Genomic DNA, 72089 nt, shown 5'->3' with positions numbered 1-72089 from the left:
ACAGGCTAGCATCTCCTGTGCTCTCTTGAGGAGACTGATAGCTGCTTCAGCAGTGGGTAGAGATTTTAAGCAATCGTCTAAATAAAAGTATTTTTCTACTAAGTGTTTCACTTCAGACCTGTAGATGGATTCACCTTCATGGGCCGAGCTTCTAAGCCCATAAATCCCAACTGCAGGGGAAGGGCTGTTCCCAAATATGTGGACCTTAATGCGATACTCTACGATTTCTTTGGAAGGGTTGTTATCTTTAAACCAGAAAAATCTCAAAAAGTTCCTGTGTTCCTTTTTAACGAGAAAACAGTGGAACATCTGCTGGATGTCTGCCATGAATGCCACAGAGTGTTTAGGGAAGCAGAGCTGTACCCCAATGAGTCTGTTATTTCGATCCAGCCCTGAGAGAAGAATGTCATTTAACAACACGCCTTCTTCTCTAGTGCTAGAGTCAAACACCACCCTAATCTGACCTGGTTTCTTGGGGGGGTACACTCCAAATATATGTAAGTACCGGCACTCCTCGTTGTCTTTAAGGGCAGGAGCTAACTCTGCATGATTATTCTCAAATATCTTACCCATAAAGGCAAAGAAGTGATCTCTCATGTCTGGTTTTCTGGAAATTACGTTTAAGGGAGGCAAAGCATTTAAGGACTTGTTTCTTGTTGTTAGGTAGACGCTGTCTATGGGGTCTAAATGGGAAAGGTGCGACCCAATTGTTTGACTCTTCCTTGGCTGCCTCCTTTTCCATTATTTGCAAGAAAAGTCTTTCCTCAAAGGACATTGCTGGTCTTCCTTTGTTCTATGAAAGACTGTACACCCTAGGTGGTCTGGGTCACTGTCACAAGCGTGGTCATCTGTGTCTGGGTCTACAGAGGAACAAGGTATGTGAGTACTACGTGGAAGCTCTTTTGTGATGAAGCTGTTGTGACATGGTTGCAAGGAGGAAGGATGTCCTTTGTCAAATACGTTAGTGAACATGCTACTGACCGTGGTGGGTCTGTGCACAGTATTTAGGCAGACGTTCCCTACGATTACCCACCCCAGGTCAAGTCTTTGGGCAAAGGGAGCATTGCGGGGACCATTAATCTTTTCCCTTACTTTATGACCCTGCAAAATATCTCTTCCCAGGAGCAGCATTAGCTGAGCTTCCTCGTCATATTCTGGTAGGAGATGGGGCATGCGTTTTAGATGAGGTTGGTGATTTGCTGCATCTGGTGTAGGGATTGTTGACCAGTTGTCTAGAATCTGGTTGCACTCTAGTATGGTGGGTAAATGTAGGTGAGTCTGACCATCTATGGTCTCACGCAGAAGGCAGTGGCTCTTCTCCCTGCCGTCTCAACAGTACCTGCACAAGTCTTTTGGGAGTAAGAGGAGCTTGGACCTCTGACACCGAAGGTGTCAAAGAATGTGGATTTAGCCATAGAGTGGTTGCTTTGGTCATCTAAGAATGCATACATCTTGACAGCTTTGCTTCTGTGACCCATTGGATAAGCTCTAATAAGACAGATCTTTGAACAAGACCTACCGCCTTTAGGGTCTTTGCATACCTCAGTGCACTGTGAGGTAACCACTGAGATTTTTGAACCAGTGTTCTCTTGCTCCTCGCCATGCTCATTGGTATTGTTAACTCACTGGGTGGTCCAAGGAGCAGGGCCTGGATGTAATGCTGAGTTGTGGTCTGTGTTGTCACACTCTGTGCATGATACACTAACCTTGCAGTACTTGGAAAAGTGTGATGTGGATGAACAACACCTGAAGCATATGCAGTTCTCTCTTAGGAAGGCTTTGCGATCTTCTAGAGACTTTTCCCTGAAGGTCCTGCATTTTGGTAGAAGGTGCAGCTTCCTGTGTAGAGGGCACTGCTTGCTAGGATCTCCGACTTTGTCCTCTGGGTGAACGATGTTGGAAGTCCTATAGGAAAAATCTGTAGGAGAAACATGAGACTTGTTCACTGTCACTGCCATCCTGTGCTGTTTGAAGCTAGGGGGCGTAGCTGATGGCAGTATAAAGTCAAAGCTGTGATCATTCAGGAACCTCGCTTGCTCTGAAGCAAAGTCTACAAAAACGTTGAATGCTGGAAATAGTACCTGGAACCTTTTCTTATGTTTAGAACCATATGTGACCCACCTTTGTTGTAGGTCATAAGGAAGCTTCAGAATTAAAGGTTTAATCCCTCTAGCCGCATCCAGGGAGGCGAGACCCGGCAGGTCTCCCTCCTCTTTAGCAAGAAGTAGTTCCTCTAGCAAGTCGGCTAATTCTGGTAGTTTGTGATAACTCTTGCTAGGTATTCTGGGAAAGACCAGTCTCTGGTTGTTTTATGTTAATGTTCCTGATTCTACTGGCATGTTCGGCAGAGTCTTTCCCAAGCCATTGGACTATGAGGCCTATTTCATCGGTGTGAGACAGGTCTATACATTTTATGGTATCTTGAAAGGACGACCGTCAGGCTTTGTAATTTTGTGCCCGATCGTTAAACTTTACACGTCATTTTGTGATTAAATCGAATCTGGCGAAGAACTTGGCAAAGTCTGTTATAACTTGGTTGGTGTTAGAGCGTGTTGGCAATTCACTACTGTAGTGGGAGTGTGGTTGTCAGGTCACCTTGAGGCCGGGTGACAGATGCACTCCGTAGGAGTCGGAAGTGCACCACTAGGTAGTGGACCTTAGGACTGACTGCTGCGGATTGTACCCAGGGAGATTCAGGACACAGGTCTACTGGATCACTAACACAGATCTCAGTAGGAGCTAGAGCATAGATTCCCCAGGGCGTGGAGTCTAAGAGCCAGCAGGTGTTCACCAGAGCCTCCAGTGGTGAGGATGAACTTGGCTGCAGTCTTGCTCCAGGTCGCGGCCCCTAGGGTCTCACAGCTCCCGCTCACAGTAGACTACAGGAGAAGGAAGCAGCAGGCTAGAACAACAAGAATAGTAAGGGGATAAGGCAGAGGTCAGGGCAACTAGCAGACAGGAACAACAGAATACACGCCAAAGGTTCAGGGATACAGGCAGACAGGGATGGTCAGGGGCATGCCAAAAGGTCAAGGTCACAAGCAGACAGGAATCGTTGAGAACACGCCAAGGTCGGTAACAGAGACAAACGAAGAGCACACGGCAAGCAGGAAACAGGAATCCAAACACACAATGAATGCACAATGGTTGATCAGCATTGTTGGCTTGCAGTGCACAGGTTAATATAGGGTTCCCTGATAGGGCCTGGGGTGGAGCCATGCTTAGAGGAGAGGTTATAAAAACCACCAGGTGGAAGTGACTGGCCTCTTAGTCAGAAGACATGAGGGGAGGTAAGCAACCAGAGGAAAATCACTACATAACCATGACAGTGGTGTGTGACCATACCTGTCAGAAGTTTCTGTTTTAGGCCCTCTTGTCTCGTATCGTTGTGTAGTAGAAGGGTTATTCTGATGCTGGTTTGGAGGTTGAGGGTTGTGGCGTGCAGAGATGTAGGCTTGATCTGTAATGTGCTGGCAGGAATTCTGCTGCTTGCAGCTCTGAAGAATTTCGTGCTCTCATGCTCTGTTACCTATGTTTGGTTTGTTTCTCCTAGGATACTGTATATTCCTTGTAGAGGAGAGGTATCGTAGGTTGATTTAAAGTGTTGGTGCAAGTACTCGGAAGTGCATTGCGAGAGATTCGGCTCTCCTTGTTCGGAGCCAAGCACATTGATGCTTTCACCACTGAGGCTCACGGCTGCTTCCAGGGCTTCTGCTTCAGCTATGGCAGTTTCAGCTTCCTTTTCTGTAGTGAGCTTCTCCAGTGCGACATCTAGACGTGTTTGTTCAAGCTTTATAGAGGCTTGCCTGGCTTCTAGCAAGGCCTTTTCTAACTTCAACTGCATTTCTAGTTCGGCAAAGGTAGCTTGCGTCTTTGCCACTTCAGCTTTCCCACGAGCAATGACGGCTGCAATACTAGCTGTCACCGACTTACTGGAACCATAAACTCATGGCCTGGTTTTAAGTGAGGATGTGTTACTGCTTCACATGGCTTCTTGGCTGAGTAGCGGCCTGTGGGAGCAGTAAGCGTACAGGGCTGCAGTCTCTGTGTGCTGCTTGGCTGTATGAAAGTGGCTGTATAGTCAATTGCAGAATGTAGCTCTTCGTGTGGCCAAACCTCTTCCCCTTCTGTACTATCCGTAGTGTTCCTGGACGGAGTTTTACTGTCCTGGCCTCACCCTCCATACTCCCAGAGTCTATGGGTAGCTATGCATGCAGATAACATTTTTCTGCACACACAATAATAGACTGCTGTTTCTTGTCTCTGTCTTTATTGGCACGTTGCAGATTTTAATACAAGTGTGAATGACACACGTGATATGCGGTAAAACTGAAAACAAGATTAATATAACATTGCCATACAATAGTAAACATCATATAAAATAATAACTAAAATGACTAACTCCTTTCCCTGATAGCCTGTGGAGGAGGAAGGGGAAGATTGCTTACCTCTGATGTCATGGATGGGGAGAGGTAGTATCTAGGCTGCTGCTATGAGATAGAATATGCTAATCCCTGTGGCTGTTTCACTTCCTGACTAAAGAGGATGTGAAGATTTTTACATCACTTCCTAAGTGGCTGGATAGTTTTTCTTATAAATTATATTAATGTTTGGCCAGTAGGTGGTGCAAGCGTAACAGCTAACCTAGAACAAACATCATTTATAATAATGCAACAACACAATATACCAATTAAATGACAAGGTGATTTCTCTTTTCTGAACCTCAGGAGAGAGAAAGGTATCCTGGAGACATAACATTCTGGTTAACAAAATAAAGAGGAAGGCAATACTGGAGACACTTTTGGAATTTGTGAAGCCTTTTGTCCCCCAGGGTACACATCAAGTTAGTGGAAAACAAAATTGGGATCTTGCGGAGTACATATAATAGGGAGCACAATCTGATCCAGGACTCCCAGAGATCAGGAACAGCAGCAGATAACATCTATGTCCCCAGCCTGTGGTACTACAACAGCCTGCGTCTTCTGTCAAACCAGACTGAAGCCAGGCAAACACTTTCGACTCTTCTGTGCAGCCTTCCCTCCACGCTTCTCTGCAGCCTTCCTTGGAGGTTGTGCCTCTGGTGGTGGACTTGTGGCAGGAGGAGGAGGAGTAGGGGCTTCATTAGAAATATGACTGGATTCCGTAAGCTGGCCCCTCAAACCCTTCTGAAGGGCCTCATAAAAAAGACCCTCACAGAGGAGGCGTTGGCCCCTCTCCAGTTCCATCACTCTGATGACCAAATATGTACCATAGGCCTCTTCAGCATTGGGGGGGGGGGGGGGGGTAATGAGGAACTGGCTGGCTTCCCAAATGAGGGCAAGTTATTCCTCTTCTGTTCTGGTCATCTTCCTGGGCGTTTTGGTGGTAAGGGGAGGCACCTGCCATTCTGTGAGGCTCCTACTGGGCCCAGCCACCTCCTCTCTACCACTGAGCACAGCCTCCTCCCCTCTACCACTGGGCATGGCCTCCTCCTGGCTGAGCTCAACCTGTGCATAAAAAAAGGGACATAGTTGTATTTTTTGCTTCATTAATCACACACAAGTTTCATGAATTGCAAATTGAATTTGAAACAAATAGAAAAGGCTATCATTTTGACCCCAGCATTTTTCTAGATGTTCACCAATATTTTAACAACATTTTTGCCACTACTGTCTAGTGATATGTTTACATAATCATTTTTGTGATTAAATCATTGATTTGTAAGCAATTCAAACATTTTAGTTTACATCATCAATATTAGGACAATCAATATTTTCCTAAAAAAATATACCTGCTCCAGCTGGACGCATCCAGAAGGGCCCGGTTCATCCTGTGATGCCTCAGCTGGGGTGGAGGGAAGGGTCGAAAGTGATTTCCTCGCTTCAGTCTGGTCATCAAAAAAACGGAGTTTGTTGAAGTACCACAGCTTGGGGACTTTGACTCTTTGTTGCGCAATGGGGGTATATACATAAAGATAGCTGAGACATTTTCAGGAACTAGCACGGAGGAAAGCCCAGAACCCCAGACATTCAGATCCAGGAGGAGATTTAAGGCCACCCAAATTGCCTTTAAAGAAATGGTGTGATGATGGACATCCTGAGGAGGGAGGACTATGATGGCAAAAATTGTCCGTACACCTGACCCAATTTGCGGAAGGACCAAATAATGCCCTCAGTTGTGACCACACTGGAGCAGCAATTTGGGGTACGATGGGCTATAGAATGATTTTAAAACTTGATTCAGTATAATGTAAGGAGAGAACACAGCAGCCTATTCCACATCTGGACTCCAGAGAACATTTTTTAGGGTAACCCACACAGGGGCTCCCAGGGGTACTTGAGTTGAAACTTGGGGGAAAAAAGGTAAGTATTGCAGTTTGTTTAAAAGGGAATTTGAATCATGTCTTCAACTTGGATCTTTTACCAAACAGACAATTGTACACCAATTTAAAGCAATGTTTCATATTCCTATTTGTGGACTCAAATATCTGTGTGCTAAGTATACCTTTTGTTTCATTCTCATATGGGAGAAAAGACTCAGAAGACACCACTCAGAGGACACCAGGGACCCCCCCACATCACCAATAAAATTGGCAAATCAGCCCAAGCCCCCCTGAGGATCTGGAGGAAGAAGCAATGGAGGAAGTGGGTGAGATCTGCACCGCACCAGGTGAGTGTCTGACACCCAAGATTAAGGTATGCGTGCATATTTCTAAATACATATTTTTTTCAAAAATTTTAGGTGATGTTCTGGTTGTGGAAGGGCAAGTGGTGGACCCATTTACCACTGACAGCGCCCAAAGACTAATTGGGCAGATCATGGCCTGGAATGGGCACATTGATGCCATAAGAAATAAGCTAGACAGCATGAGAAATTGGCTGGACACCATGCAGCAGGAAATGAAGAACATGATCGATGTTTTGGGGAGAATCTAATCCCTTTTTCCCTAAAACACAATCGATCATGTTCTTCATTTCCTTAGTAAATGAGAACATTGTTCTGTTTTTATATTTTTACAATTTTAAAATTCAAATTTTATGCTGGAAGGTGGCGGGGTCTCTCCAGATGAGCTGGAACCCCTGATGTGCCTTCTTTGGTTCCATGGCTACGGCTGTGGACTCCTGGGTGGTTTTCACCCCCCAGGCCTTTTTTCTATCAGTAATGTTTTTTTTTTCTTCTACTTTTTAGGCCTATTTTTTGGCCTTTTTTTCATCTTTTGTTCAATTTGGTTGCTTTCTACTACAATTTATAATCACATTGTTGTTATTCTATGTCTTCATTTGCCTTTTACTTCTAGGACGCGCCACGAGTCCCGGTTTCTTCATGGTTGGTATGGTTATGTCCGTTTTTTATATGTATATTATGGATGTCTTAAGCTTTCTCTGATTTCTACACGATGGCTTTGAGGGTACTTACTTACAATGTTAAGGGCCTGAACTCAATCCATAAGCGCTGGTTGGCTTTGAAGGAGTTCAGGTCCTCTAATGCAGATGTGGTCCTAGTCCAGGAGACCCACTTTCACCCGGGGGGATCTCTAAAATTTGCGGCCAAACATTTTCCGGTCTCTTTTATGGCCTCCGACCCCTCTGGTAAAGCAGGGGTGGCAATACTGATTAAAAAGACATGCCCGCTACGGGTTAAGTCCTCATTTATCGATCCTCGGGGCAGGTACATTCTCCTGGACTGTGACTACTTATCTCGCTCTCTTACTATAATCAATGTTTATGCTCCCAACTCAGGTCAGGTTCACTTCCTCACTGAGGTCTTGGACAGCCTGGGCACCTATGCCCAGCCTTTCATGATCCTTGGCGGGGACTTTAATATGGCCATGTCTGCTAGGAAGGATAGGCAGACCCTGTTTTCAGACAATCCCTCTTTAAAAACGGAACGTCAATCTGCTGCGTTTCGCAAGCTCATTAGGTCCCATAACTTTTTGGACACCTGGAGGATTAAACACCCTACACATCGGCAATTCTCCTTTTACTCCCCCCCACACAAGATGTACTCTAGATTGGACTACATCTTTGTTTCGGCGCCTCTCCTAACGTCGGTAGTGGCCTCGGAGTTGAATCCCATAACGTGGTCTGATCACGCATCGGTACAGCTTGACCTCGCCCTCACCCTCTCTACACCTAAGACCTGCCACTGGAGATTTAACGAGTTCCTCCTCCGCGACCCGGTTACCGAAGCTCATCTATCCCACGGGTTAGCCGAATTTTTTCAGCTTAATGAAGGGTCGGTGCGGGACGTGTCCACCCTTTGGGAGGCTCACAAGGCTGTTTTTAGAGGATTATGTATCTCGGCTGGCTCTCGCCTTAAACGGGACTCGGCAGCACAGAGACTGGACCTCCTCTCGCAGTTGCAAAGAGCCGAAGCTCTGCTTGTGTCTTCCCCATCGGTGCCGCGTCTTCGCACAGTGACCTCTCTCCGCGAACGGTTAAAGTCCTTGGATATGCACAAGTGTTCTAAGGCGCTGCTTTGGACTAAACAAAGGTTCTATGAATTTGCCAACAAGCCTCATAGGATGCTGGTGAACAAGCTGAAGCCCCGTCCATTTCACTCCTATCCTGACCTCTTGCTACAACCGGACGGCACTCCAACTTACTGCCCCTTGACGATGACTAAAGTGTTTGGCACTTTTTACAAAAAATTATATAACTGCCTAGCTTCTGACCCCAATCATGAGTTCTCCCAAAGTAGTTTTGATGATTTCTGCGCTTCTTTGAAATTACCAGTGTTGTCTTCCCCACAAGTAGACACCCTTAATGCCCCCGTTACACCGGAGGAGCTAGCTGCGGTTGTAAAAGACCTTCCGTCCCATAAATCCCCGGGCCCTGATGGGCTTCCTTATGTTTATTATAAAACTTTTCTCCCGACACTGAGCCCCCATCTGCTTAATCTTTTCACCTCCCTGCAAAGGGGCAATGTTCCGCATTCTCAGTTTCTCCACGCATATATCACAGTTATCCCGAAACCGGGTAAATCCCCTACACTGCCAGATAACTACAGACCCATAGCCTTACTCAACTCCGACTATAAAATCTTCACCAAAATTTTAGCTAATAGGCTTTCCTTATTGATTCCTGCTCTGATTCACAATGACCAGGTGGGATTTGTACTGGGTAGACGGGCTGGGGATAATACCAGGCGTACCATTGACCTCATAGATCTACTTGATAAAATGTCTCGCCCGGCTATTGTTTTGAGTTTAGACGCACAAAAAGCCTTTGACAGGCTGGGGTGGCCCTATATGTTTGCAACGCTTAAGCGCTTTGGCTTTTCTGGTTCTTTCCTATCGACCCTTCAAGCCCTATACTCGTCTCCCACGTCCCAAGTCCAATTGGCATCTTACAGATCCCCGCTATTCACACATAGTAATGGTACCAGACAGGGATGCCCCTTGTCCCCCTTGCTGTTTATATTATGCTTAGAACCCTTGGCTGCAGCTATACGGGCAGATTCAGACATAAGGGGAGTCTCCCTCAGACTGAAAGAATACAAGCTGTCCCTTTATGCGGACGACATTCTCCTCACACTGACGAAACCCCTAACCTCCCTTCCCAAACTTCACACTCTTTTAGATTCCTTCGGTAGGCTCTCGGGTTATAAGGTAAATACGTCTAAAACCGAAGCGCTCCCTATTCATATCTCCCCCGCACTTCAAGCTTCCTTAGAATCCACGTACCCCTACCGTTGGTGCCCCGTTTCTCTTAAATATCTTGGCATTAACCTGACCGCCAAGTACGGCTCCCTTTATGAAGCTAACTATATATCCTTAATAGCAGAAACGCATGGTCTACTCAGAAGTTGGTTGTCCTGCCCCCTATCTCTCCTGGGTAGGATTAATGTATTGAAAATGGCCATACTCCCTAAATTTTTATATCTTTTCGAAACATTACCAGTTGCTATCTCCATGCCTCAGCTTAGGAATATTCAGCGAGCTTTTGCTAAATTTATATGGGGGAATAAGAGACATCGGATTGCCCAAACGGTGGTTTTTGCTCCACGATCTCATGGGGGACTGGGAGCCCCCGATATCGTGAAGTATTACTATGCGTCGCACCTAGTGGCGGCTGTCTCCTGGTCGTCATATTTTGCTACCAGTAGATGGTCAGAGCTAGAAATGAGTGTGATCACCCCGGTCCATCCGTGCTCCATGCTATGGTCTGATCTGACCTCCTCTATGGCTCAGCTTAGGCGTATATGCCTGGGACCGATGCTTTTTACTCTCTCCATATGGAAACAATGTCATACACGGTTCTCTCTCTCTTCTCCATGCTCACCCCTGCTGAATGTCATTTTTAACCCAGATATGCCTGACAGCCTTTCGGTGAAGAATATGTTTCCTTGGTATAGGTCTGGCGTCTTTCAACTCCGCCATCTGGTGCATCCAGTATCACGCAAATTCCTATCCTTTCCTGAGCTTCAGGACAAATATGGCATTCCTGATCGACTCTCTTTCTCTTACATTCAATTCAAACATTATTTCCACTCTAGATCTCCTGACCTGACTCTGGCCAATCCCAACATTTTTGAAAATTTGTGCTCACAAGGCCCGTACCAGAAAGGACTTATATCGTCTATTTATAGTGCCCTCCACAATTCAATCTCACCCACCACAGACACACATCTCTATATGAGAAGATGGGCTACAATTTTGCCATCCCCCTTATCCATTTCCCAATGGCAGGACATCTGGACCTCCACCTCTAGAGTTTCCAGATGTGTGGAGCAGAGAGAGACGGCCTACAAGATACTAATGTTCTGGTACAAAACCCCTGAAATGTTACATAAATATGATCATTCCGTATCTAAGTTGTGTTGGAGATGCCAACGAGATGAGGGCACCCATTACCATATTTTCTGGAGCTGCCCTTTGATTGTGCCTTTCTGGTCCATGGTCCAATCCCTACTACAGTCTGTCTTGGAGGTAGATATTCCATTAGACCCTAAACACTACTTATTAGGCCTGCCTATCGCGGCGTTATCTAAATGCGCCAAGAAATTAACAGCCTATATTCTTCTAGCTGCTAAGAGAACGATTCCCACTCTTTGGTTGTCCACCTCCCCTCCGTCCCAATCGCAGCTAATCTCTGCTATTGCATATATACGCAGAATGGAACATCTGACTGCGGTGGTGCAAGATACCCTACCCAAGTTTTCTAAAGTATGGGATAAGTGGGACATTTCCATGGTTAACCTTGAGACTGTACCTTAACTCCTTTGACCATGTGCTCTAGGGTATGGTTTTCTCGGGTTTGGCCTTGGGATTTCTGCCCCACAACCCCTCCCACATTGATATTTATATTCTTAGGTTTTTCTACGCATTTTTACTGGTAGACTCGTGGTGTGTCCTTTTTCTTTTTACTTTTTGATGTGATATACTGAAATGTTCACAGTCTATTTCCCGCCTGCGGCGGTTTTCTTTGACGATGTTGCATTATCAATCTTGACTATGTGTATCACTGTGTACGATTTCACCTGTTGTATGAAAATCTTTTTTCTTCAATAAAAAATACATTTAAAAAAAAAAAAAAAAATTCAAATTTTGAAGATGCATATGGTGTATCAACATGTGCTATCTGCCAACAGGGGATCTCAATGTACATGTTTTGTGTTTGCAACCCCTTCCTCATAATGCTAGTAGGTGAGAGGAAGGCATTGCACCCACAAAACACGTCCATTGATCCCCCATGATGGGAGATAGCACATTTTGACATTACCCATTTGGACCAATTTGTGTGCATCTTCAAAATGTGGCTTTTACATGGGTAACATCACCTGCAACTTTTTACATGTTGAACTTTGTAAGTTCCAGAGTTGGATACGTTAGTTTTTTCTAAAAACACTGTTTTAAATAAAAAAAAAATATATATATGCAGAAAATACCATATATATATATATATATATATATATATATATATATATATATATATTGTTCCCAAAAATAAAAAAAATAAAACCTGCCACCAAAAATAACCACAAAAACAAAGAATGACGCTTTAAAAAAAACGCACATGTTTGAATGTGCACACAGTAAATTTTTTAAACGACAACAATGTGTGTGGCTTCTTCTTTCAGTACTCAATACCAGTTTTGTAATTCATTTTGTGTTCTCTGTGACAAAGGGGCTTATTTACTAAAGGGAAATCCACTTGGCACTACAAGTGCACTAACCTAGGAGAACCTAGGAGATAGCCAAAAAGAAAAGCAAAGAAGAATAAAAACACAACATTTTCTCATAAAAAAAATATTTTTTATTAATTGAAATGTGAAATATGTTCTGGCATTTCAATGGCCCCCCCTGCTATTAAAATAATTGACATATCTGTTCCGCACTTGTTGGGAAGTTTGGGGGGCCAAGCCAGTACAGCCAGTATCCAGGCCTGTGAGTACAGATTCTGCAGGTCCGGGCTCAGGCCCAACTGAAGCAATATAGTTTGTGTAAAAAATTATGGAGTATGCAACAGCACAGGATTATGTTATTGATTTTATAGTCCCCCATATTGATGGCTGAGAGCAACAAATGGAACTGGCTGGCCATTATCCTGATAGCATTGTCCACAACTCTTCTTGCTCTGGCCAGCCGGTAGTTAAAAACCCCCCTCTCCGGGGTGAGGGTCCTTTGGGGGAACGGCCTCATCAGGTGCTCACCCAGACCGAAGACTTCATCTATGATGAATACAAAGGGAAGTCCCTCAACGTTCTCGGCATCAGGTGGCAATCCCAGGCCATCAGTCTGGAGAGGCTGGCAGAACTCTGTCTGGGCGAAGAATCCTCCATCTGACATCCGGACGTTCTTCCCCACGTCCACGTACATAAAATCATATTGTGTCGACACCACTGCCATCAACACTACACTATGGAAGTAGTACTAGTAATTGAAGTAGTAAGACCCCAAATGGGGTGGTGGCACAATGGAAACATGCCTCCCATCGATCGCCCCTCCACAGTTGGGAAAGTCCCAATGGTCAGCGAACTGGGAGGCCACAGACTGCCATTCCTGTGGTGTGGAAGGAAACTGTGGAGTCAAACAAGAAAAAAATGTGATTTTTATATACAGCTTACCTGTAAAATCCTTTTCTTGAGAGTACATCACGGGACACAGAAGCTTCATTACATAGTGGGTTATATAGGCACCTCTGGTGATTGGACACTGGTTAACCCCAATTAAGGAGAATTCCTCCCCTATATAACCCCTCCCATATGGGAGGCACCTCAGTTTTGTAGCAAAGCAATAAGAAACCACGTAAAACCCAAGAGGGGCGGGAGCCCTGTGTCCCATGATGTACTCCCAAGAAAAGGATTTTACAGGTAAGCTGTATATAAAAACCCAATTGTCTCTATCATACATCACGGGACACAGGATCTTAATTACATAGTGGGATGTCCCATAGCAATGCTCAGATTGAGGGGAGGGAGACACAGATCATAATTATAGACCGCCATGGGCCGGAGGACCTAAACTGCAGCCTGCAGTACACTGCGGGCAAAGGCGATATCCTCTTGCCCTTTGACATCCACCTGATAGAATCTGGTGAATGTGTGGACTGATGTCCAAGTTGCAGCCTTACAGATCTGAGTCAGGGAGGCCTGGTGATGCACTGCCCAAGAAGCACTTACAGCCCTAGTAGAGTGCGCTTTCACTTGAAAAGGAGGGATTTTCCTTTTAACACTATAGGCCTGAGAAATAATCTGTCTAATCCACCTTGAGAGAGTGGATTTTGATGCCGCCTGGCCCTTCCTAGGGCCTTCCGGAAAAATAAATAAGCAATCAGTTTTCCTTATCTGAGCCGTTGCTTGAAGATAGATACTGATTGTCCTAACCACATCCAAAGCGTGCAAAGATTCTTCTTCTGCGGGCTGTGGGTCCAGAAAAAAGGATGGTAGGATTACATCTTGATTCAAATGGAATCCCAAAACCACCTTAGGTAGAAAGGACCTGTTGGGACGCATGACCACCCGGTCCTTATGAACAATTAGATACGGCTCTTTGCTGGAGAGAGCTGCTAGTTCTGACACTCTTCTAGCCGTGGAAATGGCTACCAAGAAAACCATTTTTTTTGTCAAAAGAACCAATGAAGCCAGATGCAAAGGTTCAAAAGGTTGCCCCTGCAAAGCCGAGAGAACCAAATTCAGATCCCATGGGCATACCAGAGGTTTGACTGGCGGCCTTATCCGCATAGCCCCCTGGATGAAAGCCCGCACCAGGGAATGCGATGCAAGTGGCTTCTGAAAAAAACACTGACAAGGCCGAAATCTGCACCTTGATAGTGCTTACGGCCAAATTCATCTCTAGGCCTGACTGGAGAAAGGCCAAGATCCTGCTAATGACATACTTTCTAGGATGCCATTCCCTGAATTCACACCAGGAAACATATGCCCTGCAGATTTTGTAGTAAATAAGACTGGAGGCCGGCTTTCTAGCATTAACCAGAGTAGAAAGGACTGGCCCCGAAAGCCCACGGTCTCTCAGAATGTGGGTCTCAGCAACCAAACCGTCAAATTCAGACTGTGTAAAGCAGGATGGTAAATTGGACCCTGTGAGAGCAGATCTGGCCGGAGAGGGAGGATCCATGGCCTGCCTACTGCCAATTTCATGATCTCTGCGTACCATGGTCGCCTGGGCCAAGCCGGGGCTACCAAAAGAACAAATTTTGTCTCCCTCTTGACTCTTCCCAGGAACCGCGACAGAAGCAGGGACGGGGGGAAGGCATAAATCAGATTGTACTGATCCCAGGGAACTGTCAGAGCATCTGATCCCTGAGCAAGTGTATCTCTTGTTCTTGACACAAATTTGTCCAGTTTTCTGTTGAACCTGGACGCAAACAGATCTACGTCTGGAGTACCCCATCTGTGACATATGTCTAAAAACACGTCGGGGTGCAGAACCCATTCTCCTGGGCACAACTACTGGCGGCTCAGAAAATCTGCCTGCCAATTTTCCACTCCTGGAATGAAGACTGCAGAAAGGCATGGAACATGATTTTCTGCCCAGACAAGTATGCGATTCACCTCCTTTTGTGCAACCAGACTCCTGGTACCGCCCTGGTGATTGATATAGGCCACTACTGTGGCATTGTTGGACTGAACCCAAACAGGGAGACCCCGTAGTCTGGAAGACCACTTTATGAGAGCCATATAAACTGCCCGAATCTCCAAGACATTTATGGGCAATAGCTTCTCAACCGCAGACCATTTCCCCTGCGAGCACGTCTCCTTTAACACTGCTCCCCAGCCTGTCAGGCTGGCATCTGTTGTAATAACCTTCCATGGAAGAGGAAGAAAGGTTTTGCCTTTCAGCAAATTCTCGGTTTGTAACCACCAGACGAGACTCTTGTGTGTCCCTGGGGATAAACGCATAGGAAGATCCGAGGATTGGGGCTTCCTGTTCCAAGCCGCAAGGATGCATCTTTGCAGAGGCCTTGAGTGGAACTGGGCAAATGGAACGGCTTCGAAGGAGGCGACCATTTTCCCTAACAGTCTCATGAACAGCCGAATGGGGGAAGATCTCCTGCCCAGAATTAGGCGCACCAGATCCCCGATGGCCAAGGCTTTTGGCCTTGGTAGAAACACCTTGCCCTGAGCGGTGTCGATAAACATACCCAGGTATTCCAACCTGGTAGCAGGCTGTAGGGACGACTTTTCTAGGTTTATAATCCAACCTAGGCGTTCCAGGTGTTCTAGTGTTATGGAAACACTGTGGTTCAGAAACGCTACTGTTTTCTCCATGAGAAGCAAGTCATCTAGATAAGGCATAATGGCTATACCCTGAGCTCTTAGCTTTGCCGAGAGAGGGTTCAGAATCTTTGTGAAGACTCGAGGGGCCGTAGTGAGCCCGAACGGCAAGGCCACAAATTGAAAATGGTGCTGCTCTACCGCGAACCTTAGATACTTTTGGTGTGCGGGAAAAATTGGCACATGGAGATATGCATCCTTGATGTCTATTCATGCCAAGAACTCTCCCCCTTGCAGGGAGGAGACCACAGTGCGAATTGACTGCATTCGGAAGGACCGGATGCGTAAAAACCGGTTCAGATCCTTCAGATCCAGGATAGGTCTGACACTTCCATTTGGCTTCGGAACGGTGAAGAGATTTGAGTAAAACCCTGAACCCTGTTCTTTTGGGTCCACTTCTACTATCACCCCTTGGGATAGTAAGTGATCTAAGGCCAGAAATAGCGGTTTTTGCTTTACTGGATCCCTGGGGATCCTTGACCTTAGAAAGTGAGAAGGTGGAATCTCCTGAGATACCGAAGAGATCACCCACTTGTCCCGGATCTCTTCCTTCCTTCTCTCTTGCAAACTGCAGAAGCCTTCCCCCCACTCGGCCGAGCGGGGGCACCCCTTCACAAGGAAGCTTTTGGGCTCTGCTTGGCAGGCTTTCGCCCCCAAGTCTTTTTCTGCCCCTGGGCCCAGCCCTGAGCCTTTCCTGTAGAGGAGGGTTGAGAAGGCCGTCACCACTGCTTAGAGCTTGATGCTCCGGGAGAGAGAGAACACCTAAATGATGGACGTTTGCTCTTTTTGACTGGGAGGAGAGTAGATTTACCCCCTGAAATTTTTTGGACGAATTTGTCTAATTCTTCTCCAAACAGACGTTCCCCTTTAAACGGGAACCCAATCAAATGCTTCTTGCATGACAGCTTAGCTGCCCAATTCTTTAGCCATAGGGCCCTTCGCATGTGTACCAACAGGAGAGAAAAACGAGATGCTTGTTGGACAGAATCCAAAATCGCATCAATCATGAAACACAGAATTTGAGGTATTTCTGCATAATTCTCCACTTTCTCACTGGGAAGGAGGCCAAGCATTTGCTTAATCTGTTCCTTGAGGAACTGACACAACCCCACAGCTGCGACTGTAGGTTGCACTACAGCGCCAGTCATGGAAAAGGAGGCTTTTAATAATGTTTCCAACCTCTTATCAGTTGGATCTTTAAATACCTGAGCATTATCCAACGGACAGGTCAGGTTTTTATTCACACAAGAAACAGCCGCATCGACAGATGGGACCACCCATTTCTTGGTGAAACTTTCCTCCAGAGGATAATGCATAGAAAACCTTTTAGGAGGAGCAAACAGTTTATCGGGATGTCCCCAATCCTCATACATCAATTTATCCATTAAAGGATGAATTGGAAAGGAAAAAGCAGTCTGTGGGACTTTCCTGACTCCTAGGGAAGAAACAGAGGACGTAGCGACTTCAGCAGCAGACATTCTGAATGTGGTACGCACCAATTCAGTATAATACTGCACCTGTTTTCTGAGCGCCTGGGAGGAGGGGACTCTCTCCTCTTCCTCTGATTCCTCCGACTGCTCAATATCCCTGTCCCAAGATAGGGATCTCTCCTCCTTGTCAGAAGAATAATCTGAAAGAGGAATCTCAGCAGAGGGAGGGGGTCTACCACTTTTCCTGCTATCTTTCAGGGAAGCAGAAATAAAATTCATGATTCTCCCTTCAAAACCCTCCAATGTAGCCCTAAGGGAGTCCTCAGTGACCTATACCAGGGCTGAGACATTAGGAGAGGCTGCAAAACCTGACAGGGGCACTGACTCGTCCTGTGAGGCTGGCTCCAGTCACCACCCTGGACCTAGGTGGTGATTTACCAGTGCCCTTGTTACCTCCCCCTGAGACCCTCTTACGAGGAGACAAAGTCCTAAACTACAAGCAGAGGTACTAGTACAAAGTGCAATCACTGTTGTGCTTAAAGTCTCACAATAAATATATATGCTTAATACTGCACAACCTGATGCTGAGTAGGTGTCTAAGGTTTGCCTGGATCCAATCCCCTGGGATGCTTACTGCCCACAGCTCTTGTGTCTCACACTTACAGCCCCCTGACGCTCTGGGCTTTTAAAACTGCTGCCTGGCGCCTGCGCAGTACAGCGCCGTGCACACCAACGTGCACGGCTCACAACCACACTCCCCCCTCCTCCATTAGCCCGGGAGCGCGCTCGGCGCGCGTGCACGAGGACCGCCGGAATCCAGGGGGGAAGGAATCTCCATCAGAGCTGGGTGGGACCCCCAGACTACGAGGGACCCCTGTATTACCTTGTTGTGGCAGGGACTGCAGTGGAGATGTGAGACCTCTGGAGAACCAGGCTTCACTGAGCGTGTGTACTGAAAGGCATGTAAGTATGCATCAGGCTGCTCTTACTCCCTCTAGTGGTGGAAACCAGGTAAGACATACTACTACTCAAAATGAAGAAATCCATAATATAATTATATATAGGATTAACTTCCCTTACCTGTCCTCGCCGCAGGAATTGCTGAAACAGACAGATTCCAGCCTTCACCCATCACGGCGGGTAGAGTTTGCCAACCTTCAGGTTTACCTGGGGTTCTTTCTCAGAAGAACCTCCTACCTGGACCTTGTAAAAGACTCTGCCAGAAACTTTCGTGCCATCTGTGTAAACAGTACACTAAGTCTGGTTTTCCCAGAGCCCAGTCTTCCAATAGGAGAGGACTTACAGGCCAAACCTCGTTTCTTCGTATGAAGAGGCCCGGGTACCATATCATCTTGGGAGTCAAATATCGGCCCGAGATATGGATCCGGTTTGTTGTAGCCCTTAGGCCCCCGCAGGGACCTGCACAGAGCTTTCTTCATAGCACATGTTTTACGTGACCAACCACCATAGACACTGGCGAAAAAACTGAGGTGCCTCCCATATGGGAGGGGTTATATAGGGGAGGAATTCTCCTTAATTGGGGTTAACCAGTGTCCAATCACCAGAGGTGCCTATATAACCCACTATGTTATGAAGCTCCAGTGTCCCGTGATGTATGATCAAGAAAAAAAAATATATAAGTACTTTTAAACCTAACTTTGCAAGCAGATTACACAAAAACATTCTTGCACAACAGCAGTATACCATTTTTTATAAGTAGTATTTAAAAAAATAAAAAATATAAGGCCCACTTATCTGATTCCTCACCCCCTCTGATGGCCCATTGAGAAAATTGTATTGAGGGAGGTGGGGTAGGGTTCTAAATGATTTTAAGACCACACATTACACTTGGAGACATTTGAGGGGGTGGGTTCTAAATGATTTTATGACCACGCATTACACTTGGAGACATTTGAGGGGGTGGGGGAGGGTTCTAAAGGATTTTAAGACCACCCATTACACTTGGAGACATTTGAGGGGGTGGGGGAGGGTTCTAAATGTTTTTAAGACCACACATTACACTTGGAGACATTTGAGGGGGTGGTTTCGGGGAAAGCAGTACAATGGAGCTGACAATATACATTGTTAAAGGGACTAGGCCAGTGATGGCGAACCTTGGCACCCCAGATGTTTCGGAACTACATTTCCCATGATGCTCCACTACAATGCAAGGTACCAGAGCATCATGGGAAATGTAGTTCCAAAACATCTGGAGTGCCAAGGTTCGCCATCACTGGACTAGGCTATAGGTATATATGGGCCCAGGATTGCATGCTGGGGAGGTTAGTGAAGGCAAATATGCATGTATGCCAAAAAAGGAGTATAAAAAAAACAAAAAAAACATGCATGCATGAAGATAAAGGGGACATTCACAGCATTTCCCAATCATGGTAATTAGGTAATGATGAAATTAATACAAGACATTAACATTAAATACATATAATGTAATATTAAAGGATGAAACTTACCTTAATATAGTCCTTCTGCAGGACCTGAATAATGGCAGAACAGGTCTCCGGGATAATGATCCCCAGAGCCTGCGGGGAGATGTCTGTTGTGAACTTGAGGCCCTGAAGGCTTCTCCCTGTCACCAAGCACCGCAATGGCAACTAGCCTCTGCTCCGGAGTGATGGTTTGCCGCATGCAGGTATCCTGCCTGCTGATATAAGGGGTCAGCAAAGCCAGCAGACGGTGAAAAACGAGGTCCGTCATCCTGAGATAATTCCTGAAATCCTCAGGATTATTCTCACGGATCTCACGAGGCAAAGGCATATGCGAGAATTGGTCACGCTGGCGCAGCCAATTCTTCATCCGTGAACTCCTCCTCACCCTGTTCATGGACTGTCCAACACCAAGCCCCCACACAGCACGAACTCGAGAATGAGTACGTCCACGCACCATGGCTTTAAAATGGTCAGCTGGTCAAACAAACCAACTTAACCCGAACGCACTGAAGAACAGCAAGGCCTGTGAAAAGCGACCAGAAGAACAGGAACAAGCAGACCAGAACAGTCTGATATACAGGTACGAACTGACCAACACGCACTTAAAACCAGATACAAACCCCAGAAGCACACACTGAACTGCAGAAAACGATCGAAATAAGCTGAAGTCTGAAAAGCACAAATCGTCTCTAACCAAACTTCTACTAACACAAGATAAACACGAGATTAGCAGAAGGAGCCCAAAGGGTGGCGTACTGGAGCTTGAACTTCCTTTTTCTAGTCCCGTCGTACGTGCTGTACGTCACCATGTTCGAAACCAGTGGACTTTTGGAGTGATCGTGTGTGGGCAAGTCTATTCATTTGAAAGTCCAGCATACCTCCGCTGCAAAGTCCGTCGGAAAGACTGTCGGACCTAGTTCGTCGAAAAAGTCTGATCGTGTGTACATGGCATTAGAAGGACAGAGAGGCCATTCTGTAACAAAGGCCTGAAGCGCCAAACAATATGTTGTCTACCTGGCACTCGGGTTCGGCACATCATGGATCTGATGGACAGTTTACTGGGAGGGTCTGGGGAAGACCCAGCTGTCATGGTGCGCGCTGGCACCAATGATAAAGTCAGAGGCAGATGGAGTGTCCTAAAGAACGATTTTAGGGACTTAGGAGCTAAATTGAGGAAAAGGACCTCCAAGTTAGTATTCTCAGGATTACTACCGGTACTTCAAGCCATACCAGAAAGGCAGAGGGAGATTAGGGAAGTAAACAAGTGGCTGAAGAGCTGGTGTAGTAAGGAGGGGTTTGGGTTCCTGGAGGACTGGGCCGACTTCTCAGTCAATAACCGATACTATAGAAGGGACAGACTGCACCTAAATGAAGAGGGTGCAGATCAGCTGGGATTGAAGATGGCCAAAAACGTAGAGGGTTTTTTAAACTAGGCAATGGGGGGGAGGTTCCAGAGGTAGAGATAGTCAGTGCGGAACATATTCCAGAGGGTAGTATTGGGAGCATTAGTGGTAGGTTGACCAAAGCACATAAACCCAAGGAAAGTATAGTAGCAAGTCCTAGTTGCAATCTCGGAACACCCAATAAGAGGATAATATGCGACCAGTCTAAACTATGGGGCATGTTCACCAACGCCAGGAGCCTGGCGGTCAAGATGGGCAAACTAGAGATACTGTTGTACGAAGAGTTCAACAGCTCTCATGATTGGCTGGTAAACATTGAAGGTTATATCCTTTATCACAAGGATAGAGAGGGTAAAAAGGGGGAGGGGTATGCCTATATATCAAGAAAAATTTACCAGTAAACGTGAGCGATGACATCACTAAGGGAGCTAGGGAGGAGGTGGAATCCTTATGGGTAGAGCTCCAAAGGAATGAAGCTAAGGGGTAAACAATACTGGGAGTATGCTATAGGCCCCCTAACCTGAGGGAGGAAGGGGATACAGATCTCCTATCACAATTTGGATTAGCAGCAAGGATGGGAAGTGTTATCATAATGGGGCAATTTAACTATCCAGACATAGACTGTGCGGAGGGAACCGTGCATTCATCTAAGGCTCGCCAGCTCCTAAATGTCTTGCAGGCCAATTTTATTGGTCAGATGGTAGACGCACCAACTAGAAATAGAGCGTTATTGGATCTACTGATTACCAACAATACAGACCTGATCACGGATGTGGAAATATGGTACAAATTAGGTAACAGCGATCACAGGTCAATTGGCTTCAGTATAAATCACACAAATAGGAAACATAAGGGGAATACAAAGACACTGAATTTCAAAAGAGCCAACTTCCCTAAACTACAAACCTTACTAGAAGGCATGAATTGGGCTAAAATATTAGGAACAAAGAACACTGAGGAGAAATGGGTTTGCTTTAAGAGCATATTAAATAAGGGTATTAGCCAATGCATCCCAAAGGGGTAATACATTTAAAAGAATGAACAAAAGTCCTGGATGGCAAAGTGGTTGCATAATCCTGATCGGACGTCATATGACGTGATCAGGATTATGAGCCGCTGCGCGCCCCCGGGGGCGCGCATCGCGTCGATCGTTGTTGCGGGGTGTCAGTCTGACAACCCGGCAACTATGATCTTGGTAACGAGTCTCCGACGGAGACTCTTTGCCACGTGATCAGCCGTGTCCAATCACGGCTGATCACAGTGTAAATAGGAAGAGCCGGTGATCGGCTTTTCCTCACTCGCGTCTGTCAGACGTGAGTAGAGGAGAGCCGATCGGCTGCTCCTCTGACAGGGGGGGTCTGTGCTGATCGATTATCAGCACAGCCCCCCCGAGGATGCCCACACTGGACCACCAGGGACGCCACAAGACCACCAGGGATGCCCAGCAAAAGGTAATCCTCCCTAGACCACCAGGGATGCCAGTCAGTGCCACAATGGATGCCAATCAGTGCCCATAATGGATGCCAATCAGTGCCCACAATGGGCATCACTGATTGGCATGCATTATTGTTTGGCACTGATTGGCATCCATTAGTACAGTATAACAATACAATGCCGCCTATGAGTGCCCACCTGTGCCGCCTATCAGTGCCCACCTTGCCGCCTATCAGTGCCCACCTATGCCACCTATCAGTGCCCATCCGTGCCACCTATCAGTGCCCACCCATGCCCATCTGTGCCGCCTATCCATGCCCATCTGTGCCGTCCATCCATGCCAATCCGTGCCAGCTATCAGTGCCACATATCAGTGCCCATCCGTGTCGCCCATCAGTGCCACCCATCAGTGCCGCCTATCAGTGCCCATCAGTGCCACATATCAGTGTCCATCAATGCCACCTCATCAGTGCACTTCATTGGTGCCACATCATTGGTGCCCATCAGTGCCGCCTTATCAGTGCCCATCAGTGTAGCCCCATCAGTGCCCATCAGTGGAGGAGAAAACGTAAACGTACTTATTTACAAAGTTTTGAAACTGAAACAAAAAAAACATATTTTTTTTCAACATTTTCGGTATTTTTTTTATTTGTAGCGCAAAAAATAAAAACCGTAGAGGTGATCAAATACCACCTAAAGAAAGCTCTATTTGTGGTAAAAAAATTATAAAAATTTAATTTGGGTACAGTGTAGCATGACCGCGCAATTGTCATTCAAAGTGCGACAGCGCTGAAAGCTCAAAATTGGTCTGGGCAGGAAGGTGTTTAAGTGCCCGGTATTGAAGTTGTTAATGCCAATCTAAAAATGCATATAAAAGCAAAGGCCTTCAAAAAATACAATTCTGAGGGATCATCATCAGCATTCAGACTTTATAAAAAATGCAACAAGAAATGTAAGGGTGCAAAAAGGATGACTAATATAGAACATGAAAGACACATGGCGGAGGAGAGCAAAAAAATCCCAAGAAATTCTTTAAGTATGTAAACAGTAAAAAGGGAGGACAGACCATATTGTCCCCATAATGAATGAGGAAGGCCATCTGGTTACAAAGGATGGGGAGATGGCAAAGGTATTGAATTTATTCTTCTCCCCGGTCTTCACGTGGGAATCGGGGGGACTTCAATAATTCAGAATTAAGATTAGACTTGGGAAACTTAACATTAATAAATCACCGGGACCAGATGGCTTGCACCTGAGGGTACTAAGGAAACTCAGTCAACTAATTGCCAGACCATTGTGCTTAATTTTTACTGACAGCCTACTGACTGGAATGGTACCAGCTGATTGGAGAAAAGCCAATGTGCACCAATATTTAAAAAGGGCCCAAAATACATCACTGGGAATTACAGACCAGTTAGCCTAACATCAATAGTATGTAAACTCTTGGAGGGGATAAGGGACTATATAAACGATTTTAGTAAGGAGAACAGTATCATTAGCAGTAATGAGCGTGGCTTCATGAAGAATCATTCTTGCCAAACCAATCTATTAACCTTTTATGAGAAGATGAGTTGCTATCTAGATAAAGGAAGGCCCGTAAATGTGGTGTATCTGGATCTTGCAAAAGCATTGGACACAGTTCCCTATAAACGTTTACTATTACAAAATAAGGTCCATTGGCATGGACCATAGGGTAAGTACATGGATTGAAAACTGGCTACAAGGGCGAGTTCAGAGCGGGAGTAATGAGGAGTAGACATGTGCAGAGTAAAATATTTCGTTTCGGAATTTCGTTTTCGTCTGAAAACTTAATTTATTTAGTTACTCCCGAAATTCGTTTTTATTTATTTAGTTTTTCGTTCAAAAATTGCATTCGTCCGAAAATCCACATGAATTACGGTCGAATCTGTCTTTGAAGGCTTATGGTGTCTGTCGAATGTATAAAGAAGATTTGACGGAGCTAGTATATAGCATACTTTAGAACCCTATTAAAGTCTATGGGACTCCAACGTTCAAAATCTAAAGTGCTAATTTTAAAGGCTAATTTGCAAGTTACTGTCCTAAAAAGTGTTTGGGGACCCGGGTCCTGCCCCAGGGGAGATGTATCAATGCAAAAAAAAAGTTTTAAAACGGACGTTTTTTCGGGAGCAGTGATTTTAATAATGATTAAAGTGAAACAATAAAAGTGTAATATTCCTTTAAATTTCGTAGGGGGGGGTTGTCTATAGTATGCCTGTGAAGGGGCGCATGTTTCCCGTGCTTAGAACTGTCCCTGCACAAAGTGTCATTTATGCAGGAAAAAAAGTCCTTTAACCACTTGCTTACTGGGCACTTAAACCCCCCTCAGTCCCAGACCAATTTTCAGCTTTCAGCGCTGATGCACTTTGAATGACAATTGCGCGGGCATACAACACTGTACCCAAATGAAATTTTTATCATTTTTTTCCCACAAATAGAGCTTTCTTTTGGTGGTATTTAGTTACAGCTCGGAGTTTTATTTTTTGCTAAACAAACAAAAAAAGATGCAAAAGAAAAAAAAAAAAAAATCATGTTTTAATAGTTTGTTATAAAATTTTGCAAACGGGTCATTTTTCTCCTTCATTGAAGTGCGCTGATAAGGCGGCACTGATAGGCTGCATTGGTGGGCACTGATGGGCTGCATTGGTGGGCACTGATAGGCTGCATTGGTGGGCACTGATAGGCTGCACTGGTGGGCACTGATAGGCATAGTTAAGGCGGCACTAATAGGCACAGATAAGGCGGCACCGATGGGCACAGATAAGGCGGCACTGATGGGCAAAGATGGGCACAGATAAGATGGCACGGATGGGTGGCACGGATAAGTGGCACGGATGGGTGGCATGGATGGGCACTGATAGGTACCACAGATAGATGGGACTGATGGGCACTGATAGGTGGCACTGATAGGTGGCTCTGATAGGTGGCACTGCTGGGCACTGATGGGCGGCACTGCTGGGCACTGATGGGCGGCACTGCTGGGCACTGATGGGCGGCACTGCTGGGCACTGATGGGCGGCACTGGGGTGCAGCACCTTTGAGGCAGATTGGGTGGCACTGTGGGTGGCACTGTGGGTGGCACTGTGGGGTGGCACTGTGGGGTGGCACTGTGGGTGGCACTGTGGGTGGCACTGTGGGCATTATGGGCACAGACGGGGGGCACTTACTTTTACTTTGTTAAACTTCAGGATGGCACTGCGGGAGGCAGGTGGGCACTGGCAGGTGGCATGTGGTGACTTTCATTGCTGGCCGTGATCGGGACTGATGTCCCGATCACGGCCGCCGGTGATCGGCTTTTTTTTTTTCTCCTCGCGCTGTCAGCGTGAGGAGGAATAATAGCCGATTACCGGCTCCGTTCTATCACATGATCAGCTGTCATTGGCTGACAGCTGATCACGTGATAAGGGGTCGGGATCGACCCCTTACACGGATCGGTGATCAGGCGAGTCTCACGGACTCGCCGATCACAGAGCGCGCCGCGCGCGCCCCTCAGGGGGCGCGCAGGCCGCTCGTAAACGGGACGACGTCAATAGACGTAGTCCCGGAAATCTAGGTCCGCGCTAATGCCGTCATTCGGCAATAGCGCGGTACCCAAGTGGTTAAAATCACTCGCAGCTATTATGAATTGTCGGCTCCCGTAATACAGAGAACACTCATTGAAAGTCATTGATAAAAAAATAAATAAATAAATAAATAAAAAAGCGTGGGGGTCCCCCAAATTCAATTACCAGGCCCTTCAGGTCTGGTATGGATATTAAGGGGAACCCTGCCTCAAATTTAAGAAAAAATTTGACGTGGGGTTCCCCCTAAATATCCATAACCAGACCCTTCAGGTCTGGTATGGATATTAAGGGGAACCCCGCGTCAAATTTAAAAAAAAATTGACGTGGGGTTCCCCCTAAAAATCCATACCAGACCCTTTATCCGAGCATGCAACCTGGCAGGCTGCAGGAAAAGAGGGGGGGACGAGAGAGCGGCCCCCCCTCCCTCCTGAACCGTACCAGGCCACATGCCCTCAACATTGGGAGGATGCTTTGGGGGTCTGTGACCCCTCAAAGCACCTTGTCCCCATGTTGATGAGGACAAGGGCCTCATCCCCACAACCCTGGCCGGTGGTTGTGGAGGTCTGCGGGCGGGGGGCTTATCAGAATCTGGAAGCCCCCTTTAACAAGGGGACCCCCAGATCCCGGCCCCCCCCGTTTGAAATGGTAAGGGGGTACAAAAGTACCCCTACCATTTCACAAAGAAAGTGTAAAAAATGGTTAAATAAAACAAACACACTTTTGAAAAATTCCTTTATTAAAAATAAAAAAATAAAAAAAAGATTCCAGCGGCGGTAATCCACTCTTGCTATCCAGCGACGGACGGTCATCTCTCCAGCGATGTCTCATCTCATCCAGCGCAGCGATCCATCCTTCTTCTGTCTCCGTGGAGGAGACACTGCAAGGATTCCGGCGGCTGACGTTTCTTATATACGGAGGGCGGGGCCACCCGTCACCTGACCCCGCCCCCCTCTGACGCAAGGGGAAACCCGGGGTTCCCTGTGACGTATGGGTGACCCCGCACCCCTCTGATGTAACACAGGCAGGTTTCCGTTACATCAGAGGGGGGCGGGGTCACCCATACGTCACGGGGAACCCCGGGTTTCCCCTTGCGTCAGAGGGGGGTGGGGTCAGGTAACGGGTGGCCCCGCCCTCCGTATATAAGAAACGTCAGCCGCCGGAATGCCTGCAGTGTCTCCTACACGGAGACAGAAGAAGGATGGAGGATTCGCTGCGCTGGATGAGATGAGCCATCGCTGGAGAGATGACCGTCCGTCGCTGGATAGCAAGAGTGGATTACCGCCGCTGGAATCTTTTTTTTATTTTTAATAAAGGAATTTTTCAAAAGTGTGTTTGTTTTATTTAACCATTTTTTACACTTTCTTTGTGAAATGGTAGGGGTACTTTTGTACCCCCTTACCATTTCAAACAGGGGGGGGGGCGGGATCTGGGGGTCCCCTTGTTAAAGGGGGCTTCCAGATTCTGATAAGCCCCCCGCCCGCAGACCTCCACAACCACCGGCCAGGGTTGTGGGGATGAGGCCCTTGTCCTCATCAACATGGGGACAAGGTGCTTTGAGGGGTCACAGACCCCCAAAGCATCCTCCCAATGTTGAGGGCATGTGGCCTGGTACGGTTCAGGAGGGAGGGGGGGCCGCTCTCTCGTCCCCCCCTCTTTTCCTGCAGCCTGCCAGGTTGCGTGCTCGGATAAAGGGTCTGGTATGGATTTTTAGGGGGAACCCCATGTCAATTTTTTTTTTTAATTTGAGGCAGGGTTCCCCTTAATATCCATACCAGACCTGAAGGGCCTGGTAATTGAATTTGGGGGACCCCCACGCTTTTTTTTTAATTTATTTATTTATTTTTTTATCAATGACTTTCAATGAGTGTTCTCTGTATTACGGGAGCCGACAATTCATAATAGCTGCGAGTGATTTTAAAGGACTTTTTTTCCTGCATAAATGACACTTTGTGCAGGGACTGTTCTAAGCATGGGAAACATGCGCCCCTTCACAGGCATACTATAGACAACCCCCCCCCTACGAAATTTAAAGGAATATTACACTTTCATTGTTTCACTTTAATCATTATTAAAATCACTGCTCCCGAAAAAACGGCCGTTTTTAAAACTTTTTTTTGCATTGATACATGTCCCCTGGGGCAGGACCCGGGTCCCCAAACACTTTTTAGGACAGTAACTTGCAGAATCTTTTCTCTCTGTCAAATCTTTTTTCTCTGTCGAATATTTTCTCTATATAATCTTGGACTAATAGAGGTAAGGTTAAGCACATTCGACCACAGGTTCTATAGACAGATTGTTATCGTCAGAGTCATGTCGAATCTCCTATTCTATATCGAACTGTTGTAACAATGAAAACGAAAATAAAGCATTTATGTCGGATCTTTCGTTTTTCGGATTTTGTGCTTTCGTTATCGTTTGTCAAAACGAAAACGAAAATAGCTGAAATTCGGACGAAAATGCATTCGGACGAAAACGAATGCACATGTCTAATGAGGAGTACTCTGAATGGTCAGGGGTGGGTAGTGGGGTCCCCCAGTTTTTCTGTGCTAGGACCAATCCTATTTAATTTGTTCATAAATTCCCTTCCACAGGCGGTGGTCTCAGTGGGGGGCATTGATAGTTTCAATAGGAATAAAAGAAGGGGGGTAGGTCACGCTATGGAATTTTTAGTACAAAGAGATATGATATTGGTAAGAGCAGCCTCTATTAATTTCCACCCAATGGATGGAACAGTAAGACAGATAAGGGAAGGAAATAGATTTGGCGCTATACCATTCAAACCAAATAAAAAAATGGAAAAAATGTATAAATTTTCCAGCGTGTTGGCAGATAATTTAGAGTAGAGATTTAAAAATTAGTAAAAATAAAAAATAAAAATTAAAGATAAAAGAGTAAGGGTGTAATACTCTAAAATGATATTAATCAATCAATCTTAATAGTAAATACAAAATATATATATATATAAACAAGTATGCTATTCCTTTACATGCAGATGCTAAAGTGCTAGTGACTGTGACAAAAACAGGTGTCTTTGTTTAAATACACAAAACCAGAACAAATGTCCAATCATGAAGTAAGTGTCCAACCATAAATTGGCAAAATGAAAAAATGGTGAAACAAGTGAAAACTGGTGAAAAAATATAAAAAATATAAAAACTATAAAAATTTATGAAAATTGAGTACAAAAAAAGGTGAAAAATTAAGGAACACATCAAAAATATTAAAAAAGGATACGATAAACACAGTGTCTCACGACATTTCAGAGATTTCCATAATCAAGACCCTAAACAGATGATTTTTTATGCAATTGATAAAATTAAAGGACACTGGAGAGGAGAAGACATGACTAAAAAAAATCTCACAAAATGAAACTAGGTGGATTTTTAACATGGAAACTTTACACCCTGCTGGAATGAACATAGATTTGGACCTCAATTGTTTTTTAACCAATTTTTAACCTAAACACACTTAATAATTTTTTATACATACAATATACCCAGGTCGAATGTAATGCATCCAATAAACACCAATACTTTCATTTGAAAGCAGATGGAAAAGTAAAAATACACTTCTAGAGAAAATAAGTAATAAGGATGCACCTATAAAGTAATTTTAATAATTAACTTCTATATTTTAATATATATTTTAATATCTTAATGTTTTTGGAAAACTTCCTTATTTATTTAATCATAGAAGCAGTAAACAAGGAACTAAATAATTACTACCTTCCTTCCGAATCTAACCCTATTTTTTCTTTTATTTTTATATTTATTTCCCATGTCCAATTTTAATTTTAATTTAATTTTATATATTCATGTAGTTTTCATTTTTTATATTTTCATAATTTTTGAGGTCGAATGTTATTCATTCATTGTTTCCAACTAATATATAAAATATCCTCTCCCATTAAAATTCCCAAAAGTAATATACTACAAAAGAGCCCAACACAAACAAAAATATCTGCTGAATATCTCCTCTTTTTCTCTTTCCAAGAATCTGATGAACATCTTCTTCTTCCCCACCCAAATAATAGGGCGATCATAATATCCTTAACCTGATGCAGCTCTTTTATCATATATTTATAATTTATCTTGCCTTCATTTCTATCCCCTATAACGTAATGTAATTAATACGCTCCCCATAAAAACGCATAAATACTTTACCAATTTCTCTTCCGGTATTCCTTCTTTTTTCTATTTCTATTTTTATTTTTAATTTTATTGGTATCTTTATTTTTATTTTCCCTTATTTCATTTCATTATTTTCTATATTTTCATATTTATTTATTCGTTTCCACAAACAATAGTGGTTCTATGGTGTATGTCCCATATATAGAGGAGTAATGTCCAATCTTTGTTTTGGTAGCAAAACAACAGGCTTAACGCAGGCGCAATAGCACACTCCCTGTATAGCCCGGTATCAATTGGTTTTATGCTAAGTAATGGCATTCCCTTAATAAACATGGCGGCGAGGTTCCGCGCATGCGCGATTGGCACATTACACCCTATATAAATGGAAAGGTGTATGAAGATGGCCGCTCCGGATGACGTCTGTATGACGAAACGCGTAGGGCGTGGCCAGACAGCGTACACCTTCAACGTAGACGGCGAGGAAGCCGAGCGGGACTTTTAAACACACAGCAATACAAAACGTGTTTTTAACTTACTAAATGTGAGTAGTTTTATGTTGATTGAAATAAATTCATATTTTAAACATACTACACCATGGATAGTCCTCTTTCCTGTCATATGTAAACGAGGTACAATATACCCACGGAGGAACGAGGGACCCCCCCCCCAGCACCACAACAGAGGCAGGCCAGGAAGCGACACAGTGGCTCATACTGTGAAGGCTGATCCACCCCGGATGGGGTCATACCTCTGGTGAGAGCAAAATTCATAAGTGGTCACCGGGCACTGGGAACAGAAATTGAAGTCACCCCCCTCCACTCCTTCCTCATACATAGAATATTTTTTCATGAAATAAATGAAATAATGTACGATATTTCAAAGTCTTAAGTATATGTTGAGATCGATCAATCTTGTGCGACGAATTTCCTTAATTAGATCTGAGTCAGCGTAATTCAAAAAATGTGTATTTATTTGTACACATTTAAATACAAAAGGATGCTTACAAAAATAGTACAATGATAATCATTTGTATCTTAAAATGCCTTATGAAAATATAAGGTTATTTCCAGATCTAAAATGGCGGAATAACCCTTTGTATGCTGGAAGGATGTGTGCAAGACATGTGTCTTTCTTCTAGCTGCTGCTCTTCCAGAGGCACATCTGCCTAGTTGTGAGAGTAGGATTCAACAGGAAGTCTCCCTATCTAACTTTTGTTTATATAAAACAGACTTCTAATTTCGCGCCAAAAAGACAGACCCTCCTTCACAAGGGTATGGGCTAAGGAGAACACAGCTCCACATTCTAATGACAGGATGTAAGGGGGAAGGGAGAATTTAAGTCTCTATGCAAACTTTCATTTACACTTAAGAAAAGCTTATATAAAATATACAATATTCCTCAAAATCCTGACAGGTTTTAAATATTTACTTCTTCAATTATCGCAAGTCATAACATAGAAATTATTGTCTCAAAGTTCTCTTTCATACAGTATGGAAATATTATATTCTGAATAAAGTATAATAAAGCCAATTAAAATTTAGATATTAAGAATATAACATTTCACCACTTGATTCTATTTATATTTATATTTCATATCTTTATCACTGCCTTTTTTTATCATCATATTTTTTCACTTTTTACTATTAATTTTTAGCAACATTTTTCACCTTTTTTTGTACTCAATTTTCATTAATTTTTATAGTTTTTATATTTTTATATTTTTTCACCAGTTTTCACTTGTTTCACCATTTTTTCATTTTGCCAATTTATGGTTGGACACTTACTTCATGATTGGACATTTGTTCTGGTTTTGTGTATTTAAACAAAGACACCTGTTTTTGTCACAGTCACTAGCACTTTAGCATCTGCATGTAAAGGAATAGCATACTTGTTTATATATATATTTTTTGTATTTACTATTAAGATTGATTGATTAATATCATTTTAGAGTATTACACCCTTACTCTTTTACCTTTAATTTTTATTTTTTATTTTTACTAATTTTTAAATCTCTACTCTAAATTATCTGCCAACACGCTGGAAAATTTATACATTTTTTTATTTGGTTTGAATGGTATAGCGCCAAATTGATAGTTTCAAGAAACTATTAGATAAGCACCCGAACGAGCGCAACATACAGGGATATACAATGTAGTACCGATATATAATCACACATATAGGTTGGACTTGATGGACTTGTGTCTTTTTTCAACCTCATCAACTATGTAACTCTATTTACATTTCTCTTTTGCTATGCATCGAATCATGGTCAGGCTAGGTTTTTTAGCTCTATGCTAGAAGACCTTTCTCCTCATTTCATGGGTACAGTAATCATGGGGGGGGGGGGGGGGTGGCTCAAATGCTGCATTAGACCAGATGCCAGATAAATCGAGAAAAGGCCATTCCTGCTCCGCCCCCCTAAAAAAAGTCTAAAGATAGCCAAAATCCTCCACACCCATTGTTTAGTGGGTATTTGGACAGAATTTAATCCAACAACTAATGACTATACCCATTTTTCTGGGCCCTCACCAAACACTTGCGAGGATTGACCATATTTTTATGGCGGCCTCCGCCATCCCCATGCCTCTAGAGCATTCATTAAGGACTCACCATTGTATTGTCTAATCACTCGATGGTCATGCTTTACCTCTCGAGATCCTCTGAATCAGATGGTACATTTCACTAGCGAATGAATGAATCGCTGCTCAGTGATCCGGTCAAATGTACCACACTAGATAAAGAAATTTAGAGAATATTTTCAGGTCAATGACAATGGGGAGGTCCCTCCTGAAACACTCTGGGATGCCCATAAAGCAGTGCTATGGGGCAAGATTATTCAAATCTCCACCGAATTTAAAAGGGAATTAGGAGCTGATTTAGTCGAGTTAGAAAAGGAATTCAAAAAAATTCCAAAACACACAGACGTAACCCCACTACCAAGTCGTGAGCCCTGTTGGAATCAAGTAGAATCACTCTTAACTTAGCTCTAACTACACAAGCGGAAACAATTCTTAGGTGGTCCAATGCTCGTTTTTATCTTCAAAAAGATACGGTGGGGCCCGGACTAGCTTCTAAATTGACACCCATGCCTTGCTTTCTCTTTTCCCAAGGTTCGTGACTCCACAGGTACACTCACGCAAAATCTGCAATGGATCATGACAGCATTTCATGAATTTTATGCAGACTTATACAAGTCAAGAGAGATACCCACCCCGTATCCTCACTGATGTCTTAGATGAAATCCTTCTCCCTAAATTAAAACATAAGAATCTCAAGAGGGGCTCAGCCCCGGGGGCCCAGATGGGCTTTTCCCCTGTTATTATAGAACCTTTGCATCCACTCTAGCCCCCCATTTTAATCAATTCTACAATGTCCTTCGGGGGAATTCTATGCTGGACAGCGCCGCTAACCTGGCTTACGTGTGTGTTATTCCTAAACCAGGCAAAGATAGCTCTGAAGTGAGCAACTATAGATGCATTTCATTGATCAATAATGATCTCAAAATATTAACCAAAATCATAGCAAATAGTCTATCAGAATTTATAAGTGATTACATTCATCCCTGGGAGGCAGGGTCCCAATCAGATACGCAGATGTAATCTATCTTTTGAAGACAAAATGGGATGGGGGCCCCCATCAGGAAGGATTCTTATTGTCTGTGGATTTACAAAAAGCGTTTGATACTGTTGAGTGGCCTTATCTGTTTGAAGTGTTACAAAGATGGGGGTTTGGCCCATATTTACTACAGATATTAAGGAATTTATACTCCAACCCGAGCGCCAAATTTAAGCTTCAAGGCCACTACTCAAACCCTTTTTCGATACACAGTTTCACTAGACAAGGATGCCCCCTATCTCCTAATGTTTTTGCCATAGCAATTGAAACCTTAGCCATCACAATAAGAAACCATGGAAGTACCCTCGGCTCCCGTGTCCATAAATGTGCCTTGTATGTGGATGATCTGCTGCTTTTCATGACTTCCCCCCTTATCTCTACTCCTAATATTTTTAAACTCCTACTGGATTTTGGCAAGGTCTCGGGGCTGAGAGGCCAAATCTGTGGCTTTAAATATTACCACCTTAGCCATTCTGGTGAGGCGACTCAAAAACCACTTCGTATTTTCCCGGCACCTTTCCTCAATCCCTTATTTGGGCATAAACTTGACAGCTAGTGTTGATTAACTATATAACGACAATTGCCCCCATGTATAAAAAAAACTGAAGGAGGACCTCTCTAGTTGGGAACAAGGGAATCTGTCCTGGTTGGGCAGGGTAAACTCTGTAAAAATTACCCTCTTACCTAGGATTGTATATTTATTTTGCTCCCTATCCATTCTGATCCTGATATCACCTCTGCAAAAATTCCAATCCCAGATAATATGTTTCATCTGGGGCAACAAGGGATATAGCTGCCTTAAAAATGTGCTTCTTAGAAGATGTACCCAAGGAAGACTAGATTTAACGGACCTCTGGAGGCATTATCAAGCTGCTCAATTAACACAATTCTCAATCATATACTCACAGGGTAGTAGACCAGACTGGGTTGAAATGGAGAGACAAGCTACTCCATTACATACTGTAGATTACCTAGCTTGGGTTCCCCCTAAAAATAGACCCCCCATAATGGCTCCCACCTTATCACACTCAATGGCTCTATGTGACCTATTGTACAAAACCTGTTCTAATTTCTGATCTACACCCCTTAGCACACCTCTTCCACAACCCCAGTTTTCCCACAGGCCAAAATATGAGGGCATTTCAGTGGTGGACAAACGAGGGCTTATTCTGAATTGGTCACTTTCTTTCCTCTATGGGTCCCCTCTTGACAAGCCATTCAGGGCTGTCTTAATAAGTGGGCATTCCTGGGCTGCATGGGGGGGGGGGATCTGCACTTTCCCCAAAGCAGTTGGTCCTTGAGCCCACACTACCCAAAAATTGAGGTCTCATGATGGCACAGTGATGGATACATAGGGGAGGCAGGCTGGCAGTGGTGCGCTGTGTTGAGCATGAACGATACCTATTATTTCACAGCCAGCAGGGAGGGGCAGGGCCAGAGCACCAGTGATGTTCTGACCCCACCCCATGCAGCTTGAATGCTCAGGACTCGAAAGCTGCGGGATAGGAGCTGGAGTGGGAGCTGCAGAGTCGGCAGCACTGAGAGTCCACCTGCGGAAGTGGTATTGTGGATGGTGTCATGGTGAGCCCAGCTGTCCAGCACTGTTTGCACCGAAGGGCTTGGAATGCCTGGAAGATGCTCCCTCCTCCGCCCTTTCTTCTGTCTGCTTGATTGGCATAGGTGAAGTACATAGCCAAAAGTTCACATGCACTGGAAAAAGGGGTACTACATGGATGGAATAATGGTGCTGGGGGATATCAAGGGTGTATGGGGAAAACAATGTTGAGGGGGGATCTGGGGTGCATAGGGGGTGGCAATGCTTGGGGATAGACATGTGCATTTGTTTTCGTCCGAATGCATTTTCGTCCGAGTTTCAGGTATTTTCCTTTTGACAAACGATAACGAAAGCACAAAATCCGAAAAACTAAAGATCCGACATAAATAAATGCTTTATTTTCATTTTCATTGTTACAACAGTTTGCTATGGAATAGGAGATTCGACGTGACTCTGACAATAACAATCTGCGTCTATAGAACCTGTGGTCAAATGTGCCTAACCTTACCTCTATTAGTCCAAGATTATATAGAGAAAATATTCAACAGAGAAAAAAGATTTGACAGAGAGAAAATATTCTGCAAGTTACTGTCCTAAAAAGTGTTTAGGGACCCGGGTCCTGCCCCAGGGGACATGTATCAATGCAAAAAATAGTTTTAAAAACTGATGTTTTTTCGGGAGCAGTGATTTTAATAATGATTAAAGTGAAACAATAAATGTGTAATATTCCTTTAAATTTCGTACCTGGGGGGTGTCTATAGTATGCCTGTGAAGGGGCGCATGTTTCTGGTGCTTAGAACTGTCCCTGCACAGTGTCATTTATGCAGGAAAAAAAGTCTGTTAAAATCACTCGCAGCTATTATGAATTGTCGGCTCCGTAATACAGAGAACACTCATTCAAAGTCATTGATAAAAAAATAAAAAAAAAAATAAAGCGTGGGGGTCCCCCAAATTCATTTACCAGGCCCTTCCGGTCTGGTATGGATATTAAGGTGAATCCCGCGTCAAAAAATAAAAAAAATTGACGTGGGGGTCCCCCTAAAAATCCATACCAGACCCTTTATCCGAGCACGCAACCTGGCAGGCCGCAGGAAAAGAGGGGGGGGCGAGAGAGCGGCCCCCCTCCCTCCTGAACCGTAGCAGGCCACATGCCCTCAATATTGGGAGGATGCTTTGGGGGTCTGTAACCCTTCAAAGCACCTTGTCCCCATGTTGATGTGGAGAAGGGCCTCATCCCCACAACCCTGGCCGGTGGTTGTGGGGGTCTGCGGGCGGGGGGCTTATCAGAATCTGGAAGCCCCTTTAACAAGGGGACCCCCAGATCCCGGCCTGGGTCTGGTATGGATTTTTAGGGGGACCCCCACGTCAATTTTTTTAAAAATTTGACGCGGGGTTCCCCTTAATATCCATACCAGACCTGAAGGGCCTGGTCATTTAATTTGGGAGACCCCCACGCTTTTTTAAAATGTATTATTTATTTATTTTTTATCAATGACTTTCAATGAGTGTTCTCTGTATTACGGAGCCGACAATTCATAATAGCTGAGAGTGATTTTAAAGACCCGGGTCCCCAAACACATTTTAGGACAGTAACTTGCATATTAGCCTTTAAAATTAGCATTTTGAACGTTGGAGTCCCATAGACTTTAATAGGGTTCTAAAGTTCACACGAAGTATGCTATATGCCAGCTCCGTCGAATCTTCTTTATACATTCGACAGACACCATAAGCCTTCAAAGACAGATTCGACCGTAATTCATGTGGATTTTCAGGCGAATGCAATTTTTGAACGAAAAACAAAATAAATAAAAACGAATTTCGGGAGTAACTAAATAAATTAAGTTTTTTGGACGAAAACAAAATATTTTACTCTCACATGTCTACTTGGGGTAGCTTGGGTGGCTATAGTGCTAGAGGTATCAGGGATGTAGAGAGGCCACAGTGCAGGTGGTATCAGGGTATCAGGGATGTAGTGGGGTCACAATACAAGGGGTATCTCGGTATATGGTAACAGTGTTGGGGGAAATATCTAGGGTGTAGAGGCATCAGAGTGCTAGGGGGGGTATCTGGGATGTAGAGGGGTCAGAGTGCTGGGGGGATATCTGGGATGTAGAGGAGTCAGTTAATGGGGAGCTTCACCCAAAAGGGGAAGCTCCACATGTCTTTCTCCTACTCCTTGATGTCTATTTACTTGCGCTGTCTTCATTGTAGGGGCCCTAGAGCGTTACTTTGCCCAGGGGCCCATGATGCTATTAAGACGGGCCTGAAGCCATTGCATTAGCATACTGGATATGAAAGATTCCATCTGCATCAAATCTGACATTTTATCTTATCTTTATAAACCTCAGCGGCTCTTTAACCATGTGTTCAGCTGTTTCCAATCACAGCCGGTCACATGTAAACAAAGAAGTGCTGTTAATTGGCGTTCTTCGTCTCACACTGACAGAGTGTATGGCGAGGAGAACCGATCAGCAGCATCTCCATGCAGGGAGACATGTAGAAATAGAAAAAAGAAAAATAGAATTGCGCTAAATCTGTAAATTTTAACAAATATAAACCATACAGTAGGTGCCCGTGATATTGTATCGATCTCGCCACTTTTAATTCAGGTAGATTGATACCTTGTGAGCCCCGTCGCGGGAGCCAGCACCGACTCGGCTCGCATCGGGAAAGGAAAAATGTTTATTTTCCTTTCCCGATGAGCAACAAGCATCGCTGACATTGAGGGCGGGTTCACACTGGTGCGGGGATCCGAATTGGATTCCCGCCAATACCAGGCACTGTATTTCGTATGAATCTTGAGGGAGAACTCCACGCCAAATTTTAAATAAAAAAACAGCATGGGTTCCCCCTCCAGAGGCCCTTAGGTCTGGTATGGATTTTAAGGGGAACCCCCCTACGCTGAAAAAACAGCGTGGGGGTCACCCCAAAATCCATACCAGGCCCCTATCTGAGCACACACCCTATCCGGTCAGGAAAGGGGGTGGGGACGAGCGCATGCCCCTCCTCCTGAGCCGTACCAGGCTGCATGCCCCCAACATGAGGGGGTGGGTGCTTTGGGGAAGGGGGGCGCCCTGCGGCCCCCACACCCCAAAGCACCTTGTCCCCATGTTGATGAGGACAAGGGCCTCTTTCCGAAAATCCTGGCCATTGGTTGTCGGGGTCTTCAGGCGGGGGGCTTATCGGAATCTGGGAGCTCCCTTTAATAAGGGGGCCCCCAGATTCCGGCCCCCACCCTATATGAATGAGTATGGAGTATATCATACCCCTACCCATTCACCTGGGGAAAAAAGTGTCAATAAAAAAAAAACACACAACACATGTTTTCAAAGTAATTTATTTGGCAGCTCCGGGGGTCTTCTTCTGACTTCTGGGGTCTTCTCGCTGGGCTCTTCCGCTATCTGCTGGTCTTTTGCTGCTCTTTTGCTCCTTCGTCGTCGTCGCCGTCCTGGGGTCTTCTTCCGACTCCTTTCGCACTCTCCATTTCTTCTCATGCGCTCTCCGCCCTTCTTCTCCCACTCTCCGGCATCTTCTCCCGCTCCCCTCCGCTATCTTTTTCCAGCTCTTTTACTAGTGGAGGAGCCCAGTCTCCTCCATCCTTCTTCCCTCTTCTCTTCTTGTGATATTGACATGACGCTCTCTCCCACTGTAATGCCATGTGAGCACTGCGTGATCACTTATATAGGCATGGTGCGTGGACACCGGGAGATGCCACACAGTGGCCCTGCCCCTTATGATGTCAGGTCCCGAGGCATGCTGGGACATCACCTGGTGACCCCGTCCTTATGCCTATATAAGTCACCACACACCTCACTCACAGCATTACAGTGGGAGAGAGCATTGTGTCAACATCAGAAGAAGAGAAGAGGGAAGAAGGACGGAGGATACCGGGCTCTTCCACAGGTCTGACCCTGTCATGGAAAGCAGAGATTATCCTATCCTTTACCAAGTTTAGGACAGATGACCTATTGTACCACATAATATGATCTTCCAACCTATTTTACAATCTTTCTTTTATTTTTAGCACATATGGTCACTGTTGACCATGATTCATTTTTGGAATTTCCTTTTTTTTGGAAACCATCTTTGTCCAGTCCTGGTCTGCCTCCACCACCTCAGCTCCCACCAGTGATACCCATATGGGGTTATTCTAATTCATTTTGGCATATTGCTACTGCATAGATATAGATAATGTACAGTGCCTTGCGAAAGTATTCGGCCCCCTTGAACTTTTCAAGCTTTTGCCACATTTCAGGTTTCAAACTTAAAGATAGAAAATTTTAATTTTTTGTGAAGAATCAACAACAAGTGGGACACAATTGTGAAGTGGAACGAAATCTATTGGATATTTTAAACTTTTTTAGCAAATAAAAAACTGAAAAGTGGTGCGTGCAAAATTATTCGGCCCCTTTACTTTCAGTGCAGCAAACTCACTCCAGAAGTTCAGCGAGGATCTCTGAATGATCCAATGTTGTCCTAAATGACTGATGGTGATAAATAGAATCCATCTGTGTGTAATCAAGTCTCTGTATAAATGCACCTGCTCCGTGATAGTCTCAGGGTTCTGTTGAAAGCGCAGAGAGCATCATGAAGACCAAGGAACACACCAGGTAGGTCCGTAATACTGTAGTGGAGAAGTTTAAAGCCGGATTTGGATACAAAAAGATTTCCCAAGCTTTAAACATCCCAAGGAGCACTGTGCAAGCGATCATTTTGAAATGGAAGGAGTATCAGACCACTGCAAATCTACCAAGACCTGGCCGTCCCTCTAAACTTTCAGCTCAGACAAGGAGAAGACTGATCAGAGATGCAGCCAAGAGGCCCATGATCACTCTGGATGAACTGCAGAGAACTACAGCTGAGGTGGGAGAGTCTGTCCATAAGACAACAATCAGTCGTACACTGCACAAATCTGGCCTTTATGGAAGAGTGGCAAGAAGAAAGCCATTTCTCAAAGATATCCATAAAAAGTCTCATCTAAAGTTTGCCACAAGCCACCTGGGAGACACACCAAACATGTGGAAGAAGGTGCTCTGGTCAGATGAAACCAAAATCGAACTTTTTGCCCACAATGCAAAACGATATGTTTGGCGTAAAAGCAACACAGCTCATCACCCTCAACACACCATCCCCACTGTCAAACATGGTGGTGGCAGCATCATGGTTTGGGCCTGCTTTTCTTCAGCAGGGACAGGGAAGATGGTTAAAATTGAGGGGAAGATGGATGCAGCCAAATACAGGACCATTCTGGATGAAAATCTGTTGGAGTCTGCAAAAGACCTGAAACTGGGACGGAGATTTATATTCCAACAAGACAATGATCCCAAACATACAGCAAAATCTACAAAGGAATGGTTCACAAATAAACGTATCCAGGTGTTAGAATGGCCAAGTCAAAGTCCAGACCTGAATCCAATCGAGAATCTGTGGAAAGAGCTGAAAACTGCTGTTCACAAACGCTCTCCATCCAACCTCATTGAGCTCGAGCTGTTTTGCAAGGAAGAATGGGCAAGAATTTCAGTCTCTCGATGTGCAAAACTAATAGAGACATACCCCAAGCGACTTGCCACTGTAATCGCAGCAAAAGGTGGCTCTACAAAGTATTAATGCAAGGGGGCTGAATAATTTTGCATGCCCCACTTTTCAGTTTTTTATTTGCTAAAAAAGTTTAAAATATCCAATAGATTTCATTCCACTTCACAATTGTGTCCCACTTGTTGGTGATTCTTCACAAAAATTTTAAATTTTATATCTTTATGTTTGAAGCCTGAAATGTGGCAAAAGGCTGAAAAGTTCAAGGGGGCCGAATACTTTCGCAAGGCACTGTAAGTACTTTTGAGAGTGGTTTTGGGGGGGTTTATCCTAGCCAATATTACTTCTTTTTTCAAAAAAGTTTTATTGGTTTCAAAAGAACAAAATACAGAGAATTACAACCTCATGTCATACATTCATTACGGAAAGTTGACAGTTATCCAGTTGTTGCTCCGCTTACAAACAGTCTAACATAACATAGAATTGCCGATATGAAAATCAATGCGAGAAATTCAAAGTACATGCAAGATCAATCTGTTGTTCCCCATAAAGACGGGGTATGATCTCTATTAATGTGTCCATTGTTATGCTGCTTTGTTGAAGTTGATAAAATCAAACATATATGTATGAAAGTCAGAGATGAAAGGGAGGTAAGGTAAGATGGATGTTTGGCTCCCATTCAGGATGCGTTCACATTGTTTGAGGAAGAGGAGGGAATTAGGTAGGGAAAGGGTAGGGGTGAAGTTTACAGAGAAAGAGAGAGGATTGGATGAGACCATATAGTGGTTTAGGGACTGGGATAGGGACATAGACTATTACTTCTAATTACTTTATTTTAATCTCTGCTTTCCGTGACAAGGTCAGACCTTACAGATATTCTTATTATTATACTAGAGCATTCAGTTTTCCACGTGCATGCTCCTGAAGAGTGGATGAATCCACAAAATGCATAGAGCTACTATATGCCATGTTTTATGCCAACTATATGTTTTACTTACTTAATGATCACTTGTAATATGTGATTTGTATTTTTAGTGGTCAATTGTTATTGCTGTATGTTTATCCATTGAATGGAATATATTGGTCTTCTTGGTGTACTCATGATTACCCTCATGCAACTTACCACTGATTTTCCAATAAATTTAAATGTTTTACACCTGCCTGCTTCATTTAAAGTCCCAACCCTCAGTCATCCTGATTGCTTTATTCAAATAGGGATGGAGGCAATTGACCTTACCCGGTCACTGCCACATTTAAAGTCCCAACGTTCTCTTTTTCTTTCTTTTTTTCTTGGAATGAGTTCAGTCAATCTATACATTGTCACTAGTGATGGCCGAACGGTTCGCCCGGCGGTCGTTTCGCGGCGAATTTCCGACTTTCGCCGTCCGCGGGTTCGAACGCCTTTTTCCGTCGTTCGCCCCGGCGGACTTACGTGTTTAATGTATACAAGAACTTTAACCTTTCGTGACACGTTTATCATGTGTTACAGGACAACCAATTGAGACATGACAGCTCATGGACACTTGGACATTCCCCCTAACCTATAAATACACCCGATCCGGTGGCCATTTTACATTCTTTCTTCTGTCACTGTAGGGAAAGGATCCTGTGTGGAGTAGGGACAGAGAAAACGCTAGCTATTTGGTACACAAAAGTTCTTTTCAGGACTGGTATAGGTGTTAGGTCAGCAGCCTGAGTTTCTTTTGTCAGTTTAGATAAAGGGACAGAGCGCTGTATGCTGCTATTTTAGGGACAGCTCAGCCAGATTAGTCTTTCTTCATCATCATCATCATCATCATCATTAGCTGTTACTATCAGGTCCACAAAAGAGCTGTTCCAGCTAATCGTTCCAGCCTACTCTTTTTTGCCAATTTGTATAGGGACAGGCAGGAAGCAGTGTGTCAGGCAGTGAGGATAATTTTAAAGACTTGCTGTTACTATTAGTTCCACAAAGGTTCTTTTCAGGACTGGTATCAGTGGTACGGTAATAGGCTTGTACACGTATAATATTCTTTCTTCCAAATATAGAAAGAATATTATACTTGACTGCTGCCCTTCTGCTGCAGTCTGCTAATCATTCACAACTCACTTGTTCCACAAAGCTCTTTATCAGGACTGGTAACTTGGTCTGTCTAGGGTGCTACGGTACATAGGCTTGGGTGCGGTACAGTCTGCTGTTCTGTAAGGACCGCTATCGGTCCACAATAGATAGGGTTGCCGTGCACTACTGCTGACCGCTGCCCTATACTGCAGCAGTCCTTCAGCGGTATAGGGACTGACGCACAGTCTGCTAAACACTAATACACAACCTGCTTGGTCCACAAAAGTTCTTATAAGGACTGGTAACTTGGTATAGGGTGCTACGGTACATAGGCCTGAGTGCGTTACAGTCTGCTGTTCTGTAAGGACCGCTATCGGTCCACAATACATAGGGTTGCCGTGCACTACTGCTGACCGCTGCCCTATACTGCAGCAGTCCTTCATTGGTATAGGGACTGACGTACAGTCTGCTAATCACTAACACACAACCTGCTTGGTCCACAAAAGTTCTTATAAGGACTGGTAACTTGGTATAGGGTGCTACGGTACATAGGCCTGAGTGCAGTACAGTCTGCTGTTCTGTAAGGACCGCTATCGGTCCACAATACATAGGGTTGCCGTGCACTACTGCTGACCGCTGCCCTATACTGCAGCAGTCCTTCAGCGGTATAGGGACTGACGCACAGTCTGCTAAACACTAATACACAACCTGCTTGGTCCACAAAAGTTCTTATAAGGACTGGTAACTTGGTATAGGGTGCTACGGTACATAGGCCTGAGTGCAGTACAGTCTGCTGTTCTGTAAGGACCGCTATCGGTCCACAATACATAGGGTTGCCGTGCACTACTGCTGACCGCTGCCCTATACTGCAGCAGTCCTTCATTGGTATAGGGACTGACGTACAGTCTGCTAATCACTAACACACAACCTGCTTGGTCCACAAAAGTTCTTATAAGGACTGGTAACTTGGTATAGGGTGCTACGGTACATAGGCCTGAGTGCGTTACAGTCTGCTGTTCTGTAAGGACCGCTATCGGTCCACAATACATAGGGTTGCCGTGCACTACTGCTGACCGCTGCCCTATACTGCAGCAGTCCTTCATTGGTATAGGGACTGACGTACAGTCTGCTAATCACTAACACACAACCTGCTTGGTCCACAAAAGTTCTTATAAGGACTGGTAACTTGGTATAGGGTGCTACGGTACATAGGCCTGAGTGCGTTACAGTCTGCTGTTCTGTAAGGACCGCTATCGGTCCACAATACATAGGGTTGCCGTGCACTACTGCTGACCGCTGCCCTATACTGCAGCAGTCCTTCAGCGGTATAGGGACTGACGCACAGTCTGCTAAACACTAACACACAACCTGCTTGGTCCACAAAAGTTCTTATAAGGACTGGTAACTTGGTATAGGGTGCTACGGTACATAGGCCTGAGTGCAGTACAGTCTGCTGTTCTGTAAGGACCGCTATCGGTCCACAATACATAGGGTTGCCGTGCACTACTGCTGACCGCTGCCCTATACTGCAGCAGTCCTTCATTGGTATAGGGACTGACGTACAGTCTGCTAATCACTAACACACAACCTGCTTGGTCCACAAAAGTTTTTATAAGGACTGGTAACTTGGTATAGGGTGCTACGGTACATAGGCCTGAGTGCAGTACAGTCTGCTGTTCTGTAAGGACCGCTATCGGTCCACAATACATAGGGTTGCCGTGCACTACTGCTGACCGCTGCCCTATACTGCAGCAGTCCTTCATTGGTATAGGGACTGACGTACAGTCTGCTAATCACTAACACACAACCTGCTTGGTCCACAAAAGTTCTTATAAGGACTGGTAACTTGGTATAGGGTGCTACGGTACATAGGCCTGAGTGCAGTACAGTCTGCTGTTCTGTAAGGACCGCTATCGGTCCACAATACATAGGGTTGACGTGCACTACTGCTGACCGCTGCCCTATACTGCAGCAGTCCTTCAGCGGTATAGGGACTAAGAGTTTTGTCACAGGGTGATTTAAAAAATGACAGGCAGAGGAAGAGGCAGGCCCTTCCGCAGGGGTGGTAGGGGTAGGGCAGGAGCAACAGCCTTGAGCCAAAGTGGGAAGTTGCAGAAGGTGCGTTCAATTACTTTAAAGGACGCACCAGACTTGGTTGAGTGGCTCACTCAGCCTTATTCTTCTGCACCCTCCTCATCCTCTCGATCTGCACCCTCTTCTTCACTCTCTGCTATGTGCACCCCCAAAGACACTACCACCAACAACACCACCACCACCACATACCTTCCGCTTGAGTGCAAATGGGGGCCTTCATGCTCCAGTGTTTTAATAGGGACCCCCGTATAAAAAGCATGAGGGTCAAGGACCAGTACTGGGTGGCAACGTACTTAGATCCCCGGTACAAACACAAAATGCCGGAAATGTTACCGCCGTCGCAGAGGGCTGTCAGAATGCAGCACTTCCAGGCCTTGCTTCGAGAAATGCTGCATTCTGCTTTTGCGTGCGCTGGCAGAGGAGCAATTCCCACTCCCAGAGAAGGATTTGCGGGTACCAATCCAACAGCGCCTGCAAGAAGAGGCCGGTTTGAAGATGTGTTGGTGACTTCGGATATGAGGTCATTCTTTCAGCCGACCCATCGACAGGTGTCATCCGGATCCAGCATCAGGGAACGCCTAGACCGTCAGGTGTCCGACTACATTGGGTTAACGGCCGATGTGGACGCTCTGAGGAGTGATGAACCCCTAGACTACTGGGTGGGCAGGCTTGACCTCTGGCCAGAGCTTGCCCAATTTGCAATCGAACTGTTGGCTTGCCCCTCATCCAGTGTCCTGTCCGAAAGGACGTTCAGCGCAGCAGGGGGGATTGTGACCGATAAGCGTACTCGCCTAGCTCACGACAGTGTTAACTACCTCACATTTCTAAAAATGAATGAGGCATGGATCTCGGAGGAATTCAACACATGTGATCAGTAGACCATGTATATGTCTATAAACAATTTTTGGAATCAAGCACACAGACCTTCTTAATTCATTTGGCTCACTTCCCTGACCCAAAAAAGCACACCGTACTATATGCCCCTACCCTCCTCTTTGAAGAGGTTGAGCGGTGTCATATTTCTACTGGGGCTGCTTATTATGAGGGGTTCCCACCATCCCTGTGCTGTGCTGACTTCCTCCTGGGTGTTCTTATTATGAGGGGCTCCCACCATCCCTGTGCTGTGCTGACTTCCTCCTGGGGGTTCTTATTATGAGGGGCTCCCACCATCCCTGTGCTGTGCTGACTTCCTCCTGGGGGTTCTTATTATGAGGGGATCACACCATCCCTGTGCTGTGCTGACTTCCTCCTGGGGCTGCTTACGGTGCTGCTGTCAGCGCTGTATGTCACGGAGCTGCTGTCAGCGCTGTATGTCACGGAGCTGCTGTCAGCGCTGTATGTCACGGAGCTGCTGTCAGCGCTGTATGTCACGGAGCTGCTGTCAGCGCTGTATGTCACGGAGCTGCTGTCAGCGCTGTATGTCACGGAGCTGCTGTCAGTGCTGTATGTCACGGAGCTGCTGTCAGCGCTGTATGTCACGGAGCTGCTGTCAGCGCTGTATGTCACGGAGCTGCTGTCAGTGCTGTATGTCACGGAGCTGCTGTCAGCGCTGTATGTCACGGAGCTGCTGTCAGCGCTGTATGTCACGGAGCTGCTGTCAGCGCTGTATGTCACGGTGCTGCTGTCAGCGCTGTATGTCACGGAGCTGCTGTCAGCGCTGTATGTCACGGAGCTGCTGTCAGTGCTGTATGTCACGGAGCTGCTGTCAGCGCTGTATGTCACGGAGCTGCTGTCAGCGCTGTATGTCACGGAGCTGCTGTCAGCGCTGTATGTCACGGTGCTGCTGTCAGCGCTGTATGTCACGGAGCTGCTGTCAGCGCTGTATGTCACGGAGCTGCTGTCAGTGCTGTATGTCACGGAGCTGCTGTCAGCGCTGTATGTCACGGAGCTGCTGTCAGCGCTGTATGTCACGGAGCTGCTGTCAGCGCTGTATGTCACGGTGCTGCTGTCAGCGCTGTATGTCACGGAGCTGCTGTCAGCGCTGTATGTCACGGAGCTGCTGTCAGTGCTGTATGTCACGGAGCTGCTGTCAGCGCTGTATGTCACGGAGCTGCTGTCAGCGCTGTATGTCACGGAGCTGCTGTCAGCGCTGTATGTCACGGAGCTGCTGTCAGCGCTGTATGTCACGGAGCTGCTGTCAGCGCTGTATGTCACGGTGCTGCTGTCAGCGCTGTATGTCACGGAGCTGCTGTCAGCGCTGTATGTCACGGAGCTGCTGTCAGCGCTGTATGTCACGGAGCTGCTGTCAGCGCTGTATGTCACGGAGCTGCTGTCAGCGCTGTATGTCACGGAGCTGCTGTCAGCGCTGTATGTCACGGTGCTGCTGTCAGCGCTGTATGTCACGGAGCTGCTGTCAGCGCTGTATGTCACGGAGCTGCTGTCAGCGCTGTATGTCACGGAGCTGCTGTCAGCGCTGTATGTCACGGAGCTGCTGTCAGCGCTGTATGTCACGGAGCTGCTGTCAGCGCTGTATGTCACGGAGCTGCTGTCAGCGCTGTATGTCACGGTGCTGCTGTCAGCGCTGTATGTCACGGAGCTGCTGTCAGCGCTGTATGTCACGGAGCTGCTGTCAGCGCTGTATGTCACGGAGCTGCTGTCAGCGCTGTATGTCACGGAGCTGCTGTCAGCGCTGTATGTCACGGAGCTGCTGTCAGCGCTGTATGTCACGGTGCTGATGTCAGTGCTCTGTATTACGGTGCTGCTGTCAGTGCTCTGTATCTCCTGCACCCTCTTGTTTGCCTACCCTGGTCCCTGACCTTCCCTCTCCTCCATTGCCTTCATTAGCTCCATAGTCCTGAATTGTCAGAACAATTTCCCAAATAAAAAAAAAATGCTTGTAGTTATCGATCCCAAATTCACCTCATACATGTATTATGCTATTGTCCAGGTGGTGGGACTACGTGCTACCCCCTAATAATTACCCCGTGGCCGCAAATTCGACCTAAAGGTTTGCGAAATTCGCCTCCCATTGAAGTCAATGGAGCCCGCGGCGAACGGTCGTTTTCGCGAACGTTTGTGTCCGTTCGCGTTTCGCGTTCGCGAAACGTCCCGTCGGAAGTTCGTCCATCACTAATTGTCACAAGACAATCATCAAAGTAAATAATATCAAAAAAAGAGGGGAGCAATGCATACGTTGGGGTCACCTTAAGGATGATTACAGTGACATCCAATGATCAGCAAATAAATTGCACCTCCACCATTATCTGAAAGGTGGCTATCCAATAAGATTAGAATCCAAAACCCCCCCCTAATAATCCATAAATATATCCCAGATCAAGAATTAATAATCAGGGAGAGAATATAAAACCCATTATAGGAAATTAACAGTCCCTAATGGATAGAGACTCAGAACAAGAGGCTATGGATGGGCTCTATAATCAAGCCACATCTAATCACACAATCACATGTCCCACATTACATCCCTCAAACCTGACATGTTGAGCCTGTTTTGACACACATCTGTGTAGTTAATTACATAATAGTCATACAATCACATTCAAATTTGATCATATAGGTCAAACTGACGGGCTCTTACTTATATTTATAGGTACCTGACAGTATCTTAAACTCTAAATCAAATGTACTGGGTATCAAGAGTTGTTAATGAAAGCATTTACATCTATGTCAACGTTGAGGCCGAAAGGAACATATGTCTTCACTCTGTATATGCAGGCCATTTCTCGTTTAGAGATTTCTCTAACTAGTGAGCCCCCTCTCCAATGTTGCTTATATTTATCTATTCCCAAATACAATGTATTGGAGGGATCTCTGTTGTGTACCTGTTCATAAATTCTAGATACTGGATGCTTATCAAAGCCCCTCCTGATGTTGCCAATGTGCTCGTTCAGTCTTACCCAAAGAGCCCTTTTGGTCCCCCCTACATACTGTAAGCCACACAGGCACTATATGAGGTAGACCACACCTTCTGAAGAGCAGGTAATAAAAGGCTCCACCTCATATGAATGTGCTGGTAGATGTAAATTTGCAAATTTTCCTCTCCTTACATTCATTAAGGGTACAAACCTGGCAGTTCTTACATCTCTAGTAACCTGTGAGGTTTTGAAAGAAACATCTGTTGTCTCTTGGTGGGTCTTGAATGCTAGGTGCAATCCTATCGTTCAAAGAGGATGCTGCCTCAAAAACAATACGTGCTCTTTCCGGTAATATAGTTCCAAGAACTTGATCACTGGCTAATACGTGTCAGAGTTGCTGTATCAATTTCTTGATACTACAGTGTTGTACCGAAAAGGTGGTAATAAACGGTAAGGATGTTTGAGTGTCAACCATATTGGGCTGCCTCTCTGTCAGAAGTAATGATCTATCTTTCTCATGTGCTGTTTTCACTGCCTGAGATAGTTGACACTGGTCATAACCCTGCTATACATATCCGCCAAGCTTGGGGCGTACTTTGCCCTCATTGCCACGCCTCTGTCTTGGTGATAAAATTGATGGTTAAACCAAAAGTAATTATGACTTGTGGAGTATTCCAATAATTCCATGATAAAATCTATTTGAGATGGAACTAAACTGCCTAACTGCCTCTAAGCCCAAAATGGCGGGTTATGTCTGCTGTAACCAGCCACAATCCTCTCTTAGGAGTAATGCCAGATAATAGATTAATGACCTGTTTGGTGTCTTTAATATATGATGGAACCTTCTGAACCAATGGCTGAAAGTAATGATCAATATACTTGCCCACCTGGGACGTGATTGAATCAATCCCACTTACTATGGGACGTCCTGGCGGGCAAGTTTGGTTTTTATGCAGTTTCAGGAGGTAATATGTAACAGGCGTGCGAGGAGCACTAGGTACCAAAAATAGTTTTTCTTTTTTATTGAGAATGCCACTATGGAAACCCCTATCGATAATAATCTCCAATTTCCTTTTGTATTTTGCAACTGGGTCCCTATTCAATGAAGTATAGGTCTCACTATCGTCCACGATACAGTGCATCTCTTTTAGATAATCGCACCAAATGAGAATCACAATCCCCCCCCTTATCAGCTGGTCTAATTACCAGTGATTTGTTGTTGCAAAAAGACTCCAGTCCAACTTCAAGGTCCTTTTGCATTTTGACCTTTCTAACCTTAATCTGTTCTAGATCTCGTAATACAATATCTCTAAAAACTCAGATGGTAAGTGCTAATGAGCCTGGGGTTGAAAAGAGGTGCGTTCAAAAGATTGGGGTGTTGGAACTCAGATCTTATCACATTACTCTCTATGATGGGGTTAGTTAACATATATCATTCGATGTTCAATCTCCGTACATATTTATGTACATCCATGTAGGTCTGAAATGTGCTCAAGCTCCTAGGCGGAGCAAACTTCAGACTTTTGTCTAGTAGCCTTTTCTCAGAATCTGTCAAAACCTGTTTACTTGAATTAAAAATTCCAGTGCCTAAGTTCTCTTTCTTTTTTGTTGACTGGGCATGCCTCCCCCCTCTGACACCTCTCTTAACTCTACGGGCTTTTCTGGTTCCGATTCTGGCTACCCAGGTTACCAGGGGGTTCAGAATATTGTCCCTTTATCGGCTGGCCATGACGTTGCTCATAGCTACCCTGATGATATGGTCCCGAGTTCCCTCTAGGGCCATCGTAACCATATTCCCTATCTTCATGCCCATAGCCCCCAGGGGCTTCGGAATCAGATGGGGGGAAAAAAAGGTTCTGTGTTGGCACATTATAACCCTGGTTCCTGCTCCCTCCATTATAATAAATCAAGTTAGATTGATCATACCCTTGATGGTAATTAAGGGGTCCTTGTCTCACTGGATAATTGTCCCATGACCGTGGGAAGGTTTCCTGCTGATATTGATTATGACTGTCCTGTCTAAAATTCTTATTTCTCGTATGCCCTCTAGGGGGACTTGTATGAGATTGTGTAGGGCCATTCTTAGGGGCTCTAAATTTGTTGTTTGTTTTGTTCTGTGGAGTATCCCTCCTTGGAGAATGGTGAGAATCTTTCCTTGTCACCGAACCCCCTCCTGCAACTCTTTGGGGCTGAGTGTCCATCATAATATCTACTTCATTTTCAGAAGCAATTTTTTTCTGCCAAACAAACACAAAACCGGACTGATAGTCCTCTTTGTCCCTAATATATTTCTTCTTCTTAATCTTTTGATCCTTCTCCTCCTTTTCCAATGCTTTTAATACATTTTTAGAACACTACTTATACCCCTCGCTGCCAATTGAAGGAACCAATTTCTCTTTGATGCTCTTAATTTCCTCATCCAATCGGGCAAGTTTTTCACTTTTCCTCTGGACAAAAAAACTAACACCCAAATCATTAAAATACTTAAACCAACCCACCAAATCAACTTCTGCTCTTTGGGGGCTAACCCACCTTAAATTCCTGGGGACAATACACAGTAGGTGACCGCGATACTGTGTTAATCTCGCCGCTTCTATCTGCAAGGTTGACACCCTACGAGCTCCGTCGCGGGAGCCAGCGCCGAGCTGGCTCGCATCGGGAAAGGAAAATTTTTTATTTTCCTTTCCCGATAAGCATCGCTGGCCGGGTTCACACTGGTGCCGGGATCCAAATTGGATTCCCACCAATACCAGGCACTGTGTTTGGTATGAATCCTAAGGGAGAACTCCACGCTAAATTAAAAAAAAAAAATGGCATGATTTCCCCCTTGGGAGGCATACCAGGCCCTTAGGTCCAGTAGGGATTTTAAGGGGAATCCCCTACGCCGAAAAAAACGGCGTGGGGTCCCCCCAAAATCCATACCAGACACCTATCCGAGCACGCAGCCCAGCTGGTCAGGAAAGAGGGTGGGGATGAGCGAGCGGCTCCCCCCGTGCCCTCAACATGGGGGGTGCCTTGGGGAAGGGGGGGCCGCACGGTCCCCCCACCACAAAGAACCTTGTCCCCATGTTGATGAGGACAAGGGCCTCTTCCCGACAACCCTGGCCATTGGTTGTCAGGGTCTGCGGGCGGGGGGCTTATCGGAATCCGAGATCGCCCTTTAATAAGGGGGCCCCCGGATAGCGGCCCCCCCATCCTATGTAAATGAGTATGGGGTACAATGTACCCCTACCCATTCACCTGTGAAAAAAAAACACAACACACAAGGGTTAAAATAGTTTATTGCACAGCTCCGGGGGTCTTCTCGCCGGACTCCTCCACTATCTTCTGCTAGCTCTTTTACTAGCGGAGGAGCCCAGCTTTCTTCTTCATCGCCGCCCTCTTTTTCCGACTTCGGGGGGTTTTGTCCCCCTCTTCAGTTCTTCTTGCCAGGCCACCGCTTCTTCTTCCAGCTCTTTTACTAGCGGTGGCCCGGTCTTCTGTTGCCGTCGCTTCTTCTTCTTCTTCTTCTTCTCTCTCCGGCCGCAATGTCAGGGACGCGGTGCGCGGCGACTTATATAAGGACAAGGGGCGGGGTCACCGGTTGATGTCACATGGTGACCCCGCCCCCTTATGATGTCACAATATCCTCCAGGAATGTGACATCGTAAGGGGCGGGGTCACCATGTGACATCAACCGGTGAACCCGCCCCTTGTCCCTATATAAGTCGCCGCTCACCGCGTCCCTGGCATTGCGGCCGGAGAGAGCGTTGAGTCAACATCTCCAGAAGAAGAAGAACAGAAGGCAGTGGCGGCAGTGGCGGCAGTAACAGAAGACCGGGCCACCGCTAGTAAAATAGCTGGAAGAAGAAGCGGTGGCCCGGCAAGAAGAACCGAAGAAGGGGACAAGACCCCCTGAAGTCGGAAGAAGAGGGCGGCGACGAAAAAGAAAGCCGGGCTCCTCCACTAGTAAAAGAGCTAGCATAAGATAGCGGAGGAGTCCGGCGAGAAGACCCCCTGAAGACGGAAGACCCCTGGAGCTGTCCAATAAACTATTTTAACCCTTGTGTGTTGTGTTTTTTTTTACATTTTTTTCACAGGTGAATGGGTAGGGGTACATTGTACCCCATAATCATTCACATAGGGTGGGGGGCCGCTATCTGGGGGCCCCCTTATTAAAGGGGGCTCCCGGATTCCGATAAGCCCCCCGCCCGCAGACCCCGAAAACCAAAGGCCAGGGTTGTCAGGAAGAGGCCCTTGTCCTCATCAACATGGGGACAAGGTGCTTTGGGGTGGGGGGGCTGTGCGGCCCCCCCTTCCCCAAGGCACCCCCCATGTTGAGGGCACGCGGCCTGGTATGGCTCAGGAGGGGGGGTCGCTCACTCGTCCCGCCCCCTTTCCTGACCGGCCAGGATGTGTGCTCGGATAGGGGTCTGGTATGGATTTTGGGGGGACGCCACGTCGTTTTTTTTGGCGTAGGGGATTCCCCTTAAAATCCCAACTGGACCTAAGGGCCTGGTATGCCCCAGAGAAGGCATGCAGGCTTCATGAGTGAGGCGACATTATCGCAGCTCTCTCGCTCTCGCTACTATAGGAAAATGACATTTTCCTTTTGCAGCCAGCGTGAGAACCAGCGCAACGGGATCGCGCTGGTTAGAGAAGCCTGTCGCCGGGAACCAGCGCGACAGTATCACGCTGGAAACACAATATCGGCCGCTCCTACTGTAGGTCTCTAGGAATGAGATGTCCAATTGTGTGTGAATATCTGACAAATAAACCACTCACATCAGAGTCCAAGGATATAGGGGCAAAATCAAACACCCCTGCGGTGTCAACCACTCTCTTAGCTCAATAGTCAAAAATATCCATATCCACTATTAGTTGGACCAAGCCAATCTCAAAGCAGCAGTTAATAAATGTCAGGCATGGCCCCCCCTTCCCCAAAGCACCCCCCGATGCTGAGGGCATGCGGCCTGGTACGGCTCAGGAGGGGGGGGGGCGCTCGCTCGTCCCCACCCCCTTTTCTGACCAGCCGGGCTGCGTGCTCGGATAAGGGTCTTATATGGACCTTGGGTAGACCCCCACGCTGTTTTTTCAGTGTAGGGCTTCCCCTTTAAGTCCATACCAGGTGACGGGGCCAGCGACACATCAATCTCGCCGCCGAAGGCAGCAACATTGACTTCCTTCGCTAGTCCTGGCTACCTGGAGCTGCATTCAAAATGAACGGACTTTCCTCCATGTGCGGGAAAGTCCATTCATTTCAAAAGTCCGGTGGACTAGCACACACGCGGCCGGATTGTCCGCCGGACTCGCAGTCCGGTAGACAATTTTTGAGTCAAAACTACTTTCTAAGTCCGCCGGAAATTTTGGGGAAAAAAAGTCCACACACGGGCAGATTGTCCGGCGGACCAAGTTCGCTGCATAGTTTGATCATGTGTACGTGGCATTACTAAACGCATGCCCAGTAGAATCTCTCGAGACTCTCATTCATTTCGTATTGCTGGGCACTGGAAACAGGCTACAGTGTTCTTTGCTGCTGCTAAATGGAAAATATCCTGGTTAATGGTTCAGGAAAAGATGTCTCCAGTCCACTGCAGATAAGCACAACATGGTCTCCACAACCATGGAAAGCCTATATACAACAACAACTCCCACAGCCCTTATAGCCGCTTACAACAAATAGAGATGAGCCAAACACCCCCCGGTTCGGTTTGCAGCAAAACATGCAAACAGGCAAAACATTTATTCGAACACACTAACACAGTTAAAGTCTATGGGACATGAACATGATAAATCAAAAGTGCTAATTTTAAAGGCTTATATGCATGTTATTGTCATAAAAAGTGTTTGGAGACTTGGGTCTTGCCCCAGGAGACATGTATCAATGCAAAAAAATACCGGGATGGAGGCACATACTTGTGCTTCATTTAAAGTCCCAAAATTCCCCTCCTTTCTTGCATATATATCGGGATGGAAGTACCTGGATATACGGGATTGATAGTGTCCCCCTATCTTCCCGGCGTGAGGTCCATTTATATATTGCTGATGTCTTTAGTATTTTTTATGTACCTACATACATTTATTCTATTCATGTTTATGTTGTACATTGACAGCATTACCGACACCGTATAAACGTCCCACCTGGATATCTAATTAATAGGGTCCAGTGCACACTCGCTGGCCGATTGCGGTTATTGTTATGTGTGGGGCGGTTGGGTATTTGGGTGTTGCTGGGCTCTTTTCTTTCCTTGCGGGAACTGTGATGCGCCAGTTGGTCCTCCCCTCCTCCCCCTTCACATCTGATTGGGAGGTTCGGGTGGACTCTACTTTGCGCATCGGCGCCACGCGTCCTACGTCGTGCGTGTGACGTCACCTTTGACGTCATCACGCCGACGTTTTAGTGATTTCCGTCTCCGTGTCTCTATTGGGGGGGATCTGGCGCGCCTGTCCCTGTTTTTTTTTTATCCAGGTTAGGTGTGGCTCCTCCCCCTATGTTTCACGCACGTGGCGTTGGTGGCATATTTAAACCCCACTCGGAGATAGCTGTGTGTGCAGCTGGTCTCTGCATGGAGTCTGCACACACTGGCCGTCTTGTCTGCTGGTGTTGTTTTTAGGAGCGAAGTTTTAGGTGAAAAATCTCTTTTCTCCTTCTACTCACACTTCATCTCTGGTCTGATTGTACTTGACCCTGCCTATGCTCATGGTTACTACCTTTTGTCTTAACCACTTTCAGACCGGACCATTTTGCTGGTAAATGACCAGAGGTCTTTTTACACTTTGGCACTGCGCTGCTTTAACTGGTAATTGCGCGGTCATGCAATGTTGTACCCAAACAAAATTTGCGTCCTTTTCTTCCCACAAATAGAGCTTTCTTTTGATGGTATTTGATTGCCTCTGCGATTTTTATTTTTTGCGATATAAACGTAAAAAGACCGCAAATTTTGAAAAAAAATGATATTTTCTACTTTTTGTTATTAGAAAAATCCAATAAACTCAATTTTAGTCATACATTTAGGCCAAAATGTATTCAGCCACATGTCTTTGGTAAAAAAAAAGTCAATAATTGTATATTTATTGGTTTGCGCAAAAGTTGTCACATCTACAAACTAAGGTACGTTTTCTGGAATTTACGCAGCTTTTAGTTTACGACTGCCTATCTCATTTCTTGAGGTGCTAAAATGGCAGGGCAGTACAAAACCCCCCCAAATGACCCCATTTTGGAAAGTAGACCCCCTAAGGAAATTGATAAGAGGCATGTTGAGCCCATTGAATATTTTATTTTTTTGCCTCAAGCGATTGAATAATGACAAAAAAAAAATTTTTTTTTTTTTTTACACAAAGTTGTCACTAAATGATATATTGCTCACACATGCTATGGGCGTATGTGAAATGACACCCCAAAATAAATTCTGCTGCTTCTCCTGAGTATGGGGATACCACATATGTGGGACTTTTTGGGAGCCTAGCCGCGTACGGGGCCCCGAAAACCAAGCACCGCCTTCAGGCTTTCTAAGGGCGTAAATTTTTGAGTTCACTTCTCACTACCTATTACAGTTTTGAAGGCCATAAAATGCCAAGATGGCACAAAACCCCCACAAATGACCCCATTTTAGAAAGTAGACACCCCAAGCTATTTGCTGAGAGGCATGTTGAGTTCATGGAATATTTTATATTTTGCCACAAGTTGCGGGAAAATTACAAACTTTTTTTTTTTTTTTTTCACAAAGTTGTCACTAAATGATATATTGCTCACGCATGCCATGGGCATATGTGAAATGACACCCCAAAATAAATTCTGCTGCTTCTCCTGAGTATGGGGATACCACATATGTGGGACTTTTTGGGAGCCTAGCCGCGTACGGGGCCCCGAAAACCAAGCACCGCCTTCAGGCTTTCTAAGGGCGTTACAGTTTTGAAGGCCATAAAATGCCAAGATGGCACAAACCCCCCCCAAATGACCCCATTTTGGAAAGTAGACACCCCTAAATTTAGGGGTACACTAGTGAGACTAGGTAATAAATGGCGGGTGCCCTGAAACTATAAAAAAATAACTAACCAACCAGCGTCACCTGTAACAGTTATATGGTGATCACTGGTGAAAGGGTTAACTAGGGGGCAATTAGGGGGCTTTATGCGGTAGTATATGGGGGTCCCTGGCGCTATAAAAAGCTGCAGCGAACCTAAATACCTACCTGCCTAACTAGCGTCACCTGTGACACTAATACAGCGATCAGAAAAACGATCGCTTATTAGGCTGGGTTCACACTGGAGCGATGCGGGAACGCCACGAATGCGCGGCGGGTTCCCGCATCGCATGCCTCCCGGCGGCAGTTCACACTGCCCTATGCGAACTGCTGGGAGTGTCAGTGAAATGTTACTGACACCCCCAGATCAGTTCGCATATCGCAGTGCGATCTGCAAACTCGGATCGCATGGTGTGAACACCCATGCGATCCGATTCTGCTGCGGGCCAAAAAAAGGGTCCCGTGCGAATTTGCGGCGGGTGCGGCGGGTGCGGCGAATGGCTGAACTCGAATCGCACAGAGATCGGATGTGATTTGCACTGCAGTGCGGTGCGAATCACATCCGTTCTCATAAACCGCTGCAATGTGAACCCAGCCTTAGTGACACTGGCGACGGGGGGTGATCACGGGGTTAAACCTTTATTGGGGGGGTTAGGGGGGTACCTTAGAACTAAAGGGGGCTAACCCTAACTGCCCTAACAGTTATTAGTCACAAATGACACCCGCCGGGTGATCAGGGGGTTAAACCTTTATTAGGTAATAAATGGCGGGTGCCCTGAAACTATAAAAAAAGAACTAACCAACCAGCGTCACCTGTAACAGTTATATGGTGATCACTGGTGAAAGGGTTAACTAGGGGGCAATCAGGGGGCTTTATGCGGTAGTATATGGGGGTCCCTGGCGCTATAAAAAGCTGCGGCGAACCTAAATACCTACCTGCCTAACTAGCGTCACCTGTGACACTAATACGGCGATCAGAAAAATGATCGCTTATTAGGCTGGGTTCACACTGGAGCGATGCGGAAACGCCGCGAATCCGCGGCGGGTTCCCGCATCGCATGCCTCCCGGCGGCAGTTCACACTGCCCTATGCGAACTGCTGGGAGTGTCAGTGAAATGTTACTGACACCCCCAGATCAGTTCGCATATCGAAGTGCGATCTGCAAACTCGGATCGCATGGTGTGAACACCCATGCGATCCGATTCTGCTGCGGGCCAAAAAAAGGGTCCCGTGCGAATTTGCGGCGGGTGTGGCGGGTGCGGCGGGTGCGGCGAATGGCTGAACTCGAATCGCACAGAGATCGGATGTGATTTGCACTGCAGTGCGGTGCGAATCACATTCGTTCTCATAAACCGCTGCAATGTGAACCCAGCCTTAGTGACACTGGCGACGGGGGGTGATCACGGGGTTAAACCTTTATTGGGGGGGTTAGGGGGGTACATTAGAACTAAAGGGGGCTAACTCTAACTGCCCTAACAGTTATTACAGTCACAAATGACACCAATGCAAAAAAAAAAAAAAAAAAAAAAAAAAATGACATTGGTGTCACTGTGACTGGGGGGCAGGGGTAATTGGGGGGGTGATCGGGGGGTAAAGGGGGGGTGTGAGTGTGCCTGGCATGTTCTACTGTGTGTGTGAGTGTTGGTGCAACTTACTGATCCGCTCTCCTCCGTGTCGGAACGAAAAATACCGACACGGAGGAGAGAATACATCACTTCCTCTCCTGTGTTTACATTACAGGAGAGGAAGTGATGTCACCGGGGATTTCTATTCGTCGGGAGCGATCGCGAGGGGGTGGCCATGAATGAATGGCCGTCCCCTCGTCCGGGATCGCTCCCGAACGAATACTGACCGCCGCAGGCACCGGGCGGGGGCCCGATTGGGCCCCCGACCCGCGGGAGGCAAGGGACGTACATGTATGTCCTTATGCCTGCCCGTGCCATTGTACCGACGTACATCGGCGTGCGGCGGTCGGCAACTGGTTAAGCCACTATACTAGCTTTTATAAATATTACCATTACTATCATTAAAGTTTACCTTATATATTTTTTTTTTTTTCTCCATGCTGGTTGTGCAATCAGTATCAGCTGTGGATAGTTAAAGGGGCCTTTATTATCAGAGCCGCCCTGACCGGTGTCTGCAGACCTTATTGGCAGGACGCCGGCTGGACGGATCTCTCATCCTAATATCTTGTCTGCTGGTGTTTTAGGAGCGATGTTTAGGTGAAAAATCTTTTTTCTCCTACTACTCACACCTTTTCTTTTCTTGCTGACTGGTAATTCTGTCACTCTCCTTGTCTATCATGGTCTATGTACACCCCTTCATCAATTTTCTTCACTTTTTGTTAAACTGCACACTCACACTTTCTTTTACACTATTACATTTCTTTAATTTTTGCACACCATTCACTGTTTACATTCATCTGCATATACTTACTACATAGTATATACTTGGCTTATGGCCAGCATTCTCTCTGTACTCTTTGAGGGTCACTATCAATTTTCAATTACTTTTGCATCACATTATTCTCATTAATCATACATACTATTAACATTTTGTTTTTAGATATGTTGTTTTCAACAATTGCCACACATTCCATATCTGATACTCTTCAACACTGCTGTATCTTTTTGGTTTCGCCTGATATCGCATCCATGTCTATGCCGCCTCAGTTCCCGGGGAGGGATCTTGCCCATGGCCCACCCTACGCCCACTGCCGCACACTGCACTTTCCATCCGGATTGGTGAGTCTGCCCTGGCTAACCATTTACACGCATTAAATCCCCATTAATTAATTTTTATTTATATGGTTAGTATAATATATTATTCTTTATTCTATTCCATAGGAATTTTTTGGTCGCATCAGCTCCTGATGAGTGTGGAGACACCCACGAAACGCGTCGAGCTTTTGAAATGATGTCCCAGTTATACTTTATATGGAACTATATTTATTTTATTATGAATTTACTGATGTCGGTTTTGCTGTCATAGGCACTACCATGCCATATTACCCAATTATTTTATTTACTACTACTATGTGCTGCTATATGTGAATACTATATATCATGCTTCTACTGTACTTACGCCTATATACTTTATGAATTTGATCTTTATTATTTTTTATGATCTGTTACCGAACAATCAATAAAAAATTATATATATTTTTTTCAATTTGGTTAAAACCTACCTCCATTATCCTAGTGCTTCATTTTAAAGTCCCAAACTCCCTCTATTACGTAAAAATCCATACAAGACCCTTATCCAAGCACGCAATCTGGCAGGCCACAGGAAAAGCGGGGAAGATGAGAGAGAACGCCCCCCCTCCTGAACCGTACCAGGCCACATGCCCTCAACATGGGGAGGGTGCTTTGGGGTAGCAAGGGCCTCATCCCCACAACCCTTTCCTGGTGGTTGTGGGGGTCTGTGGGTGGGGTGGCTTATCGAAATCTGGAAGCTTCCTTTAACAAGGTGACCCCCAGATCCCAGCCCCCCCCCCTGTGTGAAATGTACTTCTACCATTTCACAAAACAAGTGTGAAAATTGTAAAAATTACATGACACGGATTGGGGACAAGTCCTTTATTAAAAAATAAAAAAATAAAACTGTCCCACAAAGTCTTCTTCTTCTTCCTCATAGCGTCAAAGGGGGGGGGGGGGCACTGGGTTACGTAACTGAGTGGCTCCGCCCCCCTCTGACGCTACAGGGAAGCCATAGGGATGTCCCCGTGCATCAGAGGGGCGAGGTCACCCGGCTACATCACTGTGTGGCCCCGCCCTCAGTTAATAGAAAGCTATCACCTGAGACGATGGTGATTACGGCAGATGCCTCCAATGGAGGCGGGTAGGTGTTTTTTTTGTTTTCTTTTTCTTTTTTCTTTTTCGGTCCGTCGGCAGAGCAAGAGAAAAAGAAGACTTTGTGGGACAGATTTATTTTTTATTTTTTAACCACCTCAATACAGTACACTTACACCCCCTTCCTGTCCAGACCAATTTTCAGCTTTCAGTGCTCTCACAGTTTGAATGACAATTACTCAGTCATGCAACACTGTACCCATATGAAACTTGCATCCTTTTTTCCACACAAACAGAGCTTTCTTTTAGTGGTATTTAATCACTAGTCCATTTATAAGATATTTCTAACACATTGCATGTATATAGCAAAAATTACACCCCAAAATACATTCTGCTACTCTTCCCGAGTATGACGATACGACATGTGTGAGACTTTTACACAGCCTGGCCACATACAGAGGCCCAACATTGAAGTAGAACCTTCAGGTGTTCTAGGATCATAAATTACACATCTCATTTCATTCCTACCTATCACTCTTTTGAAGGTCCTGCAGCACCAGGACAGTGGAATTACCCACAAAATTACCCCATTTTGGAAAGCAAACACCCCAACATATATTCTATGAGGCATGGACTGCAAATAGGTACTCGGTACTCTGATGGGCTGTTGACAGGTACTCGGGTTCTCTGATGGGTTGATGACAGGTATTCGGGTAGTCTGATGGCCTGGTGACTGGTATTCGGGTACTCTGAAGGGCGGTGATAGGTACTCAGGTACTCATATGAACTTTGACAGGTACTCAGGTACTCATATGGATTGTGACAGGTACTCAGATGGATTGACAGGTACTCAGGTACTCAGATGGACTGAGAGGTACTCAGATGGACTGTGACAGGTACTTGGGTACTTTGATGGACTATGACAGGGATCTGGGGGTCCCCTTGTTAAAGGTAGAAAGATTGTAGCAGCGCTACATTCTTTCTATCTACTATTTGTGTATATCCCACTTCTAGCAGCTGTTTTTCTATTTCAGTTTTGTCATAGCGCGGTATTTCACCTTTTTACTTATTTTTTCCTAAATTTAGGGGTACACTAGTGAGACTAGGTAATAAATGGCGGGTGCCCTGAAACTATAAAAAATAACTAACCAACCAGCGTCACCTGTAACAGTTATATGGTGATCACTGGTGAAAGGGTTAACTAGGGGGCAATCAGGGGGCTTTATGCGGTAGTATATGGGGGTCCCCGGCGCTATAAAAAGCTGCGGCGAACCTAAATACCTACCTGCCTAACTAGCGTCACCTGTGACACTAATACAGCGATCAGAAAAACGATCGCTTATTAGGCTGGGTTCACACTGGAGCGATGCGGGAACGCCACGAATCCGCGGCGGGTTCCCGCATCGCATGCCTCCCGGCGGCAGTTCACACTGCCCTATGCGAACTGCTGGGAGTGTCAGTGAAATGTTAATGACACCCCCAGATCAGTTCGCATATCGCAGTGCGATCTGCAAACTCGGATCGCATGGTGTGAACACCCATGCGATCCGATTCTGCTGCGGACCAAAAAAAGGGTCCCGTGCGAGTTTGCGGTGGGTGCGGCGCGAATTCAGCCATACTATCTGTATGGCTGGACTCGAATCGCACAGAGATCGGATGTGATTTGCACTGCAGTGCGGTGCGAATCACATCCGTTCTCATAAACCGCTGCAATGTGAACCCAGCCTTAGTGACACTGGCGACGGGGGGTGATCACGGGGTTAAACCTTTATTGGGGGGGTTAGGGGGGTACCTTAGAACTAAAGGGGGCTAACCCTAACTGCCCTAACAGTTATTACAGTCACAAATGACACCCGCCGGGTGATCAGGGGGTTAAACCTTTATTAGGTAATAAATGGCGGGTGCCCTGAAACTATAAAAAAATAACTAACCAACCAGCGTCACCTGTAACAGTTATATGGTGATCACTGGTGAAAGGGTTAACTAGGGGGCAATCAGGGGGCTTTATGCGGTAGTATATGGGGGTCCCTGGCGCTATAAAAAGCTGCGGCGAACCTAAATACCTACCTGCCTAACTAGCGTCACCTGTGACACTAATACAGCGATCAGAAAAACGATCGCTTATTAGGCTGGGTTCACACTGGAGCGATGCGGGAACACCACGAATCCGCGGCGGGTTCCCGCATCGCATGCCTCCCGGCGGCAGTTCACACTGCCCTATGCGAACTGCTGTGAGTGTCAGTGAAATGTTAATGACACCCCCAGATCAGTTCGCATATCGCAGTGCGATCTGCAAACTCGGATCGCATGGTGTGAACACCCATGCGATCCGATTCTGCTGCGGACCAAAAAAAGGGTCCCGTGCGAGTTTGCGGCGGGTGCGGCGGGTGCGGCGCGAATTCAGCCATACTATCTGTATGGCTGAACTCGAATCGCACAGAGATCGGATGTGATTTGCACTGCAGTGCGGTGCGAATCACATCCGTTCTCATAAACCGCTGCAATGTGAACCCAGCCTTAGTGACACTGGCGACGGGGGGTGATCATGGGGTTAAACCTTTATTGGGGGGGTTAGGGGGGTACCTTAGAACTAAAGGGGGCTAACCCTAACTGCCCTAACAGTTATTACAGTCACAAATGACACCAATGCAAAAAAAAAAAAAAAATGCAATTGGTGTGGTGTCACTGTGACTGGGGGGGGGGGCAGGGGTAATTGGGGGGGTGATCGGGGGGTGAATGGGGGGTGTGAGTGTGCCTGGCATGTTCTACTGTGTAGTGTCGTGTTGGTGCAACTCACCGATCCTCTCTCCTCGGTGCCGGAACGAAAAATACCGACACGGAGGAGAGATTACATCACTTCCTCTGCCTGTGTTTACATTACAGGAGAGGAAGTGATGCAATGCTTCACTTCCATTCGTCAGGAGCGATCGCGAGGGGGTGGCCATGAATGAATGGCCGCCCCCTCATCCCGGATCGCTCCTGAACGGATACCGACCGCCGCTGGCACCGGGGGGGGCCCGATCGGGCCCCCCACCCGCGGGAAGGCAGGGACGTACAGGTACGCCCATATGCCTGCCCGTGCCATTCTGTCGACGTATATCGCCGTGCGGCGGTCGGCAAGTGGTTAATATTCATACCAGAACCAAAGGGCCTGGTAATGGACTGTGGGGGAATCCCATGCCGTTTTTTTCAATGACTTTTATGTGTATTGCCGGGATCGACAATTCATTATAGCCACAAGTACTTTTAAATTATTTTTTTTTCTTTAGAAATGTCATTTTGTGCAGGGATTGTTGTAAACACGGGAAACATGCGGCAATTTACAGGCATACTATACACACCCCCCAGGCCCGAAATTTAAAAGAATATTTCACTTTTATTGTTTCACTTTCAGCATTATTAAAATCACTGCTCCCAAAAAAACTGTAGTTTTAAGACATTTTTTTGCATTGATACATGTCCCCTGGGGCCAGACCCTGGTCTCCAAACACTTTTTATGACAATACCATGCATATAAACCTTTAAAATTAGCACTTTTTATTTTTCCCATAGACTTTTAAATCGTGTTCCACGGCTTTCGAATTTGACGCAAACACCCCAAATTGTTTTCTATTCGGCGAACACCCTATGTTTGAGTCGAACTTACATTCGACTTGAACATCGGGCTCATCCCTAACAACATATATAGTTCTATGTAGCTCTCTGATGCCTTTATATCTTCTACATATTCACTCTTTCCTTTTTCCTTCCTCCTTTTCTACTCTACTCCGTATACCCTGGTACTCCACTTACATGGTCTAGTATATAAATACCACGGGATCTTCTGTTACAGACACTATAACAAGCATAGTTCAGGTATATATTGGATCTTGGACTTTAAGGTCAACACATAAAGCTGTTGTGTTCAATGATAACAAACACCCTCTTTTCCTTTTTCTTTTTTGCAACTCACCGAGTTGTCCCATAATATGAGATTTGTTTATGTACCATAGATGGCTCCATATTCTTTTATTTTAATAGTCTTTGGTAGCAATGCCTCCCTCCCCTCAACACAGGATGCTCCCAGTTGGAGTGTCTGGGTGAGGGGGACAAGATTCAGATGGTAAGATTATTACTACAAACTCTGCACTTTTGATTCAACACTTGAGTCAACACATTGATTTACGCCTTACTATGTTACTTGTTTCAACAATTTCCTAACTACAATATGAATGTAGTGCAGACAGTTTCATTGTTATCTCATAATTTTTGCTCATGTTTCCTTTTTGAGAAATCTCAATAAAAATATTAAAATATAAATTACAGTAATTTGATTTTGGTCATTGGATTACTCATAAGTAGGGATGAGCTTCGAGTTCGAGTCAAACTCATGTTCGACTCGAACATTGCCTGTTCGCCTGTTCAGCGAACAGTGAACAATTTGGGCTGTTCGCAGCAAATTCGAAAAGCCGGAACACTCTATACAAGTCTATGGGAGAAATCTAAAGTGCTAATTTTAAAGGGTAATATGCAGGTTACTGTCCTAAAAAGTGTTTGGGGACCCGGGTCCTGCCCCAGGGGACATGGATCAATGCAAAAAAAAGTTTTAAAAACTGCCGTTTTTTCAGGAGCAGTGATCTTAATAATGATTAAAGTGAAACAATAAAAGTGTAATATTCCTTTAAATTTCGTAGCTGGGGGGTATCTATAGTATGCCTGTGAAGGGGCACATGTTTCTGGTGCTTAGAACTGTCCCTGCACAAAGTGTCATTTGTGCAGGAAAAAAAGTCTTTTAAAATCACTTGCGGCTAAATTGTCGGCTCCCCGTAATACAGAGAACACTCAATGAGTGTTCTCTGTATTAGCCGACAATTCATTCATTCATTGATAAAAAAAAAAGCGTGGGGGTTCTCCTAAATTCAATTACCAGGCCCTTCAGGTCTGACATGGATATTAAGGGGAACCCCGTGTCAAATTAAAAAAAAAATTGACGTGGGGGTCCCCCTAAATATCCATACCAGACCCTTCAGGTCTGATATGGATATTAAGGGGAACCCCGCATCAAATTTAAAAAAAATTGACGTGGGGGTCCCCCTAAAAATCCATACCAGACCCTTTATCCGAGCACGCAACCTGGCAGGCCGCAGGAAAAGAGGGGGGGCGAGAGAGCACCCCCCCTCCCTCCTGAACCGTACCAGGCCACATACCCTCAACATTGGGAGGATGCTTTGGGGGTCTGTGACCCCTCAGCGCACCTTGTCCCCATGTTGATGAGGACAAGGGCCTCATCCTCACAACCCTGGCCGGTGGTTGTGAGGGTCTGCGGGCAGGGGGCTTATCAGAATCTGGAAGCCCCCTTTAACAAGGGGACCCCCAGATCCCGCCCCCCCCGTTTGAAATGGTAAGGGGGTACAAAAGTACCCCTACCATTTCACAAAGTGTAAAAATGGTTAAATAAGACAAACACACTTTTGAAAAATTCCTTTATTAAAAATAAAGAAAATAAAAAAGATTCTGATAAGCCCCCCGCTCGCAGACCCTCCCAACCACCGGCCAGGGTTGTGAGGATGAGGCCCTTGTCCTCATCAACATGGGGACAAGGTGCTTTGAGGGGTCACAGACCCCCAAAGCATCCTCCCAATGTTGAGGGTATGTGGCCTGGTACGGTTCAGGAGGGAAGGGGGCCGCTCTCTCGTCCCCCCCTCTTTTCCTGCGGCCTGCCAGGTTGCGTGCTCGGATAAAGGGTCTGGTATGGATTTTTAGGGGGACCCCACGTCAATTTTTTTTTTAATTTGATGCGGGGTTCCCCTTAATATCCATATCAGACCTGAAGGGTCTGGTATGGATATTTAGGGGAACCCCCACGTCAATTTTTTTTAAATTTGACACGGGGTTCCCCTTAATATCCATGTCAGACCTGAAGGGCCTGGTAATTGAATTTAGGAGAACCCCCACGTTTTTTTTTTTTTTTTTTTTATCAATGAATAAATGAATTGTCGGCTAATACAGAGAACACTCATTGAGTGTTCTCTGTATTACGGGGAGCCGACAATTTAGCCGCAAGTGATTTTAAAAGACTTTTTTTCCTGCACAAATGACACTTTGTGCAGGGACAGTTCTAAGCACCAGAAACATGCGCCGCTTCACAGGCATACTATAGATACCCCCCAGCTACGAAATTTAAATGAATATTACACTTTTATTGTTTCACTTTAATCATTATTAAAATCACTGCTCCTGAAAAAACGGCCGTTTTTAAAACTTTTTTTTGCATTGATCCATGTCCCCTGGGGCAGGACCCAAGTCCCCAAACACTTTTTAGGACAGTAACTTGCATATTACCCTTTAAAATGAGCACTTTAGATTGTGAACGTTCGAGTCCCATAGACTTTAATAGGGTTCTAAAGTTCACACGAAGTTTAGGTCTGTTCGCAGGTTCTGGTGCGAACCGAACAGGGGGGTGTTCGGCTCATCCCTACTCATAAGGGTTTAAATTCAGGGGAATTGCACCAGAGGATCTGAAGGGACCTGGAATGTTTCTGGGCAAAAAAGCAAAAATGGTAGTTGTTTTCATTAGTTTGAAACTAAAAAGAAGAAAGGTACACATTTGCAAGGATACCTAAAAGTATTTGAAACAGTTTGGCAAGGTTTGTTTTGCTGGCTAATTTGAACGTGTGCTGGAAACCTACTGTTGTGTTTCTCAGATCGATTTTGTGCCATAGGACACTATTTTTGTGTCAATATGTGCAAAAAATAACTGGACTGCTGATAATGTACTGTATATGCATACGGTACATTTGATAAATAAGGAGTTTTGTTTGTACCCCCTACTTACATGAATATGAATTAAAAGTAGTTGCACCATAAAGTGTTAATGAAAGCAGACAGCCACAGACTTCTGGAATACTATACAGTACATACTTGACATGAGTATACTTTGTACATAAATTGGCTCTATCTATACTACCATGAAACTATTATCCTACTTAAAGAATGGCTGCTCCAATGTACATCTGGTATATCAGTATATTTCAGAGAACATAATTTATTGTTTGTGACTGCCAGCTTTCACATTGTTGTAATTAGCAATAAGTGAATCATCACAAGACATCAATTTGACAATTCTAAAGTGATCACTACAGGGTAGAATGACATACGTTTCTATTGGCAATATATTTGGCTATAATTGCTTTTCATACTGTGCATATTTTGTCTGCACTGAAATGATTGTTAGCATTCACAGAAGAGGCACAACATTATTCATTTGTACTTGAAAAGCCGTCATTGTTTTCACTGGTTTTTACCTGTTCATTGTTTTTATAATGACTATATATAAAAAGGTTACAGATGAATGCATGCATAAGCAGTTCATACGCAACCCACGGTCTATACTTTTTCAGAGCCCATTATTTTTTTTCTGTGTTGTGTATGTGGCCTTATGTTCAGAAAATACAGGATCAGTCTGTGTGGGAAATTAAGATTGTGCTGAAAATAATATACTTTTTAAAACGAAAATATGTATGGTTATGTTTATGTGTTATTGGGATTGCAGGGCACTGGCCAGGGGCATTGCTAGGTCTACAAAAAAACTGGGGCTAGAGCCTGTAGCATAGTTGGCAACATTGTGAAAAAAATTATAGTGACACTTTGCAGGCGGAGTCATATTATAATTAGGGGGTGGGGCATGTGTTTGTGGGTGTGACATAGCTGTGCCAAAATGGGTGTGGCTTACATGAAATAGTAAGTGTGGCTTATATGGGCATGGTTCAAATGGGGGTGTGGTTAGAGACTGAGATGAATGAGAGATGGAGAAAGAAAGGGGAAAAGAGGGAGGGAGAGAGAAAGAAGGAAAGAAGGAGGGAAGGACAGAGAAGGAAAGAAAGAGGGATGGAGGGACAGCAGGCCCAGATCCTACACCACATAGAAATGTGTATTCCAGAGTTTAACAAATCAGCAGATAAAGATACTCCAAACACCTCGTGTTAGCGATTCAATCATCCCAGCACCATGGTTGTTACTCTTCAATCGGGATGATCGAAGCACATTATTACTGTTATTACATTGTAATATAGAATGAAATCATTCAACTCACCATAATCCAGAATCAGTGGGACATCTGAGCATGTCACTTGCCACGTTGCCTGCCACCAGATGCCATCAGGTGCCCCCAGCAGTGTCTATTCTTACATCAGGTGCCCCCAGCAGAGTCTGTCCTTACATCAGGTGTCCTCAGTGGAGTGCCACTTACATCAGATGTCCCCAGCAGTCAGTGTCCCCAGCGGAGTGCCTCTTAAATCAGTGTCCTAAGCAGAGTGCCTCTTAAATCAGTGCCCCCCAGCGTAGTGTTGGCTGCAGGTGGAGTGTTGGCTGCAGACGGAGTGTTGGCTGCAGTCTAGCTACATCTCCTCTCGTGTCTTGTGTTCAGTGAAGAGGGGAGGGGCCGATCCGTGCAGCCAGGGCCGGCACAAGGGGGGATGGAAGGGACGGATGCCCTGGGTGGGACTGATTACTGGAGGAAGGGGGGCGCAGTAGAAGTGCTGGTGTACCGGCCGTGCTACATAAATAATGCACCCGACACAAGCTCACACAGTCAGGCCGCCCATCTGCTCCCCCAATTGAAGAGCAGACTGGGTCTCCTGCTTGTCATGACTGCAGCAGACCTGGCTCCTGAACTGAGCAGCGCTCCTGCCCCTGTTTGTATGCTCAGAAAGATAAAACGCACAGCACAGCAAGTCACAGTGAGTTTTTTTTCTTTGCTTCAGGAATGTAAAGCAGCAGCATGGATAGTCAGTGATAGGGAGAGGGGCAGCAGCATGGTAGGTTGGTTGTTTAGTGCAGTCAGCAGAGAGAGAGAGGGGAAGAGGATCCAAGGAAAACATGCTCTTACGGTCTGTTCATGTTCATCCTGAAACAGGGCTGTGAAAGATCTTCATCATCAGAGGGACAGAACACAGACTTGCATTCATTTAAACCAGCAGAAATCCTGTTTCTTACATTAGATTTCTACCTAGGAGAAAAGAATGCAAGGTCTGTGTGTTCTGTCTCTCTGCTTCACCTAAAATCCTAAGGGTCCTTTCACACGGGGCGGATCAGTTCTGATCCGCCCCGTGGATGTCCGTTTGCTCAGCGGGGATCACTCTGCCGATCCCCGCTGAGCAGGGAGATGACAGGTCTGTCTCTGCACACTGCGCAGGGACGGACCTGTCACAGCGCCGCTCTCCCCTATGGGAGATCGGATGACGACGGACCGCAGTGCCCGTCGTCATCCGATCCGATCCGCAGACGGATGGAAAAATAGCTTTTTCCTCCGTCACACTTTTTCGGATCGGAGCGGGTCGGATGTCAGCGGACATGTCACCGCTGACATCCGACGCTCCATAGAGCTCTATGGAGCACCCGTTCAGGTCCGCCTGAAAAACTGACAGGCGGGCCTGAACGGCACGTCGGTGTGAAAGAGGCCTAAGGGCTCATTCACACTTGTTTTGTTTTCTGAAGAGCAATCCACATGCAGATCACTCTTTAGAAAGCATTAGACACAGCCACTGCCTGTATGCAGCTAATGGGAGTAGCGGGGGGTAAAAACTTGACTCAACTGCAGGATTTAACAGCTCCCTCTCACCACTTGTGTTAATGAGTTCTAACATTGCTGGTGTGGTTCCACAATAAAAATATCACATTACTCTCGACTTTTTGTGTGTATATATATATATATATATATATATATATATATATATATATATATACACATACACACACACACACACACACACACACACATTTACACACTTATTTAGTTTATTTTCGGTATGATATACTGGTAAAAATGATTAGTGCCCCCCCAAGTTTTGACTGTGGCATCTTATGTGCCCACCCTATCAGTGGCATAACTAGAACCTTCAGGGCCCCGATGCAGGAAACCATGGCGGGCCCCCCCCGACCCCCCCCCCCGACCTCCGGACAGGGCTCTTTTCTCCGAGCCCGATGGTGGAACACCAGGGCCCAGTGCCAAGTGGGTGGCTGCATATAAAGGAACCGATTTAAAAAACATCAATTACAGCCACTGTGCCCATCAAACGCCACCACTGTACCATCTAATGCCACCACTGTACCATCACATGTCACTACTGTGCCCATCAAACTCTGCCGCTGTGCCCATCAAATGCCACCGCTGTGCCCATCAAATGCCACCGCTGTACCCATCAAATGCTGCCAGTGTACCCATCAAATGCTGCCACTGTGAATCCCCACCGCCCGCTCACTGTCTGCCCGCCACTTACCCTGTCTTGGTGGGGCAGCGGGTAACGGCCATGAGCGGGGTCCTCCATGCAGCTACTGCCATCCTCATCTCCCGTCCTCTCCTCCTGATAGGCGTCCAATAGCTGCACCTATCGTTTCAGCCAATCGGGTGATGGGTAAAAGACCCGCACACCTGATTGGTGGAGAGGCGGTTCAGTGTTAGGAAAGTGAATTCACTTTTCTAACACACCTGGGTAGACTGTGAGCGTCAAGCATGGCGCTCGCAGTTCACCTATTTTGAAGCCTATTAGAGCCCATGGCTCTAATCAGGTGCTGCAAAAACACCCCCCGCCGCTGTAATTCAGGCACCCGGCACCCCAAAAGGGACCAGACACCGAAAAATGAGGGTGGCAGCGGTGGCCATGGATAGACTCCTGCTGTACTATGCATGAATCTATCCATTGGTCATAGAGGGGGTGGAACCTGTGCACCCTTTTGGATGCACCGCCACTGATAAACACATGCACACACACATGCATACATACACATACATATATGAACACACACACACATACATACAAGCATGCTCACACACACACACATACAAGCATGCTCACACACACACATACAAGCATGCTCACACGCACACACAAGCATGCTCACACAAGCATGCTCACACACACACACAAGCATGCTCACACACACATACATTAATGCTCACACACACACATACATTCATGCTCACACACACACATACATGCACGCTCACACACACGCACACACATACAAGCATGCTCACACACACATACATGCATGCTCACACACACACACACATGCATGCTCACACACACACATGCATGCTCACACACATACAAGCATGCTCACACACACACACACATACAAGCATGCTCACACACACACATACAAGCATGCTCACACACACACAGGCACATACAAGCATGCTCACACACACACAGGCACATACAAGCATGCTCACACACACACAACGCACATACAAGCATGCTCACACACACACACACACGCACATACAAGCATGCTTACACACACACAAGCATGCTCACACGCACACACAAGCATGCTCACACACACGCACACACAAGCATGCTCACACACATACAAGCATGCTCACACACATGCACATACAAGCATGCTCACACACATACAAGCATGCTCACACACACACATACAAGCATGCTCACACACATGCACACACAAGCATGCTCACACACACACACACACATACATACAAGCATGCTCACACACACACACAC

Source organism: Lithobates pipiens, unplaced genomic scaffold (genome assembly GCF_037356315.1).
Source record: "Lithobates pipiens isolate NorthernLeopardFrog02 unplaced genomic scaffold, aLitPip1_a1.2 Scaffold_10, whole genome shotgun sequence".
In the NCBI taxonomy this organism is placed as follows: Eukaryota; Metazoa; Chordata; class Amphibia; order Anura; family Ranidae; genus Lithobates; species Lithobates pipiens.
The sequence above is the reverse complement of the archived record's forward strand: the minus strand, read 5'-3'. Positions refer to the sequence as shown.